The sequence below is a fragment of the Pinus tabuliformis genome, chromosome J (assembly GCF_031772625.1).
Source record: "Pinus tabuliformis cultivar Carrire ecotype Pingquan chromosome J, CPIR1, whole genome shotgun sequence".
Classification (NCBI taxonomy): domain Eukaryota; kingdom Viridiplantae; phylum Streptophyta; class Pinopsida; order Pinales; family Pinaceae; genus Pinus; species Pinus tabuliformis.
This window is the reverse complement of record NC_142295.1, coordinates 490028421-490100509: the sequence shown is the minus strand read 5'-3', so window position 1 is coordinate 490100509 and position 72089 is coordinate 490028421. Positions and strand designations below refer to the sequence as shown.

Genomic DNA, 72089 nt, shown 5'->3' with positions numbered 1-72089 from the left:
GTCATTGGAGAAGATTCTGGAAGCTTCCATTGTCTGTCCACCTCGTGGAATGACTCTGCCACTTGTCATTTCCCGCTCAATGCACCCTGGTAGTGCATTTAGGTGCGTTGCAACGCACCTAGCCAGTGTATTTGGGTGCTTTGCAACGCAGCTAGCTAGTGGAGCAGCTGAAATGATCCTGATTTGACTAGTTCTGAGTAGTTTCTGGTGGAGAACTTCTGGGAGAAGCTGTAATTTGTTGACGTTGTTCCTTTAGGAGTTATAACAACACTTTTAAGGACTTAGGAGCCCTTTGTTTATGGACATTTCATGCTCGGATCTGTAAGGCACAAAAATGTCTATAACAGTTGCCCCCTAAAGTATGAGGCCATTCATCGGGTGAAATACTTTATTAGGAGGATCCAAAGTTCTTTCAATGCTGGGAGGAGACCTATAATAAGATACAATACAATACATTATCTTCATATTGTTTTCATGATCTAGCTGAGGCGGGCATTCCCATGCTCAGCTTTATAAATTCATTTTCATGTACTTAGGACAGACAATCGTATGATGGTAGACTGATGATTCTGATAGAGTCATCATCCTTTTGGTAGGATGATTATCTGTGTTGTAATGCTGTACATTTCAATGTCTTTATTTTTCCTAAATATATATCACAGCCCGGATGGATGAAACTAGATCCGGGGTCTTCCATCTCATCCGATCTTTACTCGAAGTACAAGTCAATCCATGTGAGAAATGTTTTGAAGTCGAACATGGAAAGACATCGCTTGATTACTAGTCAATGATGTAAACTATTAACAAGCGCGAGAGGAATCACCGATAATGATAATGACCCTCAAGGTACTGCAGTACAATTCATGTGGTGTGAATAAAGGACTTGGCGTCGAACACCACGCAAAATCTTTCGGTCGAAGGTCATTGATGTATACCTGTCGCCGAAAGTGAGAAACTTGCCATTGAGGCATGCAAGCTTCAAATTACTGAATGGGGTGTTCCTAGATCAACTTCTTGGATAATGAGCTGATGTCGACAAGAAGCGATCCGTCAAAGGAGGGCCTTAATGAATCCCACATCAATGACACGAAACGAAGCAAATGATTTTGATGGAGGTGAAAACAATCTGATGATATATGGTTCAGGGCGGCGGTCATGAAGGAATGAAGTATAATGTATGGTAGTGGATGGGACAAAAGTGACTTCTCTGGATGACTTCTCTTGAACATGTCGGCGACACTTATGTGATGGATTGGTAGCATTTACCCCAAATGTGGATGGTATGGCGTGACCATGGTGATGTGACCGGTGAATGAAACAACCCAACCCGACTCAGGCATGGAGTGGAAGTGTCATGTTCAAGAGCGACTTACTACCAACAAAGTTTCTTTGAATTTTCTTCCCAATTTTTCCCCAGTCATTGCTAACCAGTACCTCTTTATTTTTTTCAAGCTTGAGGAGGATAACATATGCTTGTTCTATAATTTTCCCGTCGGGCAAACCTATCGCTATGTTTTAATGAGGCTAGCAATAGTGAAACTCGTTCTCGCCTAAAGACAAGATCGTCGCTATTAATCTTTTTAATGAGTCTAACGACAAAGATAACTCAGTCCTTTTCATTTTTAGAGAGTCTGAAAAGGTACGTAAAGGTAACTCCGAAATTCCTTTTTCGTCATCTAATCCGTTAAGTCCGAAAAAGTATAAAACAATACAGAAGGGATGAATTTTCGATAGTTTTAACGAGCCGAACAAAACAAGCGCTCAATCTTTTTGTGCAATAATCCCTCAGGTCCAAAAAAGATTAAAATCTAGAGGAGGGATAGCACTTCCGGTCGCTTTAACGAGCTGGAAGGCCAAAACTCGGCAATCTTTTCATATTTTACGAGTCAGATGAAAAGACCTTAAAGAAGACTCGTCTTTTGAGGAACGAGTGATAAAATGGGTAGCAGCTGATTCCAGGTAAGGTTTGGAATTTTCCAATCACGGCAGTGTCACAAGGATGGCTAGTGAAATCACTCTTTGCAGTTGTTCCTCAAAATGGGTAAACAATCAAATGGAGGTGAATGATCGATCAATGGAAAAGTGGAGGTGACGGTGCAAACACGACCAAGGCTTTAATGGATGAAAAATGCTTCATTCACGATGGTTATTTACCGGAGGATAGTTCATTTTTTAACGAGCTTAAACGTGAGTGGAAACATTTGCTCGATCTTATGTTTAGTTTTTAACGAGCTTGAACTATGCGCTAAAATTGCTCGATTAATCCATTCATATGATAAGAATGTCTCATATAAAAACGGCAACTTTTAGATTTTTTCCCCACATCCTTTTTTTATGCAAGTTTGGTGATGACTAATCCTACGAGTTTAAAGGGTTAGCCTACGGGTTTAAAGGGAGGACCTAAAAATTTAAAAAATAAATAGTCGCCCTTCGCTTGCACTCCAAAAGGTTTGCATGCCCCCAGGTATAAAATATGGTTTCAAGGTTACCCCTCAATTTGCAGACAAAACATTTGCTCTATCGGGAGAGGCCTACCTCTTACAGGTTACCCAAAGATTGCTCTATTCGCGGTGCAAACAAAACACTTCTTCGGTGATGTCTACCGAGATAAAAAAAGGCCAGTGACTCTGTCTGCCAACTCACATAACTTTGACAAGAGAATCTTATTCTAGACTAACCCCTCTTCCACCGACAGACGGGGTACAGACTAGTCATATTCTCCCGCGGAAACCTACCCTATACCCGAAGTTTTCCTACCGAAGCAGACTAGGACGCATGCCCCCTGGGTTTCAGTCATATCCCTCTGAATTACTCGCGCTCATCGGGAGGACGGACTGGGGATGGAGACATTTCTTACGTGAAGAGACCATTTAGGGATGGTATATGACTATTTGCTATGCGTGATCTGGGAAATGAAAGCTGGTCCACGAGCTTGACCACTCTTCCTTCGTGCGGAAAACACATTACTCTAAAGAGTGAGGAGAGGATGGCTCCCATGGAATAAATATAGTCTCGTCCAAGGAGTAGGTTATAATCCAAGGGTCCTTGAGCGACCATGACATTCATGCGAACTGTCTTCCCTCTCAATGTTATAGGCACATCGGGAAGGATCCCTAAAGGTCGACTGGTTCCTTTATCAAAGCCTCTCAGATTTCTCATCTCAGGCAACAGCGATGGCGAACCAAGTGCTTTCCAAGCAATAGAGGAAAGGATACTCACAGAAGCCCCCTCATCTATGATGGTACCAACCATGACCATTCTATATATTTGAACGATAATTCAGAATGGTATGCTTGCTGGCAAACAGGGTCTGCCTAGTTGATTCCAGTCGAAAGAGACAACTAGGTTGCTTGGAGGGGGACCGAGTAGACAGCCGGGTATGGCTCTAATGAACTTCCTTCCTGCGGTAAAGGAATTGGTGGATTGCCCCCATGTTCATCGGAGTCCGTGTTGATGAAGAGAATTTGGACGGTGTCATCCTTGTTCTCTTCAGTGACTGTATCATCCGAGGATAAAACCTCTGAAGGCAAGACCGGGTCAACTGCCGCCTCAACCTTTTGACTTTCGTTTGGTATGGATTCAGTTGGTTTATCTTCAATGATAGGCACTTCATCCGACCACTTGAGCGGGCCAGCTGGGTTCTCAACTAGTGACAGACTCGGCAAGATTTTTTTATATCCAGGAGGAAGTCGTAACGGTGAAACCAGATGATCATCCAAAACTATTTTAGCCTCGTATAAGAAGGGACAACAGTGGAGGGCATGGTCGCCTTCGTACAGTTTACAAGGAAATCTAGCTTTCCCTTTTTGTCCTGGGGCTTCACTTTCACTAGTTGATGGTGTGCTTTCAACATGATCTCCAGAGGTTGATGACACCGGATTGTGCAAACAAGGAGACCAATCCCTTAGTATCCGGGGGATGCAAGGACAATCTCTGTGAAAATGGTCTCCTTTGCAAATGACACATGGCGATTTAGGCCTGGTCGGTGCTGTGTGTGGATTTTCATTAGAGGACACTCATTTTCCCCCATTCGCCTTTGGCTACTTCTTCTTTTTCTCTTTCTTCTTCTTTTCCTTCTTCTCCTTATGAACTTGGCTTTTAGCTTTACCAGTCCCGTCAAGCGAAGAGGAAGGAGGAGAGGAAGAATTATAGGAAGTAGAAGGCTGGTGGGTAACTCTGGACTCGTCTAATTGTTGATTCGATTGTTCAGCAATAGTGGTGTTCTGAACGACATTGGTTGAGAAGAGCCATACTGGCAAGCCAATTGTCAGTCCTGGAAGCGACAATGTGGCCATATGGGGCGCACCAACATCTCCCCAAGAGGAGAAGGGACTAGGTTGGTAGGCTCCATTTTCTCAACCCAAAGATCAACGTAGGAAAAGGGTATGAATATTCCGTTTAAAATAAATTTTAACACGCTTTGACACAACTTGTTTTTTTAGTTTTAAAGAGTCGAGAAAAAAGAAAAGATGACTCTAGTCTCCTTCGATTTTTAATGAGCCTGAAGTGACAAGTGCTCAGATGGACCTTTTCCGTTAAGGAGTCTGAAAAGGAACGAAAGGGACTACTCTGGAGGTCTAGGTAGAGGGAGTACCAAACCAATCACAAAACTACAGAATACTTTTTACGGTACGACAGTCAATCTTCCCGAATGCTGTGTTCGGTGCATTGCGATCAGTAGGGTGGCTGACACGGCTTCCTATGGATAAAAGGTTTTAAGCCTATAGGGGTCTCCCAATATATACTCGACGGTACGTGGGAGCACAAGTCCGTATTGGCACTTATCGTCTCAAAGTGGAGGAATCACCCAACCATCAGTGAGGACAACAGTTACCAGGCTTTACAACGCCGGAATACGTCTCTAGCCTAGACCTCTAAATGTTGTGCATTAAGTTACAAAGCGTTGTTAAGTTCATTGAATTTATTTTAAGTTGATCTTTCTTATGAAGTTTGCCTTTTGGGATCGCCACGAGATGTATATGTAATTCCTAAAATGCAATCTAAAGATGATAAACAAGCTTTTATCTCTTTTCAGCAATGAAAATCCTAGCTACAAAGGAAAAGAAAGACACAATCTTTTCGCAAAGAGCAAAGAGCACACTGTAAATGCACTTTTCCTAAATCAAGCCAAACAGACGGTCAAATATGCAAATGCACATGCATGTGTTTTGTTTTTCACTTTCTTAATATTGATGCCTAAAAAGAAAGTTGTTGTACAAATCTGAATTCGCTTTCAAGTGAAAACACAAACAAGCTTCTTTTCGAAATCAAAAGGTAGAGACGATTACGACACTTTATGATTTTGAAATAAACACTTGTTTCGACACTAGAAAGTCACAAATTCAAACCAAAGGCAAAAGTAAAAGCATAATCGACTGTCAACAGCAAATAAACTTTCTCCTATGATCAAAATCGACACTTGCGGCAGATCTAAATCAAAGGACGACAATATGACTATTCTACTTTTGCAATGGAAAACTGTAAATGGCATAACAAACACACAAAAAACATCTACATTTTCTTTTATACAACTGAGGTGGAATATCAGCAAAGAAAAGGAGTTTTTAAACAAACACACACACTGATCACAGGCTGCAAAAATCAGAGACAAAACTGAAAAAATTGAGCAAAGAACCTCAGCTGCACAAGGCTAGGCTGATCAACGCACCTGCTACACAGAGAAACTGGATTGCAACGCAGGTTGCCCTCACTGGAACTGCACTGAAATGCAGGAACTTTTCACAGCACCTGCGCTAGGGCAGAAATGAGAATTCTATCCGGGTTCTGGGTCACGTTTTGCAGTTTAATCTATGGTTTTTGGCCGAGTAAAAGCAATCAGTAATGCACAATCAGAGGGTAGATTTAATGAAGGTTTAAGAGCTATCACAGAGGGCAATCAGATCATTTCTGAATCATCTGTTAAAATCATAAACAGATCCAATGAATGGATTGAAGCAGCAGATGTCTACTTTGCATTTGTTAATGGCAAATGCAGTTCGATTCGCTACTTCTAAGTTTATGAAACAAACAACAAGAGAAACACAAACAAACCAACTAGACGATCTTCCCCAGTGGAGTCACCATTTTGTTAACGGGAAAAGTTTCTATTCAGAACGACCCTAACCCACTAAGGTGTGACAGTGACCTTAGAAACAAACAGAGAAAACTACTTTTGTATTCTCCTTTATGAACTATAAACAAAGAGAAATAGGATGAACCAACCTGTGTCTTGCGCTAGTCCTTTGATCCAATCTCTCTCCTCTTTGACAGCTTCCAGCTACCTGCTCCTTTACTTGCCTAGCTTCACCAAGTACCTGCAAGATCACAGAAGATGGAAACTATACAAAGACATGGGTTCATACTCATAAAAAGCTTAGGATCAGATTTAAGCTAAACATACAAATGTAACAAACATCAGTGATACACAAGCATGTAGGAGAAACTCAAATAGTTTTATTGATATAACAAGAAGGTCCAGGAGGAGTTACAACAGATGATTCCTGATCCAGCATCAACCTCCCAGCAGAGAAGCCCCTCTTCACCTCCAACAAAGCATAAATCACCCAATACTTTGATATCTATCTCAAAACCAACAGCAATTCTCTGCAATGTACAGTATTCCAGCCTCTGGATCTCTTGGTGAGGGATCCATATATAGATGTATGCAAAGAGGATGATTCAGCTCATGAATTGATTAGTGGCTTCTCTCTATCAGTTCTTTCTTCCACTTGGAGACTGAGAGCCTCTTACTCATCACTGGTCGAATTCAGTGAGGCAAGTGTCATTGGAGAAGATTCTGGAAGCTTCCATTGTCTCTCCACCTCGTGGAATAACTCTGCCACTTGTCATTTCCTGCTCAACGCACCCTGGTAGTGCATTTAGGTGCTTTGCAACGTAGCTAGCTAGTTGAGCAGCTGAAACGATCCTGATTTGACTAGTTCTGAGCAGTTTCTGGTGGAGAACTTCTGGGAGAAGCTGTAATTTGTTGACCTTGTTCCTTTAGGAGTTATAACAACACTTTTAAGGACTTAGGAGCCCTTGGTTTATGGACATTTCATGCTCGGAGATGTAAGGCACAAAAATGTCTATAACACCCCAACTTATGGATTTCCATTCTTTCCTCTAGGTTCTAGAAGAGTAGCTTGTACAAATACCTCATCTATACTAGTGGGATTAAACATGAGGATGGTATGCCTCATGTAGCTGTGTAGACGACCAATGTACTTCAAAAGAGTCTCTGGTGAGTCTAATGAGATCCCTAGAATCAATGCTCTCTTTCTAAATTCTTGAGTGTACCCTTGCACACTTTTCCCTTTCAACTGTCGAAGAGTTTGCTAATTCATCATGTCTTGTTGCATGTAGGCCAATGGATAGAACTGCTTTTTAATTTCAGAAACAAACTCACTCCAGACAGAGATGGTCTTACCATGTCTTTTCATGTTATCGTCGGTTTTGCCTTCCCACCAAACCAAGGTCGTGCCTCCTAGGCATAGGCTTTCCAGCTGATTCTTGCTCTTGTCTGAGTTGATGTTCTGTACTCTGCAATACACATCAATTTTTCTAATCCAATTGTTCAACTTTTCAGCATTTAGCTCTCCATCATATATAGCCAAGTAAAATTTAACATCTAGCTTGATCAAAGATGTTTCCTATTATGCACAGGGCTATTAGGAGGTGTGAGAAAACTTTCCTCTTTCCCTTTTCCTTTGGAGTGGTCTTGGAAGTGAGACTCATCTTCTTCTTTGTCTTGTTTAGAACCTGATGAATATCCAGCCTTATGTTTTCTAAAGTCCCTATACATTTCTTCTACCATGGACTTTATAGCTAGGAAGCTTTCTATGAATTGAGGGTCTGGCCCCACAGAACATTCCTCTGACATTATCTTCTGAGGATAGACTCTCACAATTTTAGGATTAGTTTCCACCAACTATCCTTCTCCTAATTTAAGCTTTGATCTAGTGAGCATTCAACAGCTAACCAACACAAGCTTGTCTAACCTTACAGCCTAAAGCTCTGATATCACTTGATATGATAATCACCCTATGAGTGACCTCGGTTAAAGATTTATTGAATAAAGGTATTACAGACTTGGGTGCTAGTGTGTGTCTATGTTATTTAGGCAATGGATCGATCAGACTGCAAATACACAGACACATGAAATGGAAAGACAATAGAGAAATACAGTAAGCAAATACAAGAACGCAAGAAATTAATAAGGAGTTCACCCTATCCTCTAGGGCTACATCTCCAGTCCAGCTCTCAGCGGTGGCCTTATTTTACTATGCCTTAAGCAGAGAATTACAATGCAGGAGCTCAATGTGAGTTTCCTCAAACAAATTTGCTTGGCAAGGTGGTTCTTGGATTCCCCAAGCCACTAGAGTGCATAGTCTCTTTTACCTACCAGCTCTTTGACCTCTCTGGTCTAACAGATCCTCCCGGAAATGGCTTGAATCTCTCAAGCTCTATAGTGTTCGACACTACCTTTTGTCAGCTCGGCCCTCTATCTTCTTTGCTTCTCTGTCTTCTGTCTTCCTCTCTATTGTGTCTTCTATTCTCGTTTCATGGCTTTAAATCCATTCAAGCTCATGGCTATTTAATTCCTCTTCCACCTCCGTCAGATCACCTGCTGTAGCTGCACTTGGAGTTCCCTATTCGGTGTCATCATTAGGCTCACAGGGAGTGGCCACATGTCCTCCTATAAACTGTGCCAGGCTGCTTCGTCGGTTCAATTCTTCGGTTACGTCGTGGAATGAGTCTTCTTCCACTGTGGCGGTTAAAACAAACCTCAAATTCTTCTAAATCGCGGCTTATTCACTCGTTAAATCTGGTCTTGCCATCGGGTGCAATGTCAACCATCAGATCTGGGCCCCCCAGATCCAACGCCATCCGCTCATTTTTCACGGTTGACTTGCTCGATCATTAGCACGCGATCAGTGCAGGTTTTCTCTCTCCTCCACTTGCCACATGTCATCCGCTGAGTGGGATCACTTCGTTTTTTCCAATTCCGCTTATCGCTTGAGGGTGCCCACGATCAATACAGTCGGTTTTTCAGAGTGTGGGTCCCGCCTTGTCCTTTAGACTTTTCTCCTTTGTCCCACGGTTTTCCCAGTTCTCCATGCGACGAAGCGCTTGGAGCTTCTCCATTTTGAGGGTTTTTTCCCAGCGATGCACAATTAGCGCTAATCGCGCATCAAAAACTCCCTCTGTTTCCTAATCTGGGCCTCCTAGGGGCTAATTTTTCCTCCCGCGCAGTCTTCATGGGCCTCAGTCAACGGGCTTTGACCAAGGTCCTCGTCGTTCCATGCTGGCTGCCAACTGCCACTTGTTCAGAGGTGTTTTTTGATCACTGTTCTGAATTCTTTGATGTTTGTCCCGACTTGGTACAGCCATGGTTCTTTTGATTATTCTTCATGGATCCAATTCGAATCAGTTATTAACTAGGACCAATCTTCTTTTTTGTAGTATTTTTGTTTCAGTTGGAAACCCAAATATTTTATACTTACATCCATTTCAATAAAGGGAAACAGAAACATATTCCTGAGATTCCTCACTTCAAGATCTACAAAATCTTGAGCTCAAATATAATATTGTTTAGTCATTAGTTAGCATGTTAGTATCTATTCCAAACAGATTAGTGATATTTGATAACTTAGCTACATAACTACAGGTGCCATTACAAAAAATTAGTATAACATGAACAAAATGTAAATGTGTAATTTATAGATAATTTACAATAACAACACCATGAAATTTTCCTCTACACTTAGTTTTATCCACAAGACAAATGAGTACATCCACTACAAGTAGAAAATTTAAAGGTGACAAGGGGAATCATGGTCTCAACCCTTGGTATGCATGGAATAATGGAGAGGTTGACCCATTTATAAGAACAACAAAGGATATCTATTGAATTCACCCCATCACCAAATTCACAAAGCCAATCCCAAAGTCCAAATGACTAAATAGAAGTCTGATGTATATTCTTGTAACATGATCATAGGCCTTAGAGAAAAAAAATGATGAAAACTCAATTTAATATGAGGGGTTTTATACTATGAGGCCCCTCTTGAGCCACCCCTATAACCCCTATAGCCTCATAGATCTATCTGCCATTAAGTAACCCAAATTGTTAATTTGAAATAGAGTTTGACAAAATGTGATTTAGCCCTCTATCAGTGATTTGGGAAATAACCAAATGAGCTTCAGCTTCACTTCAAAGTCTTGGGAATTCAAAAATCCATTGTTTGGGTTATATGACGATGTAACATACCCCCTAAGCCTAATATGAGAATTACCTACTAGGTTCCCATTCCTTAAATTTTGCTTTGGTTAAAGTTATGATTCAATTAGTCATCACAAGTATTACATCCACAAATACTTATAATACCCAATACTCATATCCTTCAAATTATGACAACATCAAAGAAAGGAGCCATACCCCTTGAGTACCATACTACAACTCTTCTAAGGCTTTACTCGATTCATGATGTGGACTCTTAGGTTCAATAAATAGAACCTTAATAAAAGCTTCCAATTCAACCCTTATGCACGTATTATAACTCGAAGGAATGATCATCCAAGGTCAATATTATGCATAAACAAATACCTTCTTTGTTACCTCAATATGAGCATAAATTAAACTTCAACATAATTATTTTAAAGCTAGTATTTCCCATAACACAATTACAATCCTACTTCCACAGTCACATGTAATGTTTGCATGTGTATCTTAGGGATTATGAATAATTAGTTAAAAGAGCCGAATTGGATGCATAATTCATAGCATAAATAACCTGCACCATAGTTTATACAGTTGAGAATTAACCATAGCTACCCAATTTATATAGCTGACTCAAGCATGATTATTCACTATCTCAAACAAAAGACAAGATAACACCAATATTGCATAAGATCCACATATTATTTTTCTTTAATAACCTTAAGTGGGATTTAATTTGCATGAAATGGCTATCACATGTGCTCATATATAATCAACTCATGCCCATAGCTAACATAGGAAAATATACTCATTCATAGTAATCATATGTACATTATTCAATCAATTTATATGTAAAAACAACCTAAGAAATTTCTCTTATATACTTCAGAATTGACAATATAGAGAGTAAGAGTCAACATTTAAACATCTGATGCAACAATATTATCTAAAAGGATGTCACTTGTGAAAACTGAGCACCGCCACCCAATCTAGAACTGTCTTCCACAAGTTCACCTCGAGCCGAGAATTCTTTCCATCGATCAAATGCCTCCTGTTGTTCTCTCAAAAAAATTAATTCATGACCAATGTTTCTCTTTATTTGAAAATATTTTTTTCATTTTACTCATCTCTCCTTTGTTTAGGCATTCTCTCTTCTTTTCTACTTGCTTTGAACTACCTTTTGTTGTTTCTCTTGTTCTTTTCTTAAGGTTTAATTTGAGTATCTTCTTTCTTGTTGTGAAACTTTTCTAAGAAACCCCAAGTTTTTGGTATATTGAAGGATAATTTTTCATTTTATATATCCCACTCATGATAAGGTGGGAAACCCAAAATATTTTTGGTCTCCTAACATATTTGTTGTGCATGGAAAAAATCCCTAGTTTAAGCTTCGAGGTCTTCTAAAAAACTTTAAGTGGTGACCAATGATTCTCTTCACTTCATATTTTTGTTTTCTCACTGAGCTCACCCATGTGTGTGTTAGCTTGCAAAATCAATTATATAATTGTTTTTTTCTGATTAATAAAATTACGTGTCTGAGGACACTTCTACCATTAGTGTGGTCCTTTTATCTTCCTTTCTGCTCATTACAATGTTTCTCCTATCATTTTTGTTTCATTTTTCCCTAGCCTTTTTTTAAGGCATCTACCTTCTTTCCTCAACACATTTTTTTAAAAGAGTAATTTTTTAGCAAGTTGAAGGATGGAATTTTGCTTACTTCCTGATAATAATTCCTAGAAAGGTGGGAAAATAAAAATCTATTTTAGTCTCCTCACATGTTTTCTATGCATGGGTAGGCTTAATAGTTTTGGCTACAAAGTTGTCTCAAAAACTTTAACTAGTGATCAATGCTCCTCCTTATTGGAAATTAATATTTATTCTCGTGCATCCCTTCCCTATGTGGTTCTCCCAAATTTCATGATACTCACTTTGTTCTACCCATTTCAATTTCAATTGCTATTTTCTTTGCTTTTAACTTGTCCATATGCATTCTTATCTTTGAAATTTTCTAGAAAATATAGAGCTTTTGATGTGTTAATAGATGTAATTTTCTTTACTCCATACCAAGGAAAGTGGGAACTCAAAAATTTGTTTTATCTCTTCACTTTTTTTGTGTGTGGTAAATCTTGCTAATTTTGACTTGATAGTGGTCTCAAAAAAGTTAAATGGTTATGAGTGCTTCTTTCCCCTAGTATGTGTTCATTCTTTATTCCTTATTGCTCACTTTGATATTCTTGTGTTCATTCCTTATTCCTTATTCCTTATTTCTCAGTTTCATGTTCTTCTCACTCCTTCGCTTGTTCTTTTATTCATGTTTTCTTTGGGAATAAACCTTCATTTTTTTCTATTGGAAATCCCAATTTTTTAATATGATGTACGATAGAATTTCATTTACTCTAGGTCACTCCAACCAAGGAAGGGGAAAACCTAAACAAAAATCCATGTGGAAGTTGTGGAGAGATTTAATCCACCAAAATTTCATTGAACCTTTGTGTTTCACTTACTAAGAACATATCTAGCATATTTTTGTTTATTCAATTCAAGATGAATACCACATCACATTTTTTGGATAAGTATGATTTTCCAAATGGCCATATAAATGCTAATGCAGTTGTGATCACAACTTTGAAATAAAAACCCGTGAAAGTAAAGTTATTTTTTACATGTCTAAATTTGTTTTGTCAGATTTGAGATGAGATGGTAGGAAAAATTTGTGAGATGTACTATTAGAACATCAATGTATTAGGGGTCATTTTTAATGTATTACTAAAGAGGATTATCAATTGGATATTTGATAAAGATATAGTTCTTTAGAAATTTAAATGGATAAAAATAATTTGAAAATAATAATAATAATTGAATTTTTCATTGAAATCCACTTTAATGATACATTAGATAGAGTGCCCATGACTATTTTTTGAGGCACCCAAATTTGTAATACATACCTTACTATATACCTTTTTAAGTGCCTGATTTCACCAGTAAAAAGTTCTAACATGTGACGTATGGAGTTAAGCTCAATGTGTTAATCCTCTATCCAAGGTGACTGAAGTGGGAGTCAATGTCCTACCTACACTATTTATGGATTCCCCTAAGAGAGTTTGGGAATGGTTTTAAGGCATGCCTATGCGCCACCATAATAATAAACAAATTTTCTCACCAAATCGAGTATATAATATTTCAAAAGAGAAGTGGGCTTCAATTTATTCCTCTCTCCTATAGCTTATTTGAAGGCATAAAATTCCAATTAATTTTTCTCTTCTCTAAAAAAGTAATTGTTATAATTATCTAAAAATTGTAATAAGTTATTGAGTTCATGTATATTACTAATAAAAAATTAAACTATGAAAACTTATAGTTATCAATTATTTCTATACATAAGTAGCAAAAAAAACCAATGGAATAGTTAACAACAAATATTAAATCCATGATTGCTTTGAAGCCTACCATGGTCTAATTTTTCTTAGGTCCTTTTCATCTAAAGGTATTAATGATTCAAAAAATAATTATAAGCTAATTGCTTCCTTTCTAACAAAATACCTATAATTAATATTATGACCCCTCAAAGGGAATTTTATATCTTAATTTTGTATTTTCATATCATAATTTTGTATTTTTATATCTTATTTTTGTATTTTCATATATCATAATTTTGTATTTTGACACATGTTTTGGTAGGTGTCTCTCATTAAAAGGAAAGTTTCAATGAATCTAGTGAATTTTCTAAATCAGGACGTTGAAAGGATCTTTCTTTGTAACAATAAACCTCATTCAAATTTGTCTTGCCTTGTAGAGTTGTATTTGAATAAGGTAAGAGTTCAATTATTATTCAATGATTTATTCATTTGTTTCGTTAGATTGAACTTCCTCTATCAAATAATGATTATAGATAAATATTTTTTGGTTTGTCCATGTATGTGACAATACCATTCTTTGCCATGTAATTTAGGTTTTTAAAAATCCTTACTTGATTTTTGCAAAATATTGAATTCAGTTCGAAGTAATTAAGTTAATAATCCATCATTTCTTTTCTTTTCTTGTTTTATAATAATGAATAGGATAAATTTATTTGAACTTGATTTTTTTGCAATCAACCATGTACTTGATTACATCATTTAACTTAGTTTCATATATACAAATTATTAATTTTTAAATTTTCTAAAATGTAAAATTTGAATTTTGTGTAATATCTTACATATCAATTTTCATAAATTATTTAATTTTTTAATATATATATATGAATAAGAAATTTTGGTAAAGTAACTTGGTATCAAGTTTTATACTAAAGTTTTATTTTTTTATATAACTTAATTTATATTTATATAGATTTTGGTGAAATAGCATGGTATCAATTTTTTAAAATGTATTATTTTTTATATAATTTTTTAAAGTTTAATTATATAATATTTTATATACTATATTAATTTAATATGATAGGACTCATCATGGATGGTAGGTGATTTTAGTGTATCTTTTTCAAATTAGTAAATATATGAATGCTAATTATCCACTACATATTTTTAAAGGAAAATTTAGCATTTTATTCCATGTATGATTTACTATAATAATAAGGAATTTGATAAGTTTTTTCATTTGGGATTATTTTTGGCAAGTTTGTAAGAATGTTTGAAAGGTAGGTGATTTTAGTGTATCTTTTTCAAATTAGTAAATATATGAATGCTAATTATTCACTACATATTTTTTAAAGGAAAATTTATCATTTTATTCCATGTATGATTTACTATAATAATAAGGAATTTGATAAGTTTTTTTTTTATCTCAGATTAGTTTTGGCAAGTTTGTAAGAATGTTTGAAATTTTATAGGCTTAAAAAAACATTTATATCCATGATCATATTTTTTTAAAACCTAATTTAATATGGGGTCTTGGGGCAGGATAAAAAAACATTATAATGATGACAATTTAAAGTTGGTTGGAGTATTGGATCTATGATTTTGGTACACTAATGGTTGAAGCTATTGGGTCTATAGTTTTGGTACATTAATGTTTTAAGATTTGGTACCTTTATGGTTACTTTTTTAAAAAATATGGTTCTCCTAATGTAGACTTACTATATAAGTTGGGGAAATGTAAATAAGGGATGGATGAGGATGACAAAGTTATAGTGATGAGTACATGGGAAAATTTTACTCATGTAAGACAGAGTTAGGTCTTACATGTAGAGAATAAAAAGGTTCAAGCTTTTAAAATGATAACATTTTAGTTTGAATCACCATCAAATTTGAAAAGGAAAAAATTAGAAAATTTTGAATAATTAGCTTTTAAAAAGATTATTTTTTTGACTAGGAGATAGTGAGATGAGTGAAATATTTTAATTATAAAATTTGGGGTGCTAGTGAGATTGAGTATGAAGGTATCTCTTTGATTATTTTCTTTATATAATTGATGGATGAGAATACCATTAAATTAGTGACTAGAACATATTAAAAAAGAGATACTTTGAATTTGAATAATAAATTTCAAAATGGATAAAAATTTTACTTCCATAAAAATGGTTTGTAAATATTGATGGGAATCAAAATACTTATCTAATATTATCCACATTAACAAGATTTAAAAAAAATAATAAAATTAACTAAATTGTAACTTTATTTTAACTAGCCTAATCTTAACTCTGTATCTATAGTGCCAAAAGGGATGTTCAAATCTTTCTTCAAGTTTTGCATTCAAACAAGAGGTTTTAACCTTGAGATACCTTTGTACACAACACAAATACCCACATAATTTATCATTAAAAAATGCTTTTGTCAAGGGAATGCTCTTTCAATATGTACTTTTTCCCATTGCATGGTGTGAATATTGATATTATGAATGACGCCACCATGAGAAATTTTAATGGGAAACATTGAAGAAGAAAATTAGGGATGTTATGGATTTGAATTATTGTTAGAACCAACTTAAAAAAAAATACAAATACACTTGTTGATAATGAAAGGGTGTTGTGAGAATAAAAAAACCTATCCAAACAAGTGATAAATTATTGTACTTCACATTTTGGGCAGCCATGTCCATGACCTTGTTCATGATGTTGATGGTCTTATTCATGTAACATAAAATGTTGTAATTATTAAAGTCACACATAGGATATAAAAAATTCCATTCATACACAATGGACATTGTTTGAAGTGATTTATGAGATTTTCAATCATGAGAAGATTATTAAGCATGTTCCTCAGCTATGACTGATCCGAGTTGACTCAACTCCCGGATTTAACCAAGATCTTTTGCTTTCATGATATGATTATAATTGCATTTAAAAGAGAATAAATTAATACATATGCATTTTTTAAAGAAGAAGGAACATGACAGTCATCAGCAGCATAAAAAACAAAATGTTGATAATGAAGTTCTTCAAGGAGGCACTACGTCTTTGAGCCCCAGTGTCAAGATGGTGTAGGCTGCTGCATTATGTTTTGTCAATAGTGATGATGTACATACATGTGTTTTCTCTCTCATATAAGGAATATGCCCTCACGTAGGAGTGGCTCCAAGAGATGTTCTATTGCAGGAACTCGCATTCAAAAAGGACTCCCATCAGTATGACATAATTTCACATATGACAATAATGAGCATCCCGCCAACATGGCATCAAAGGGATCTCAATTTAGACATACATGGCGACAACATGAGTATCCCGTCAACATGACGACAAAGGAATCCCAACAACATCATGACAAGAAGTAAATCTCACAGATGATTTCGTATCACATGAAGCAGGAATCATGAAAACAAGTAAGAAAACAGGATCCCACATCAACAACAAAACAGGGATCTAGGTAGCACAATTCATCTCATAGCAAAAATAAGTACATGAACATACTGCATATACCTCACATCTTGGGGCCATATGAATAAAAGGATGTCAAACTATTGAAGCTGGTCGTACCATCAATCTTGTGGTGTCGAATCTCATGGAATGACAGCTCACACACTGAATGCTAACACCTGCTCTCCACTTTGAAAAGTGGCTGAAAAATGAAATGATCAAATGGAAAATCTAAATGCACCATCAGATTTGTGGCGTCGAATAGTGCAAAATTCACTGTCAAATTTCTCAATTCTGAGAAAGGGAAAATCTGGGACTTAAGGAATCTTTTAGATTCCCCCTAGATTCCTCAAATATTCCCTCCTTTGGTTCCTCTAAAGATCTGCTGCTCAGATCAAAATTCGGGCTGCGCCATTAGGTTTGTGTCAGTAAGAGTTGTAGGATTGACATTAAGTTTGTCCAACTTGGACACTGGAAAAATTTTGCCCTCTTGAAAATTTCGCCCAATCATGGTTCCACCTACAATAAATTATTAAAAAAATTACGTCTCGATTTCCGTGCGCACTCCAGGTTCCTCCATGTTGTCGAGCACACTGACAAAAATATAGGTTTATATAAATTCTGTGTGGAGTACCAACAAATATTTTGTGGCACATCGGTAAATTTGTTGTTTGGTTGTAGAGAGGTTGGGGGATCAAATCCCGACCTTCTCAAGTTAGGCGAGCATATAAATATATTTTGGCATATGATTTTTTTTAAATGACCACTTAAAATTGGCGTGCATTGGTATTAAATGGAATGCGACGGTTGCATTAAATTTGGAATCGGCGGAGGTTTTGTTTGGAGTGTGGGTTACACATTATATGAGGGGTGACATATGAGGCCACCGCGTGGGCGGGGCCGACCCTCCTGTCGGTCATGTGTTCAACTCCCATCGGTCCCTCCTTTTAATACGACATATAAATTTGAGAGTTGGGGTTTTGAGGGTGTGGGCAGGGTCCACTGGAGGTGGCCTGCCCACCCCATAATTAAATGTTTAATATGGTATGGTGGTTAAGGGAGGCCGGTGGGAGTTATGGCCCGTCGGCCTGTTTTTATTTTATTTTTTAATTGTTTTATGTTATGTAAATAGGTTTGGTGGGTGGTGGCTCTCCACCCACATTATATAGATATAGATATATATATATATATATATATATATATATATATATATATATATTTTATATTTTTTATATTTTTTATATTTATTCCACTGGAAAAATCAGTAACTTTCATTATAATTTGAAAATTACATAAGTAGATGCCAAGGCATTGCAGTTTGTTCATACAAAAATCCTTTTTCAAGGAGTAGTTCTGTAGATATAAACAGTATTCGATCTGAGTTCATTATACAGTCTGTACAAGACTATCAATTGTCCATTAGAGGACTCTGTTATATAACATTGGCTCCGGGTACTATATAGGTCTATAAACAAAAAACAAAAATTGTCATTGTTATTCATCTGTTGGGACTGTTGTCCCTTTGATGTCTCTGATCTATGAAAGGCCTGTGGTAAAATTGGAACTCTTCTGCTCCATTTTGTTCAACTGTTATCCCCTCGCCTCTGGGAAGTAACGTGGCCTCTTTGGATAATTTGTCAGCATCGCTGTTATGCTCTCTGTAGATATGAAAACATGTGCAATGGTTAAAAGCAGCTTTGAGAATGTGAGCATCATGTAATATATTGCTGAGAGTGTGTGAATGACGTGGTAATATTGTTAATCCAGTTAACCACCACCATTGAGTCTCCATATATATTGATGCTTGTAAGATGATGCATTAATGCAAATTGAAGGAGATTGTGAACAGCAGATAGCTGAGCAAAATTATTCGATCCAATGCCAAAGCCTATTTTGGCAAGGAATCGATGGTTCTCATTAATGTGCAGGATAAAACCCCCGCCACATCCCTCCTGGTTGGCAGCTCTGTCGAAAAAAGCCCACGGGACTGTTCTGTCTATAACAGGCATAGGCTGTATGTGACGCGTTCGCGGGGGAGGAGGATCGGGAAGTTCATGGTAAGCAGCCATGATGGATGCTTCAACCCGCGCCCATATAATCTCTCTGTCATCGAATATAGCTCGATTACGTGCAAGCCATATGTGCCATGATGCAACAGGGGGGAGATTTAGTAGTTTTGTTCCCGGGTGACGGAGAGACCAGCAGTCCCATGCGTTCCTAATGTCATGCCCCTTCCAATCAACAGTTATACCCAGATAATTGCATATATTGTTCCATAGGTTGACGATGACAGGACAGAGTAGGAATATATGATCCTGTGACTCTGTAGAATTTTTACAGAAAAAACACCAAGTGGGGCCAAAAATGGCGCTGCGGGTGAGATGTTCCCCTGTGGGCACAATGTTATTGAGAGCACACCAAAAAAAGAGTTTTGATCGGGGGGAAGCCTTTAATTTCCAAATGGTATGCCACCATGGTTGCAGCGGATCAGGCATTCTGTGAGAAATAAGAACAGAGTATCCAAGTTTAGGAGCATAAACCCCATGATCAGCAGCGCACCAAATGAGCTCATCCAGACCTTGCTTAATACGGATGTGAGATTCAGTCAATGCCTCCGTAAAACTATTCCACTCCTGATGCCATTGTAATGGGAGACCCAATTGTTGGGCGGATTTCCAAGCCTGTGAGAAGATATCAGAGCGTTGTTGGTCTGCAATGTGAGCAAAATGACATATATTCCGGGTCTGTAAGTGCAATATAAGATCAGGAGAAAGGATGTGTCTCCCCCCACTGTTGGACCAAGGGTCAAGGCCAATGCGACCTGTCATTCCATCATTAATGCGCCAAGCAAGGTTGCTGCGAATGAGGGGCAGTGAATGAATCAGAGCCTTCCAAACCGATGAGCATCCCATTGTTGACCAAGTAGGGAGACGGGCCCAATCCAAAATATTAAGAGGCCAAATGTATTTATGATATACTACCTGTGTCCAGAGATTTTGTCCGGTAAGCAAAGTCCACCCCATCTTGGCGGCAAGTGCTTTTGCAAATTCAGGTAGCTCCTTAAGACCCCAGCCACCCCATTTTTTAGGCACAGTGATTTTCTTCCAACCTATCCAAGCAAAAATTCTTTTATCCTGTCTCCCATTCCATAGGCATCTATTGCAGAGTTGTTGTATACGCCCCAGGATGTTCCTAGGAATCCAAGCTAACGCCATCCGGAAAACGGGGGTAGCCTCTAAAACAGATTTTATGAGTACAAGTCTACCAACCCTGGAGAGGTATCTGAAACTCCAGCTTGTAAGTCTTTTCTCCAATTTGGCTACCAGCCAAACCCAGTCCACAATCCTCTGGCAAGTCGGTTTAAGGTTGAAACCCAGATATTTGAGGCCTCTATCCAGGGGGTGGACCGAATAAGGGAAAGCTTGCATACCAACTTGGGTCTCCTGAACAGATGTGCGAGTACATGTAATGGTAGATTTCGACTGGTTAGGCAACATACCCGTAGCCGAGGAGAACAGTCGAAGGATCTTTAAGAAGGATCGAGAATCACGCACACTACCATTCAGAAGAATAAGGACATCGTCTACAAAAAGTAGATGTGAGAGAAAGCAGTGCTCCGAGATGCGAAGGCCCCTAATGTCACCAGATCGCCTAGCAGCTTCCATAAGTCGGCTGAGGCCTTCCATGACCAATAGGAATAGAAGAGGCGATAGAGGGCATCCCTGCCTCAGACCCCTTTCAGAGTGGAAAAAATCCGTGGCCGAACCATTTATAAGTATGCTGAAGGATGGAGATGTAATGCAGGCCATGATCCGGGAGATGTATGCATGAGGGAAACCCAGATGAATGAGAATCATTTTGAGATATAACCAGCTGACACGGTCAAATGCTTTGGATAGGTCGATTTTGAGCAGGATAGCCTTTAAGTTCTTGGCCCAGATGGAGTGAAGGGCTTCTTGTGCTAGACCAATGGCCTCATGGATCTGTCTAGATTCAAGGAAAGCAAATTGCTGAGGGCCAATGGATCGAGAGAGAATCGGTCTGAGACGATTTGCAATGGTCTTCGAGATGATTTTGTAGAGACAGTTACAAAGGGAGATGGGCCTATAATCATCAAAGGATGCAGGAGAGTCAGATTTGGGGATGAGAGCGATAAAAGTAGCGTTGATGGCATGATATATAGAACCAGAAGTCCTACTTTCTTCAACCACCTGAAGCAAGTCCTGTCCCAATATGTCATAAAAGGCTATGAAGAATTCAATAGTCCATCCATCCGGCCCTGGACTCTTGTCTTTCTTGAACCATTTCAGTACTCCTTCCAGCTCCCCAGCAGTGACCGGATCAGTGAGAGTCTCCACTTCTTCCTCTTCCACAAATCTTGGGAAGTGATTTGCAACATTGATGATATCAAGTAAGCTTTCATCTCGCGGACTCCTGTAGAGGTTCCTGAAATGTGATATGCCCAGCTGAGCGAGTTTATTAAAGTTATCCGCAAAGTCTCCATCCGGGGTAGGGAGCTTCCAGATAGTATTAGATACCTTTCTACATTTGGCAAAGTTATGGAAAAATTTAGTGTTGTCGTCCCCCGCTTGAATCCATAAGGCTCTGCTCCTTAATCTAATGGATTCCTCTCACTCTTTTAGGATCTTGGCCTTTTGATTCTCAAGTTCCATCAGCCTACATTTGTCCGCAGCAGTTAAGAAACCCTGTCCTCTGTCATCCGTGAGTGAACTTAGATCTGCTTCAATCTGGGATAGCAGTGTTGTTTTTCAAATTTGTCTAATATAAGGGATATTAGACAAATTATCAATTCAAAAAATTTGCCCACTTTCGGGAGCTAAGTTTCATGCTCCAGGGTGGGTCAAATTGTAGGACACGTAAACCTTGCCCACAGTCTAACTTTGACAAAAGCTTTGGCTCGTTCGTTCTCCCTCATACGAGCTCTGATTCATGAACCGTTCACACTGCTGCAACTAGGACGACATGATCTATGCTTTAGTCCTAGTTCAAAATCATTATGATCACTTTGATTTTCAAGCTTCCATAAGCCCTCTTTGTCATGTGTGTGTCTCTGGAACTACTTGGATCAATCCTCCCCACTGAGGAGCTTTTGGTCGTCCAAAACCATGAAAAATAATCTGCAACTTCTCTGTACCTTATCTGCGTCACAAGTGTCCTAGAAAGGTATTGCTTCCATCTCCTTCACCTTTGTCCTTTGGAGCCTTAAGCGATGAGCCGACGCCTGCAACCTATGCATCATGTAGTGCATTGTTTTTCCAAATTACATGCTTGAATTTCATGACAAATTAATGACCTAAGCATCCCACACTTTCCATGAGTTTATACCACATGCTCAGTCGCCAAGTTTACATCAAGATGGACACAATACTCCAGCTATAAAAACAAGGCCAACATATCTTTGTTGCTTCAACAAGTGATGGAAAACACATCATCACTGCAACACATGATTTACAAAGATAAGGCCAAACACTATTTTTGCTTTGACAAGTGATGGAAACACAACATCATTTTCAGAGTGTAAAATGCAACACAAAATAAGACTAGACATCATTGTTGCCTAACAAGCAATGGAAAACACATCATCACTTTTACATTTTGAAATGCAACAAATGATTTACAAAAGCACAACCATGACAAGCTAACATATCCAGAAACCATTTTTCGCTTATCAAGGTGAATGGGTTGCCTCCTTGTGGTGGTTTTGCTTGTTGAACAATCGTTTCATCTAGCTCATGCACCGACACTTTGTCTTTAAGGCGCTGCTCTGGATGGAGCCTCCAACAAGTGGCTCTTTGATGGACACCTCTATTGCAATGACTACAATACATCTTCTTCCTCCAGATCTGCTTAACATGTTTCTTTACTTGCTGTTGAGAGGGTCTTTCACGCATCATCCTTTTTTGTGCTGTCATTCTTTTCCAACACATAGAAAATGTACGGTTATGTAATCCACAAAAGGTAGATGTTTTTTTTATTTCATTTTTTACGTTCATATTTAACAACATGATTATAGTCGAAATGAACATTCAAACATCGAGACTGGTTATACCTTTTCTTTTCATCTCTCGTGGCATTATGGCAATGAGAGCTTGCCTCAGCTCTCTCCCTGCAACGACCACTGTCATGGGATGATGGTGATGTGTTCCCATCATTCTCTTTCCTCGACGATTTCGATGATGCCTCAGAATAATTTGAATCCTTTGAGCATTCTCCTTTGGCGTATCCTAAACCTGCAGATCGAGGTCTTTGCACAACCTCCAACGGCTGAGTTATGCATTGGTTATTAACAGAAAGTTCTTCTCCTTCCCTATATCTCATCCTGGGAAGGATCCTCATGTTTGTCCCTGTAATTGGTATCTCCATATCTCTAATAGAAATCATACTATGTGAAGACGAAACTAAAAGGAAATCAACATCTTTTACCTCCTTTGTTGATTTGGAAAGATCTGATTGGGGCTTCTCATCATCTATTTTTGGTGGCATGCTAGCTGTCTCGGTGCATTCCCCCACATCCTTTCTGACATACCCAAGGCATACTTGACGAGGTAGTTATTATACTTTTATGGGGTTGACAATGCTTTGGTCATTAATGCCCAAGCCTTTTCCTTCATACCCCATTTTCTTCAACAGTTTGGAGCCAATTCCTATGGTATGATTTCCAAAAACAACGAAATCATCATCAATGCACATACATGAATTCAGAGAATTACTTTTTACCTCACATGGGTCACGCTGCAGATTTTCCAAGGCCTCATCCCTAGATTGCAGCTTTCGTAGCAAGTTATCTTTCTCCTCTTTCCCTTCTTGTAGATGCATCTTCAATTCAACGTTCTCTGTTTGAAGATTTTGTTTGTTGTGCTTCAGTTCTTCCAGGGCCTCTTCCATGGCTCGCAACTGAAGCAACAATCGCTCCTTTTCCTCTCTCTCCTTTTATAGAGCTCCATACATTATTTCCACCCTTTGGGAAATTTTTAGCATGCTCTCGCACATTGCTTTTTCATCCTCTATCGATGCATGTTCCATTGTTTATGCTTGCAATTCACATCCATGAAAAGAGTGCTCTAATACCAAACTTGATCTAAGTTGACTCAACTCCCGAATTTAACCAAGATCTTTTTATTTCGTGACGTGATTATAATTGCATTTAAAAGAGAATAAATAAAAACATATGCATGTTGTAAAGAAGAAGGAACATGACAATCATTAGCAACATAAAACACAAAACGTTGATAACAGAGTTCATCTAGGAGGGACTATGTCTCGAGGCCCTGGTGTCAAGATGGTGTAGGCCACTGCATTAAGTGTTATCAATAGTGATGATGTACATGCATGTGTTTTCTCTATTATACAAGGAATATTCCCTCACACAGGAGTGGCTCCAAGAGATGTTCCACTGCAGGAACTCTCATTCAAAAAGGAATCCTATCAGTATGACATAATTTCACATATGAAAATAATGAGCATCCCACTAACATGGCATCAAAGGGATCTCAATTCAGACATACATGGCGACAACATGAGTATCCCATCAACATGACGAAAAAGGGATCTCAACAACAACATGACAAGAAGTACATCTCATAGATGATTCCACATCACATCAAGTGGGAATCATGAAAACAAGTAAGAAAACAAGATCCCACATCCACAACAAAATAGGGATGTATGCAGCACAATGCATCTCATAGCAAAAAGAAGTACATGAACATACTGCATATACCTCACATCCTGGGGCCATCTAAATAAAAAGATGTCAAACTGCTGAAGTTGGTCATACCATCAATCTCACGGTGTCGAATCTCATGGAATGATTTCTCGCACATTGAATGCTAACACGTGCACTCCACTTTGAAAAGTGGCCAAAAAATGAAATGATCAAATGGAAAATTTGAATGCACCATCATATTTATGGTGTCGAATAGTACAAAATCGACTGTCAAATTTCTGAATTCTAAGAAAGTAAAAATTTGGGGCTTAAGGAATCTTTTAGATTCCCCACACATTCCTTAAATATTTCCTCCTCTAAATCATCTGAAGATCTGATGTTTAGATCAAAATTCTGACTGTGCCATCAAGTTCGTGTCACTAAGAGGTGTAGGATCGACATAAAGTTTGTCCAATTTAGACACTAGCAAAATTTTTCCCTCCTGAAAATCTTGCCCAATCATGGTTCCACTTGCAATAAATTAATAAAAAAATTATGTCTCGATTTCTATGCACACTCCTGGTTCTTCCATTCTGCCAGGTGCACTAACAAAAAGACAGTTTTATATAATTGTGGCATTGGTTGGAGAGAGGTCGGGGAATCAAATCCCGACCCTCTCAAGTTAGGTGAGCATATAAATATATTTTGGCATATGATTTTTTTAATAACCGCTGTGTTGTTGCTATTAAATGGAATGGAATGCAGTGGTTGCATTAACTTTGGAACTGACTGAGGTTTTGTTTGGAGTGTGGGTTGCATGTTATATGAGGGGTGACATATGAGGCCACAATGTGGGCGAGGCCGGCCCTCCTGCTGTTTGTGGGTTCAACTCCCACCGGCCCCTCCTTTTAATATGGCATATGAAGTTGAGAGTTGAGGTTTTGGGGTGTGGGCCTGGTCCATCGGAGGTGGCCCGCCCACCCCATAATTAAATGTTCAATATGGTGCGGTGGTTGAGGGAGGCTAGCGGGGGTTAGCACCCCTTGGCCTATTTTGATTTTATTTAAAATTGTTTTATGTTAGGTAAATAGGTTTGGTGGGTGGCGGGGGTGGTGGCCCGCCACCAACATTAGATATATATATATATATATATATATATATATATATATATATATATATATATATATATATATATATATATATAGTTATATTTTTCAAATTTGTCTAATATAAGGGATATTAGACAAATTATCAATGTGACAAACTCACCCACTTTTGGGAGCTAGGTTTCATGCCTCGGGGTGGGTCAAATTGTAGGACACTTAAACCTAGCCCATAGTCCAACTTTGACAAAAACTTTGACTAGCTCGTTCTCCCTCATATGAGCTCGGATTGACGACAAGGTCTACACTCTCATCCTCGTTTGAAAGCATTCTGATTACTTTGATTTTCAAGCTTCGATAAGCCCTCTTTGTCATGTCTTGGATCAACCACACATGTCATCAATTTCTATATGTAAGCTTTAGAAATGCACCTCCTCTTTTAGAAAAGTTGTGGAAAATCTCTAAATTTCATAAACTTAATTCTAGTATAGTCATCAATGGCTTGCTTATTTAGCTAGGTTATAAGTAAAATTGGAAATGCATATCCTTCGTATGTATGTATGCATATTATAGCCTAGTCTTATGTCACTATAGAGCATTTCAAATATAAAAATGCAACAAGCTTGTTTTATGGACTTACAATATTGTTGATATTACATTTTGTATACATCCATACATGTTTAATAACCATAAACCTATGTATAAGTTACCCTTTACAAAATTTTGGGCATACTTACTCTACTATAGGAACAAATTTGTTTTATGAACTTACGAGATTGTTGGTATTGCAAATTGTATACCTCCATACATGTTTAATAACCATAAACCTATGTATAAGTTATCCCTTTATTAAATTTTGGGCATACTTACTCTACTATATAGATTGTATAGTATACAATATAACATAATCATGTAACTTGTACAATTTAATATAGTTATACAAATTGTAATATCCACAATCTTCTAATTCCATCAAACAACTTTGTTCCTACAACCTAACAATTTCTTTATAAATAATATGCATTCTTAACAAATACAAGATCCATATACATTATTGCAGAAGTAGTTTTATGCAAATAAAACTATTGTTAAATCAACATGTTAATTACAGAAAACTAATTTATATTTTTCTCAAATATTCCATAGCCAAAAAAACTGAGAAATGTTGTGTTATAAAACTAACAATCATTAAAACATGTTTTAAGCAACTATGAAATCAGGGAATTGCTAAATATCTTATCAAAGTGAAAAAAAAACAACTCTGAAAATGAAAAATAGGCACATGTTTTCAATATTCCTTCACAAACCCTATAAAAAAATTCATTTTTCACCCTTATTTAAATCATAAATTATTAATTTTCAATATTAATAAAATAAAATTTATGATAACTCAATTATAAATTTTGAATATTAGTAAAATATAAAAATAAACCATTTTAATTTTAATTTTAATTTTTAATTTTCCCAATATATATCTTAATAATCCTCCTCATCATCTTCTTCTTCCGTAACCAATACTACATGCTGTGGATTCAAATCCAGTAGCATATTCAAAAGATAATGATCTTTCCATGGAAGCCCACATTTATAACGAAATTCATAACCTCACCTGAAAATACCCTAGGTTTACTGTTACAACATAAAATCTGTATATATAATACACACAAACTATTTACAACAAAATTCATAACGACACCTGAAAACACCCAAAGTTTACTGTTACAATATAAAACCTATAAATACCATCTGTATAAAATAAATTTATGATATCCATATATATATATATATATAATTCATCACAAACAAACAAACTAATTAATAAATAAATATATATATATATATATATATATATATATATATATAAATATATATATATATATATATATATATATAAATATATAAATATAAATAATTCAAAATGTTTATGTAAATAAGATAATAGCATAGTGGAAATTAATTTACAGAAAATGGGTTCGTTTTTTTTCTCCTAAACAATGCCTCTGAAATAAAACAATAAAATACCATTCAAATTTTATTTAAATATATATATATATATATATGGACTTGAAAATCCTGTACCTGCAAATTATATGTACGCAACCTTCATTGAGTTTAATCATATGTTTGCAGTACTTGTTGTTTTCTGCAAGCAAATTCAACTCTGCATCTACACCGCTCAACTTAGAAGCAGTGTCTTGACAAGACATGTCTGTGTGCCAAGGAGCCCTAAACTCAATACAAAACGACCGCATTCCTGACATTTTGTTGCTGTTAGATATGTGACGAGGAGGAAGAAACTTGTGGGAAACTATCAGCCATGGGAAGCTGATAAAGCCATCAGAAACGAGCAGTTAGGATAGGGCAGTACGCTTTCTCTGAATCTGTAATTTTTCCCTTTTTGAACCTTGTTCTTATAAAGGAAACTACCATAGTGAACTTATTATTTATTGTGCATCTATCATTTTTATATTTATAATGATTTAATAAAATTTTGTATTTATAATGATTTAACTGAAAAATAAACACGTTGTACAAATTCTATAACTATAACTATTAAATAGGTGGAATTACTCTAGAAAAGAAACACCATAAAAATGATAATTATCCTAAGAAACCAATTATGTGAAAACTTTACAAGAATACGAAGGAGTATACATTTCTTCTTAAACAAATGAGAGTAGAAGGAAAATGTATAAGTCATTAAGTATTGTCGAGCTACCAAACAATATTCTCCTATAATCTTCCACAAAATGTTTTTCTTCGTTGCTTTACAATATTCTCCTATAATCTTCCACAAAATGTTTTTCTTCGTTGCTTTTTTGTCTCTCTATTCTTTTTAGTGATTGCTTTTCTATGAAATATTGAATTATTATAGTGCACAAAATGTTTTTCTTCGTTGCTTTTTTGTCTTTCTATTCTTTTTAGTGATTGCTTTTCTATGAAATATTGAATTGCTATAATATTGAATTGCTATAATGGTTGATTAACTATTGTTTTTTTTTTTTCAAAAGTATTAACATTTTTTCTTCATTATCAAGTTTATATATAGATATAATTCTTATATATATATAACATTATAGTGTTTTCATATACTACTAATTCCACACAAGATGATGATGGTGAGTTGATGTGGTTTATAGTTGAACATGCAAGATACAATTAATTGTTATCTTGTTGGGGCATAACCTTCCTATACTACAAACTCATTTTGAGGAAAACAACCCTTATTGGAAAGATATAGGAGGGTGAGATGAATAATTTCTTTCATACACAATCCTCATTACTTGATCATATTTTCAAACATTACAAGGTTATAGAGCAAGTTCCTTGACCAACACACATAATCAATTTTTCTGTGAAATACTTTAGAAATGTACCTCCTCTTTAAAAAAAATTGCAAATATATAAAGGTCAAAAACTTGATTCTAGTATGGTCTTCAATGTCTTGCTTATTTAGCTAGTTTATAAGTAAAATTGGAAATGTATATCTTTCATAACTATCTACCCATATAAATTATAACCTAGCCTTATCTCACTATAAAGCATATCAAACATATAAATATGTTAACATACCTTCGTACATGTTTAATAACCATAAACCAATATATATGGTATCCCTTTGCTAAATTTTCTGCATAGTTACTTTACCATATAGATTATAGGGTTTACAACATTACTTGATCATGGAACTTGTACAATTTCTTATAGATATACAAATTGTAGTATCAAACAACCTTGTACGTTCATAAAAACATGTTTGTTCCTACAACCAAACCTTCCCTTTGTAAGTAGTATGCATGGTGAACACATACAAGATTCATATGAATGATTACTTTTATGCAAATACCTAATATTGTTATTTAGATATTTGTTACATAAAAAGTTTAAATTACTTATGAGTTCAAACTACCTAACATAATATATCAACTTTACCTATTGTTATATCAACATGTCAAGTACAAGAAACTAATTATTTTTATTCAAAGGTTTAATAGCCAAAACAAACTCCGAAATGTTGTGCTCAAGGGACAAAACATCATTCTCTTATAATCCCTCGAAAATATTCATGAGTTATAAGGGTTGGACTTTTAAATTTGCATCTCTAAACCTTGTCTAACACTTTAACATAATTGTACATGTTTCATACCAAACTATAACATAGTTTTACTTTTCTTTTCTTGAATCTTGGTACCATAATTTTCTACCTAAGAACTTATCAATCATGCTTAAATAATTATATAACAATTTTTCTTCATATTATAGAAAACTAAAATATGATTCTCGCAATAAAAGTTTTGTAAATTGATATGCAGGACAATAGAGCACTGTCTTTATTTACAACTATGTAAAGTATTTCCATGCAAAAAATTATTTCCAACTAACTAAAATTATATACTAATGATAATATTTACAACTAAGTAAAATATATATATGAAAAAATATGAAAATATATATATATATATATATATATATATATATATATATATATATATAGATATATATATATATATATATATAGCATTAGTTATTAAGTTGACAAAAATAACACTCTCAGGATTTATTACATGTAAGAAATAGAAAGAGCACAAAAGTAGAAAATAAACTTACCTACATATATGTGTTGATATTAGTTGGAAAATCAACTCTACTAAATATCCTCATGTAACCTTAGTAGTTTGATAAATAGTTGCAATTTAAAATGCTTCAAATGTAGTAACATATTAGAAAACTTGTTGCTATGGACCAAAAGGAAATAAGTTGATAATTATTCTATTATTCACAATCAAAGATAAATAAAAAATAAAACATATTATGAATATGCATTAAGGGAAATTTTCATAACTAAACCATCAAGGGATTAGGCCTAAATCCCAATGGGTGGATGTATGGAACTCATTTACAATAGAATTAACTTTCATAAAAATTGGCGAGTATAGAATAATTGGTCAAAATTCCCATGGGGATGAAAAAGTGAAAAATGTAGCCAATGAACACTATTCATTTAGAGGGGTCACAAAGATAATATATGAGAGTGTCCCATACGTAATGTTAGAGTTTAAGAGCCAATATATAGTGGAAACTCACCTACTTCTTACATCATTACCATAGTCTATTAAATCCAAAGAAATAAAATAAAAATATTTTTATGAATGCAACTCAACTATTAAGGAATGTACAATAGCTATAGCACATATCGAAACAATTCAATTTCTACAATTAATATCAAATATTATTGCAAGTGATAGAGATCCAATTTTCACTAGTGATTTTAGTACTAGAACATTTTCTTGTTTAGTTACTCAATTAGCCCATAGCTCCTATTCCTCAATTCACTAGGAAAATTGATATTGTGAACAAATGTATAAAAGGACATATTTGTTTATTTTTATTTGTTAACTAGACTCAATTATCAAATGGTTTCCCTTCATAAAATGGTGATACACCACATCCTTCCATACTTCATAAAAAGTGTCCCCATTTATGGTACTTTATGGTTATCATCATCCATCCATCATACCAACCTTGAGAGGAAAAGTGAAGGTTCAAGTAATGGATGGCCACAGAGATCACTAAGAAGATATTCTTCAAATATTAAAGGATAATTTGGTTTTGGCACAAAATAGGATGAAATAACAAGCAAATCCACATTGTAGTGAATGGGAATTTGAAGTGGGAGACTTGACATTTTTAAGGCTACAACAATACAAATTGATGTCCATCAATAGAAATAAGGATCTAAATGATCACCCTTATAATATTATCAATAGGAGGTATTATACAGGCTTGTTAGTATGTCTTACAATATGGAGCATGGTAGAAACTATATGATTAGTAGTAAATCAAGTATTTCATTAACAAATGTGAGGAGGCCCACAAATAATGAAAATGGACCCCAAATCGACACCAAGGAACCTAAAAAAACCCACATAGCGGGAATAAATATGCTAACATTGAATAGTCATGGATTCATTTGATTAAGAGTCAATAAGGTAAACTCATTTTCGACTATGAGGAGGAAGATTGCCTCTAAGGTCTCTAAGCTCCAAGGTAATATTGGTCCCTAGATCAAACTTTTGGATAATGCGTTGAAGTCAATGGCAGAAGGCCCATAGAAGGAGGACCTTAACATATTTCCAATAAATTGACATGGAACGGAGAAAGAGATGATATGAATGGATGAAGTCATGAGGTATAACTAACACAAGGATGGTTGAGACAAAAGATCAATAAGGACTACAAATGGTCGGCTAAGGGTTAGATTTCCCTTGAACATAAAATGGCACGAGACAAATTTAACCTAGTAGAAGTGACTAATGAGAACTACATGATATCATACAATAGCACATGAGGAAATGAAGCAGACTCCATAGTGACTCGAAGAGTAAGAATCAAGAGGTGTAAAAGGACTCATATGTTTGGTATGTCTTCTAGGAAATATAAAACCAAATTGTAACATAATGATGTAAACAAGTTCCATGTTTAAGGGTGACCTGACTCATGCTATCATTTTGACTAATATAATGGGAAAAATGGTTTCCTCACCTTTTCTCTTTTTATTATTTGCTATCTCCTTCATAGTTTAGCGAGTATGAAAGAGAAGACAAGTAATCTCAATGGTATATTTTTTGTTTAGTTTTAACAATCATGAAAAAGATATAAAATGATACTCAATAAGGTGTGTTATTCATGGTTTAACTAGGTTGAGGAATAGATAGTGGTCTCCTAGATACAAGGTTTACTTTTCATGATGTTTTAATGAGCTCGAAAAAGAGATAAAAGGATGCTCAATACACTTCATTATTTAAAAACACTCATAAGGACACAAAGGAATCTCATCTTCGAGGAATGAGTTATATAAGGGGTACCAACTTATTTTGAGCTTAGAGAACCACCCTAATCAAAGTGAAGAAAAGAGGCTTGCATGTTAGACCACTAATTACAGTTGTCCCTCCAGGAAAGGAAAGAACACCTAGTGAAAGTAAATGAAATGGGAAATAGTAACATAATTGTGATGATGAAATGGGGCCAAGGCATATCAACATGCCTAAGTGAGTCTAAATGTTGTAGAAAGCACAAGGTAAAAGGAGTGTGGAATATTCCCGAGGTATGGTTGGAAGATGACAAAGAAGAGGATATGAGGCTCAAATTCAAAGTCAGAGTAGGTCAAAAGGAGGGATTTTGAAGTGATAAAAGGATGTAGCATGGACACAAAATGGGAAAGAGGGGCTAAACTAGGGAATCCATGTGACGAAGGTTCTACCACACAAACTATAGTGTGCAAATATTTAATGGTTAATGTCGTAACGTAAAAGGATTGGACCTAAGGCATAATGAAGATGGAAATGATGGCGAGACCTACCACTATATGCCATGTTCAAGAAAAATGCATCTAGGGCCATTTAAGTATCAGAAACTCGAAAAATCTCCAAGTATGATGCTCAAAATTCTCCATAATACTAAAAATACAAATTAGTTCGTGACAAAATGTGATAAAAACAAGATCATGATCATGGATAAATGGCTTTATAGGAGGTAAATAGCCAATGGATAAAGGGATTCTCCACATGTGTGAACTCATATTAGGTTAATATAGGGACAATACACCAATGTGGGGCTCATTTGCATAGATACAGTTGAAGAGTGAAAACTAGTGGAGGAAACTATCATTTTCCCTCAAACTTTCAATTGTAATTTCATCATCCATAGGAGATTATTTGGGATTCTGCTTCCATCAAGTAAGTGCTCAAACTCTCTCCTCCATTATAATTCCTCTTTTATGCAACTTCATGGACTTTACACTTCACGGAGACCCTTCTTCAGGGATTTGTGTGTTTTCATTCCCACATAGGATCCTAATAGATTATAATGTAACTAATGTGATAAGTAATCAATGATTCTTATCTATTATGAGATAAGTATGACACCCCTATGCTTAGATATGTTGTTATGACCTGTAGATTGCATATTTGTGACATGTTTGACAAAATTCCTATGATGGATAGTAGAGGTATAGTTAATTCCTTGTTCAATTATTTTAATTTATAGCAATATCTTGATGTTACTTTTCATTTCTCAAAGTTTCATGAAGTTATGTGTAGTGGCCTCACTCCTAGCCCTAAAAAAGTTGTACAAAATCTAAGGTCGTTGTATTTGAATTAGCTGGAAGAAAACCCAAACTCTTGCATGCCCTTTCAATGAGAGTGAATGGAGGGTCATAGTCACATGCATACCCATGTCATGGGAGAGGCTGAGGCACTAGGTCAGTAAAATACTAAGTTGTCTCAGCGGTTGACCATGTGGAAAGGTTGGTTGGCTCCTATAGGTCCTAGGACATGTGTAGAAGATCAAATTGCTTGTGTTTTGTCAGTTCCACTTCCATAACTATACATGGGGAGTTGAAACATATCACAGTGGCCTCTTGTCACATGTTTACCATGGTGGACCAGTTAGCTTGGGTAAATGTGGGAGGAGTGCATTACAGAGTGGTATTAGAGCATGGTTTAACCCTTGGATTGGATGGGTGGTGTGTTCGTCATGCATACATGTCAGTTGCATATGTGCTCTTTATGCTTGTGGTATATTTGTTTGTTACATATGCATGGTGGTGGTCATTGTTTTCGTTCCAATTCCATGTGGAATTTGATGATATTGTTGTTGGGATTTGTTTGTGATGAATGCATGTCAGTTGTATATGCATTTGTTATGCATGTCAATGTCTATATGTTGTTTTGTATGCATTGTCATTGTTATGGTTAAGCATGTACTGTAGGATAGACATATATCATGAGGTCATTGTATGGAATTAGTTCATCATGATGTTATTTGATGATCCTAAGTATTGCAACAAAAATGTTTCAACTCCCAAGGTTACCAACTTAAATTATCAACTCGAGGTTCGTACAAACTTAAGAGGTGTCAGCACTATATGTTTAGCATACAATGTGTCCTTCTTTCATGGATCTGATGTAATGAAGTGAATTTCATGAAATCAAAGCCTAAACTAATTGCAGAAATGGAAATATTACATTCAAAAGAAATTAATCCTAGGCAAGAACAATAATTTGTAATTGAAATCATAAGAGTATGAATTCAAATAAATAAGCCTAATCTAGTTTGTGAAAAAGACATGTCCTAATTGGTGTTTATTCTTCCTCAATCACGGATTTAGATCTTAGGGGTCATGATTCAAGCCTAAGAGACAAAATCCAAGCTTTTGGATAAAATCACGTCACTTTACATGTGTTGCACAAGGTTGCTACATGCTAAACAAAATTGCTATAGGCGAAACATAATTACTACAGGAAAAGTTAATTCACCGAATGACAAAGTAAATCAAATACAAATGGGATGAGACAATTTTAATTATTAATTAGGATGTATTACGACATCATTCTAGGTGGAATCATTCCAAAATACCTCTGTTAACACATAGTAAAAAATAGTAGAAAATTACTATAAGATCTAGAAATTCAAGAACTAGTGAGCAAGTTAACCTATCAAATGCCTAACGTAATCAAGTGAAATACATTGGGGTAAATGTGTTATTAAATTGAATTTTCTTAAGACCTAATCCAAGTGGAATATACTGAAATGAAACTCATTAGCATGTTCTAAAAAATAGCATAAAATTACTACTATTTGGCTACAAAGGACTTCTAGAAATTGTAGATTTGTGAACTAGTAAACCACTCCAAGTAGCTCAATGATGAAAATGACTTTTCAAAGTTGGTATGAGGATGAGTCATGGTTTTGACTCTATAAATAACCTGAAAAATAGCTTACTTCAATCATTTAACCCAATCCTACACCAAAATAAAAATCTTGATTTTTTTATTATTTCTTTGATTTACATTTTTTTAGCATTGAGTATTGTAAAATTTTTATTCTAGACCCTAAAATTTATTAGTCATCCATATTCATGACATTATTAATGTGTAATTTGAAATATGAGAGAATATTTTTATAAGTATAGCTTCCTAAAATTTGATTTAATATGAAATATCAAATTTAAATTAATTGAGTAATTATTGGTTGAATTACAAAGAGTAATCCTCTTTACCCAGTTGTATCTTCATTCTCAATATAATAAGATCATAATAAGGCAAGAGAAAATCCAAAAAATGGTTTTTAAAACACACAAAGGTCATTAAATTTTGGTGATATCATTTAGCTTTAGTAATTCACTTTAATATTTGTACCAAATTGCATCTCATGAAGGAATTGAAGTGAACCTAACAAAATTGACGTGATGATGTAATGAGAAATATCCAAAACCTTTAAGGATTTTTAGGCTTGATAGGATACTACCATGGTCAACAAGCTTCATAAATAATGTCCACAAAACACAATTATGGCTATCATCCTCCACGAATCCCACCATTTTTTAGAGGCAAAGTAAAGCTTCAAGGAATGGATGGCCATAAAGAGCACCAAAAGACACTTACAAGTATTAAAGAAAAACTTTATCATAATACAAAATAGTATGAAACAAGTAAATAAACATTACACTAAAAGGGAATTTGAAATAGGGATTGGACATTTTTGGCCTTACAATCATACAAATACATCGTCTTCCAATGTAACACCCCTGAGCTGTATGTAACACTATGTTAAGAAAATCTAGGTATGATCTGTAACAATGAAAGTAAATACTTTATTATTGAATAAATAAAGATAGATTAATAACTTGGAAAGAAATACACCAACAAATGAGATTCTTTCCAAATGAAATCCCATTGGTGAATGGGAATGGATAGTTCTTTCATGATAAGACTTCTAGAAAAAATTCTAGATAAGCTTAATGGATTGGGAGATAAATATCCATTAGGTTGCTTAGCAAGAAAAAGATGCTATGTTTAACATAAAAGCTTTGCAAGAGAGAAAGGAAAGATTTTATAGGAAAAGCCTAGCAGGAGAGAAAGGCGAGCTTTTCCATGAAAATCCCAAGCAAATGGATAAAAATATCCACCTAAAATCGGGACACCGCTAAAGGAAACCATATCATGAAAGAGGGTATTAAATACCCATTGAAGAGATCAATAGGAGGTAGTTGATCCATGGCAAGAAATCTCATCTCTAGGGTGAATTGGAGGTAGCCAGTTCTAAGTTGGGTGGTGGTGCTCGATTTTCCAAGTGACGGCTCTTTTAGCTAATCTAGTTTGCTTCAATTGCTTGTGATGTTTTGTATGTGGCTCCTTACTCTTATGTTGTCGCATCTTTAAATTTATGAGTATAATTTCATTGTGCTATCTTAAGTTTCATAAATTTTGTTGTTGTCAAATTTTTAAGTGTATGGGTGTACTTGAATGTATAATCGTTTTTGATGTCATAATGGAATAATTATGCATGTGATGACTATTGAATCTAAATTTAATCGAAGTTAAATTGGGGGATGAAAGCCTTATAGGTAATTGTTAATACTAGGTCACTGATGTATGTGAAAAATGGTATCGGAGCTCTAAGTTCAAATATTGTGGCCTAAGTGCCAACCCACCTCTATAAGATATGAATGAGTGTATGTCTTAAACTAAGTCCTACACAAATAAGAAGTTTCAATTACAGGTTTGGTTATAAATTTTTATAAGAAAAATATTCGAGAATCCATAAAGGTGAAATTAAGTCTTAAAATAATTTGGAGGACTTTGAAGCCATAGAATGTCAATATTATATTGATTACTTGAAATCAAAGGTAAGTTTGAACTAAGGTTGTTTTAAATTAAGGATTTTGAAAGAACTAAGGGTCGTTATTTTAAAGAGGAGTGAAATCTCCTATATTGTTTGTCAAGCATGTAACTAGTTGTATTTCCAATTGCATACAGGGATCAATTAAAAACAAAAGTAGTCCAACGGATCACTAGATAATTAATTTGAATGGATTTAGGAATTTGTTAAAATATTTGTACAAATAAAACCCCAATAACTATTACTATTGACTTGCAACGAACTTGGACATTTAAAATAAGAAAGCATGACTGGTTGAACTGCACATTGGGCGAATAAACAATTGTAATTTTGAATATTTATGTAGATACATAGCCCTTCCATAAGTATAAAATTGTAATTTATGATTTCAATCAAATTGAAATTTCATAGGAGAATTTAATAACATTAAGAAGGATTACGATAACTCGGTGTTACACGCTGTGAATTTTGTGTACCAATTATAAGTTCTACAGAGTTGGAGAAGTTGTTTACTACAAATAGCAATCGTTAGTTATTTTCGTCGAAGTTTCAACTACTATAAAACAATAAAATATTTCCTGATTTGAGAAACAATGTCCTTTAAAAATTTGTGTCAAAAAGGGATCCACGGAGATCAACACAAATATTACTGAGGCACATGATTTCACATGATCAGATGAGATGCGACTCCAATCCTGTTTGTGTTGATGCCCCCTCTGCAAGGAAATTTCCCTTTCAATTATCTGCTCTTTCATAGTCCACAAGATTGTCCATTAAATAGTGAGGCGATTTTTTTTGTTAGTTCATTTCCTTGTCGAGTGAGTTCCTAACTAGTCAATTGAACTCTCATCTCGTCGAATTCTTATTCATTGAAATTTATTCCTTCCTATAGGCCATGTGGGATCACAGGGGCTCGTACGTTGTAACTGTTCCTTTTCCTAGTCGAATTCCTCCATTTCATGGTTGATTTGAAGGGATGGTTTGGATTGAGTGAAGGAAAACCATCACTCAAGAAAAGACAGACTATATGCTCTCAAATACAGAGATTCAGCAGGTTGCAGAGCTCCATGCCGAGAGTGAATTAGAGGAATGAGTTACTTCCTTAGTGAAGTTGGAGGTAAATGACGAAGGTGGAGCTGATGTCTATCTCAAGGCCATGATACTCCATATTGTTAATTACATTAATAATATTATGAGTCCATATTTCTATTATTAAATTTTATTGATTATATTTAAATACCTTGAGTTTAAAAGTACAGATGGTTGTTAGAGTGTGTGGGTTATTGGTAGGTTTAAAGCACAAACCACACCTTGCCAATTTGAGTGGTGACTGAGGTTTTCCTTGCCAATCTATAATGTCTCCCTCTCCACTTGCCTTATCCACTGATCTGGAGGTGTTCACTTGCGGATTGAGTTGCCACAAAATAATTCAGTGCATAATGCTCTTTTAGGTCGACATGCCTTAAAATCATTTAATGGATAAGTATTATCCTTATTTTCATCCCACATACACATCCCATTTAGATAATTGTTATATGCTTCTGTTATTCACTAATCTAGAGATGTTTCAATAATAAGCATAATTATGGATAATGATTATCCTTAATTTCATGTGGACAAGTCATAAAATCTCTCTAACCTCATCTCCTCCATGCACGTAATGACAATGAACGCGGATGTTTAAAGAAAGACCAGGTGAAGACTAAAATTAATGCTACTACATTCACTATCATGACAATACTTTAATTTATACAAGAAACTTCTTTACATAATATTATATGTTTGTTCGTTATTCATCATTTGTGTAAGAATCTACTGGATCATGATGTGCTCAGTGGTAGTATTACATGTATTTTGTATTACAGCGCTTATAACATGTAAAAATTTTCAATTTTTTTTATCGTGTGAGATAACCTGATGCATAAAATTATTGATTAGTTGAGCAAACCAAGGACAGTTGTGGATGGATAGGCTCTATCTGATTAACGTTCAAACGACCCAAGATCTCATGGGAAGATGTGGGTGCCTTATCCATAAATAAATCAATCACTATCAAGATCATCCACCTCCCTCCGTTGACTATCACTACCCACACAAATTTGTTTGACATGCTCAAAGGAGGTGCATTGTAAGTAATGCATGGTTACAACATCCATCCATTATAGGTAGGTATGTTCTATAGCATTAAGTGAGTTTGATATCAAGGGTAGGGTTCAAAAACAATGGGATGTTTTCTCCTGTCCTTTTAGACCTTAGGAATATAGAATATGATACTGCTTTGGGGTTACCCATGACCAAGCATCAACATGACTATGTACTATTATTATTTCTCGTTTTTTGAAAATTAAGATCAACATGACCACGCTTGACACAACGTGACTGTACTTCTTTCATTGTTGGTCCCATTTTCATTTACCAGCATCCCAAAGATTAAAATACCTAGAGTTTCCCAATAAAGAGCTGCTCAAGAATGCCAAGACCTACAAAAATTGTTCTGAGCTGCAATGGTTGAATGTGTTCAAACGATTGAGAGAATGGGCAAGGCCATAGTTATAGACAACCCATTTTTTCAGAGGCATAATTTCTCCTCTTGGCAGGACACTAGACTTGTCACCAATTCTCGCGATATTTTTATTGAATGTTGTTACAAGTGATGCCTCTGTTCTTCCCACCGAGTTGCTCAAAGATGCAGAAAGAAAAGGTGGATCAAATTCAATGCCTAATAAATATTTAAATCTCTCTACACGACAAAAATTGTGGTTAAAAATGCAATCTAGTTCTTGTGATGTTCAAGTGAAAGTCGGTCACAGGTAAAAGGAGTTCTCTAGATTCCATGCACCTAGATTGAGTTCAATTCTCATGATGGGTTTTCAATTTTTGTTAGAAATTTGTTCTCTAGTAGTGTGAGGTTTGTTTGTGTTGAGCAATATTTCCAGTAAATACATTCATAACGAAGGAGCCTAAGAAGTTATGATTTGGAAATTTGTGACGAGCGAAACTAGTGGTCGATGCGAATCTCCAATTTCGATCGGTAAAGTTAAATTCTTTCCAAATTAGTATATGAATTAGAATATACATTTATACATGATGGGAAGACATTAGAAAGTTTTCTGGTGAAGGTTAGTTTTATTGTAGTGCAACTAAATAACTTATGTATGTGTGTCTGCATAATTATGTGAGCTATTTTTTATGCATAAAGCATCTCATAAGTATATGAATACTTTCCACTTGGAGTTAATAATTTAAATTATGCTTGAAAGATGTACATTATCCTTCATGTTGCATAAGATGAATGGATATTTTCCCAAACACATGATCTATTTACCTATAGGTGCTTACATATATGTATGGTTTGCATGTATGGCTCATGTGTGTAGTTACCATGAGTTGCATTGGTATGGTTACATGCATGGATGGCTCAAATTTTTCACAAATTTCCATGATTTAAAAATTGATTTAAGATAACTTACAATGGGTATAGTTGGGCTTGATGAATAAACCAAATTTGATTTAATCTTTGCACTTTAACTTGAATTTCTCAAAGTCTAAGTATGGTAGTTCATATACCATGGTGGATAGTTATAGTAGCATTGCGAGGAGAAAGGAACCATGAAAAGATATATTGAAACAAATAATTATGAAATACATTATATAACATACAACCTTGCAAGGTTGTAGTAGAATAAAGAGTAATGCAAAGAAATGACAACAAATAACATGATGATTATTCTAATAAGTAGGAATGGTCAACCATAAGTAGGTTTCCTTTTTAGTTATGCCTACTTATCGAATGTTAAGACTTATGTGAAGATTAAATTTGTAATTCATTATCTATGTTGTAGAAAGATCTCCAACACTTAACTTATTATAGAATGCACTTCTAAAGGAAAAAGGCCCCATACACATGATAGACCTAGTTTTAAAAGTTCATAGTAGAGTGGGAGGAATGAACAAATTTGTAGTAATTGTAAAGTATGATTATTGCAATGAAATTTTGAATGATGGGTTTTTGTAGCATGGTCATCATTTTTAATAAATATGAAAGCAAGTGTAGAGAATGTTGGATAAGGAAAGTGAATTATTCCATACTATCATCATACCACTTTAAATTATTGAGTTGTATGATTAATACTCAAGGGCATAAATTAATAAAATTCCAACCAATGTAGGTAAGGATAGGCTAGTCAAGGACATAACTTAATGGAATAAATTTTATGCTTATAGAGATTCTAAGAAAGGATGATTTATGAAAGAGGAAATGTTGAACTCATATAAGGTAAATCATAAATAAAAATAGATAAAATGTCATGTTTTTTTCTTTCCATAGATCATGGACAACATGAGGAAAAATAAAAAATAAAAGTATATAAATGAAAACTATATACATCATAAGGAAAGAAGTTCATGACATACAATGAACATTAACAACAGTTGATGGTTAATTAAGTGGGTTTCATCCTAGAACAAATTCTGAAGGTTTTATTTAATCTATTCATGAAGGTTCCCATGAAATATCACTTAACACATGAGACTATGTATTTTTAAAATTGTCTTTCAATTTAATATGGTTGTGTTGATTGGTGCATCTACATGTAATGATGCAATCCATTTTAAATGTGGTTTTTCCATTGGTTGATCCATTAATTCGCATTATTTGGAAAATGCTTCAAATATAAAATATTGAAGGGAACTAAACCTTACCATGTTATTATTCAATATGAATATGTAATTAGACATGCCTAGTTAGGAACCCACAAGTTTAGTTTGAGCAAATAAATCTCATAACAATCGTAACTAAAGCAAATAAGAGGCACAAATTATATTAAAATCTAGATGAAACTAAGGTCGAATTTGATAAGTAAATGCACAAATGTAATACAACTCATTGTATGCGTGTTGGAGAAGACATCATACAAATTATGACTCTAATAAGAAAGTCAATGGGACTCACACCAAAAGTACATCTAGTGTAAATACATAATAGGGGTGTAAAAGAAACTCCTGGTGTTTCTCGATTAATAGTAGTAAGAAAGTATTAAATACAAACTCAAATTCCAATGTGTAAATTATTTCAACTAAAAGTATGCAACCTCAACCTTCACAACATTGATGGGCATATCCATCCAGGTATACATGGGCTTCTACTAATATCTCACAAATATGAACGTGTCAAATATGTAGCAAGAAGAAGATGCCTTCAGTAGAAGAATGGTAGATCCTACAAATGTACTTCTTGTGGGAAGTGATAGGATAAAAATGGTCTATGTTCTTCTACTACATATACACAAAGGATACCTGCTTTATGAAATGAGAAGAAAATTAGATATGGTGGAGCTTGATGCATTTGAAAAAGAAAAACAAATAGAACAATCCAGAGCAGCGTGATTACACACTAGATTTGGAACATGATTGGTCCAAATTAATAAACAAATATTGGGTAAAACAAAAAGTTTCACATTAATGCAGCTCATGATGATCAAAGGATCTTAGGTTGGTAGTAAAATAATGCATGCATCGAGTGAAATGGAACATATAAAATGTTCTAGATGAGGAAGAAAGAGGATAACAAATCATGCAAAAACTTGTTACTAAATTAAGAAGATGATGGCTAAGTGACACTAGTAATGAGGATTGTGGTGCACAAAGATATTGGGTATCTTGCAATCTATTCAAATAAATGGACAACCATACAATGTGAAATGCATATTTTGTACCACTACTTCCTATCAAGCAATATGGGAGAATTCTACCTATCAAATTGCATTGATAGTGTTGTCAGGTTTTGAATATAACAACATAACAATTATTTCATAAACAATTTAAGAATTGTATTCTACCGGGTAATGATTTGTTGTTAAGTGGGGTATCAACATTCTAATGACTTAGGTTCACACCCTCAGTCACATAGTGACTAAAAACTTAATGGGTGTTGAATTTATAATATTGCAACCTCATTTATAACTCATGTATGGGAAATGTATGTATTTTCATACTCATTGTTCAATTGGTTTTGGACATATACTGAATTATTCATGGACAATGAGGTGTTGGAAGAAGTGTAAAAAGAGAAACAACAAATCATATGACATGATTAGTTTAATTATGGAGTACTTTTGGGTACCAAACGATTTTTTTCTTGGCTAAAGACAAAGTTAAGGTTGTTATTAGAATTCAAATATAACATTGAAGTCCATACTAGATTAATTATCATATTCAATAGTCTTCTATTATTAAGACCTTGTCTAGTGACTCATTAAATTTCAAAACTCAAAGTTATTGATCAAATTGTAGTAAGAACGATTACCTCTATGGTACTATTTTGCTGAAATTGTCCTGCAACGACAAGACACATGAAAAGGATTAGCTAAATAAAATCACTTGAATACTTTGACATAAAAATTATTTACTTATGCTCTAGTTGCATAAATTGAACAGGTCTGTGAAATTCTTTATTCTCCAATCGTCAAACTGAACACGGTTTGATTATACTTGATTAAAGGTAATTTGAATAATTGAAGCAATTTTTGGCATAATACTAACATGGTTATGAAGTATATGTCATGTAGGTGATGTTATGGACATTTGTTATTGTGTACACATTGTACAAGTGGTAATGTGTACAAACGGTACAAATGGTATTGGTATGGATGCATGTATTGTATGATGATATATGACATGTATAACTATATGTGTGTGATGCACACTATGTGTAGATACACATGTTTGGGAAGAAGGCACTCAATGATTTCCTGGTGTGGCAGCCGACCAAGGGTGTGTACCGAAAAAAAGACAAAGGTGGAAGCTAAGGAGTAATTAAAGGATAAGTATCAATGTTTTATTTCTATTTTATTTACATGTGATTTATGGTTCTTATCTATGGTTGATGGTTACATATGGTTTATGATTTTTATGGTCATGAGTTAACCTGATGTAATATTTTATACATGTTGATTGGTCAAAAGTGCTAGTTTGACTTGTGACTAATGCAAGGAGATTTTAGGAAGCAAGTGTTTGATAAGAACACAAATGCAATGGAAGAACATGCAATTTCTTCATATTATAATACAATGAAAATAAGGAATCATAGTTAAATGGCGAGCAACATTAACCCGTATTTACAGAAATAGTAGTATTGTTATATCAAGTTATGACATTAATTGTGGTAAAAAAAGTTGAGTTTTGCTTTTATGGCATCTAAAGTCCCTCACAGAATTGAATCAACAATGTTGCAAGTAGCAATTGAAGGAGAATTGTGGTACAAATACTTTGTAACCTATATATCGGAAGATTTTTTTTCAGGTGGCAAGGCCATGGGAACCTAGAAATTCAGAAACAACTACGTGTGAATGAGGAAATAAATTGTAAAATGGAGTAATACACCAACGACGGTGTAAATTTAAGGGGGGAGTATTTAACACCCCTCTATTGTATGTATGTTAAGAAAAGTTAGGTCTGATGTGTTACAAAGAAAGTAGATACTTTATTACTAAATAAATAAAGATAAATTGATCACTTGAAAATGAGACACCAAGAGACGATATTCTTTCCAAATGAAATCCCATTGGTGAATGGGAATGGATAATTCTTTCATGATAAGATTCCTAGAAAAAATTCTAGATAATATTAATGGATTCATATATAAATATCCATTAGGTTTCTTAGCTCGAAAAAGATGCTAAGTTTAACATAAAATACTTGTAGGAGAGAATGGCAAGCTTTTATGGGAAAAGCCTCACGGGAGAGAAAGGCAAAAATTTCCATGAAAAGCCTAGGAAAATGGATAAAAATATCCACCTAAAAGCAAAACCCCACTAAAGGAAACCATATCATGAAAGAGGGTATTAAATACCCATTGAGGAGATCAACAGGAGGTAGTTGATACATGGCAAGAACTCTTAGCTTGTGGTGAAGTGGAGGTAGTCATTTCTAGGTTCAGTGGTGGTGCTCTATTTTCCAAGTAACGGTTCTTTGAGCTAATATAGTTTTCTTCAATTGCTTGGGATTTCCTGTATGTGGCTCCTTACTCTTATGTTGTCGCATTTTTTGGTGGCCCAGCCCTCGTGCTAACTTGGACAAAAGGTTGTTTTGTTTTATTACAATAATTAAATGTATGATTTCTTATCCAACTTTAAAATACTAGAGGAGGAGGTTCTACATGTGACCGCGTATGATTACACTCTAGAGTAGAACACATGTCCCGTCCTTGTTTTGCATCCTCCCGCTCAATGTGTAACCCTAACCTTTATTCGACTTGGTCATTTTTTGTTTGGCAAGAGAAGAGTTCTGTGTCGCTACGCTCTGGTCTAGTTCTTCCTTAAGGGTTATGAACTCGTCGTTCTGGCATGTTTCTGTTCCTCTATATTGTTTGTTGGTCATTTGATGGCCCTGGTTTGTTACCCAACACTCTGCAACTATATTTTGTGGGTATGTGTAGCCTGGTGGTTTTGTACCCCTTTGATAGCTCTTAATGTCTAAACTTTTGTACCTATGGTTATCGTTTGTTGGCTCTACTATTCATCCAGTTGTTTGGTTGTTTGCATGCTCGGGTGGTGGCCACGAGGTGACCCCATTCTCAACCTCATATTGCCAATTTATAGGTAAGTTTTCTATCTAAACTTCAATGCTATTTCACTTTTCCTTCCGACGCTGACTGGTATGCTCCCTTGTGGTCAGGGTCCCTTGCAAATCCACTGCCTGTTGTTGTTGCTTCTCCGCGTACAGCAACCTCTCTCTCTCTGGTAAGCAAAATCCCTTTTATATTTTTTTCCTTTACTTCTTCTCCTCGGAGTTGGTTTCTGTTATCTAACTCTCTGTGGATGATGACTGTAGGTGGAGGGCGAGCGCTAGACACTGGTCTCGGCTCCTTCGGCACTCCACTAGACCGGGTAGGGTCTCTCCATGGTATTGTTGTTCATCGACTATTGTTATGTTTTGTAGCACGTTCTGGACTTATCTTTTAGTTGTTTAGGTTGCTTTACTGTAGATTCCAGTTACTGTGAATTTTTGCTAGGGTCCAGTTCTGTAAATGAATTCAAGGTTTTGTAGTTCGAGTATGTTTCCAGGGTTTGAAGCCGGATACTCAACCTTTGCTATGACGCTGTCTGGTGGATTTATATATGTATATATTTGGGGGTTTTGAACCCACTTCTCTGTTCTCCTTGAATATGAATCGTAACTTACCTTAATTTATTTCTTGAATTTCTTACTATGTAGTCTATAAATTAATAGCGAATTTTGCACTTGTTAAAAGAAAAGTAGTTTTGTATTTGACTAGTTTACTTGTTACCTGGCAAGTGCACGGTCTTTGTGTTCTAGTCTCTATAATTAGTGGTTATGAAACCCTCTGGTTTGCTGCTTGTGCGCTCGTTCTGTTTGGGTTGTTGCCAACAATGCTCTTGGGTCCTCGTCTCTCGGTCCTTGTTATCTTTGCTTGTCCTTACAGTCTGTCACAGTATATTCTAGCATACGAATGTTTTCTTCTGTCTTGGAGATGTAATCAATATTTTGTTTGGAAATGCACTCAATGAATTTGTTTAGAAACAGGAAAAGAACTAATTGCACATGGAAATCAGATCGCTGTAAAATAACACTTCTACGTTCTTTATTGCTCTTCTACTATGGTGGGAATCAACCCTAATAGAATGTTTTCATTCCTATTTTGTACTATTGTATGAAATAGTTTGTGAAACTACCAACAATTAGTTTTAGTTACATTCTCAAATGTTCTTCTAACTTATCAAACTAATTCCTAAATATTAACTTGAAAGAAAAATGAAAATGAAATTACAAAATGTAAACAACTATTGGGCCCTAAATGATAAAAATTCTTAGAAAAAATAAAATGAACCCAGGCACTATGACCTGTCAACAAACCAACCTGTAACCTGTAAGACAAACACTTGTCTTCCTGTTTACCCTGAGCTAGATGCTCCTGCATCAGGCTCCTGGGGTAACAAAAATTCATGGCTCTGTTCCATGAGTTCCTCAACAGAATAGTCTACTCGCTATATTTGTGCCACATCAAGCCACGAAATATCCTCAATGGGACAGTTCTTCCACTTGACAAGGTACTGAAGGTACTCTTTCCTGCAAGTGTGTTTGGCCACCTGTGTGTTGAGAATTCTCTCAATCTCAAGGGGCTGAACTGTAGGCATTTGCCTCATCCAAGAACCATTCTCAATCTGGGTGTCTCGTTATGGCGATGCTACACTGTCATCTTCAGGACTAGTAGTAAATGGAAATAGATCTGCCACATTGAAGATGGGTGATATGCCTATCCCTGGTGGCAGCTGTAATTCATAGGCATTGGCAGAGAATTTGCGAAGAATTTTGCAGGGGCCAATCTTCTTGTATTTCAGCTTGTTATATTCGCCCTTAGGAAATCATTCTTTGCATAAATGCACAAGGACTTAGTCCCCTACATTAAACTGTACTTCTTGTCGCTTTAAATCTACATGCTATTTATATCTCTGATTGTTGTCCTACAATTTGAACTTTCCCTGCTCGTGTAAGTCATTCATTGCCTTAGTGAAATCTTCCCCGTCAGCACTGCTCCATTATAATTTTCCCAGATCTCGTAGCTCATGCACTTTGCGAGGATGCATTCCATACAAAATCTGAAAAGGACTGTAACCCGTGCTATGATTTGTTGAATTGTTATAAGTGAATTCCACCTGAGTAAGCACATGATCCCACATTCATGAGTTCTCTCCAATCAAACTTCGTAGCAGGTTTCCCAAGCTCCTATTCACCACCTCTGTTTGCCCATCAGTTTGTGGGTGATATGCGGAGCTGAAACTCAACTGAGTGTCCAACTTCTTCCACAGGGTGCACCAAAAGTGCCCTGTAAATTTCACATCCCTGTCCGAGATAATGGACCTTGGTAAGCCATGCAACCTGACGATTTCCATGAAAAACAAGTGTGCTACGTGAGTGGCATCACTGGTTTTTCAACAAGGAATGAAATGTGCCATTTTCGAAAACTGATCTACTACCACCATCACCGAGTCAAAACCTCGCTGCATCCTTGGTAGACCCAAGACAAAATCCAAGCTGATTGAGTCCCATGGTCTACTTGCAATAGGTAGTGGTGTGTAAAGTCCTACATTTTGGCTATGTCCTTTCACCAATTGGCACACTTTACACCTAGTCACATATCACTGCATGTCCCGTCGCATCTTTGGCCAGTAATAAAAGTGTCCTAATTGTTCTAATGTTTTGTCTATGCCAAAATGCCCGGCTAGACCTCCACTGTGCTTCTCTTGAATGATATTTTCTCTCATCGAACAATCGGGAATGCATAATTGTCCCCCTTTAAACAATAGCTTCTCCTGTAAATTATAGCCCAACCATGGACTATTTTTTCTCAGCAAAAGATTCTAACAGGCTTCATAAGCCTCTTTGAAATTCACATCAGTCCGATACAAGTCTTTCAAATGCTCAAAGCCCAACACTTGTATCGTACTCTCCTACAAGAGAAAATCTCTTCTCCTCAGCACATCTACCACCTTGTTGGCCTGCCCACTAATGTGTTTTAATACAAAAGTGAAACTCTGTAAATATTCGAACCACTTAGCATGCTTCTGATTCAACTTATGTTGTTGCATCACTCCCCAATAGATAGTGTCTTCAATGCTTTAGTGCTTGGAAGACAGCATAGAATTCTTTATCATAAGATGAGTACTTATGCCTGCTCTCATTCAACTTCTCAATGAAAAATGCAACAGGTTTGTCTTCCTAGCTAAGAACAGCTCCAATGGCCATACGGCTTGCATCACAATAGACTAGGAAGAGCTTATTAAATCAGGCAATCTTACGATTGGCCTCTCAGTGATTTTTTTCTTCAATAACTGGAAGCTCCTCTCTGTTGCTTCAGTCCAACGGAAAGGCTCACTCGATTTCTTAATAGTATCCAACATAGGCGCACAGATTCCACTAAAATCTTTGATAAATTTATGATAAAAACTTGCCAACCCATGAAAACTACAAACCTCAAATAGGCTCTTTGGGGATGGCCAGCTAATAATAGCTGCAACATTTTTTGGGTCCATCTTCAACTCGTTCTCTGCAATCACAAAAACTAGATAAACCAGTTCTCTTTGAAAAAAAGTACATTTTTTTAGATTTATCAACAGCTTATTCTGTTGCAATTTCTCCAACACACTTCGAACATGTCATAAGTGTTCCTCCTTAGTCTTGCTAAAAAATAATATATCATCAAGATACACTATCAAAAACTTTCTAATGAACTCTTTCAGAATTTCGTTCATCAGTCTCATAAAGGTATTAGGGGAATTACTTAATCCGAATGACATTACCAGCCACTCATACAACCCTTCGTTAGTCTTGAATGATGTTTTCAATTCATCCCCTTCTCTGATCCAGATCTGGTGATAACCGCTCTTTAGATTGATCTTCGAGAAGTATGCTCCACCACTCAGGCAGTCCATCATATCATCCATCCGTGGTAGTGGAAACCTGTACCTGATGGTAATCTTATTGATGGCCCTCGAATCCATGCACATTCGCCATTATCCTCCTTTCTTTGGATCGATAACTATCGGAATTGCGCAAGGGGCTCAAACTCTCCCTTATCAGCCCTTTATCTAGCAATTCCTGCACCTATTTTCTAATCTCCTCATTATCTTTGGGGCTCATCCAGTATGTTTCCTTGTTTGGTAGACTTGCTCCAGGTATAAATTCAATGTGATGATTGATACTCCTCTTAGGAGGCAGTTTATCTAGTAGATCATCCACTATGATATCACTAAACTCCTGCAACATCTCCTGAATTTCTTCTGGTAAATCTGAAATTTCAGTGTGTAGTAACACTGTCTTTGGCCTCCTTACTATAGCATAATTCACTTCATTGTCTTCGATCTGCTTTAAGAATTCCTTTCCTCCCACAAGTAACACTTTTACTCCACTTGTTTCTACTGTTTCTTCCTCCTTGATGGGTACAAGTGTGTGCTCAATCCCATCCTTGACAAACTTGTAACAGTTTGTATTTCCATCATGCACTACCTTCCTGTCATACTACCATGGCCTTCTTAGAAGTATATGACATATTTCCATTGGCATAATATCGCAAACAACCTTGTCCTTATACCTACCAATATGAAACTCAACTTCAGATTGTTCGTCAACCAACAGCTGATGGACTTTCTGCAACCACGATACCTTGTAGGGAGTGGGATGCTTCAGCTGCTTCAGACCCAACTTCTCTACCATCTATGTGGAAACCAGATTATCCGTGCTCCCACTATCAATAATCAACTTGCAGCATTTTCCGTGCGACTTAAAAACTATCCGAAATAATGCCTTCCTTTGAGTTGGGTCAGTTGTCTCCTTTGCTGGTTTCAAAAGTACTTTATTCAGAACTAAGGCTTCCCCTATTTCTGACATATTTTCGGCTTCCTGGGGTGGTGCCTCTTCTTCCCCCGACTCTACAAGATACGCTTCTCTTTGACCAGCTTGTTTCGCTCTAGGATACTCAAAAGACCTGTGCCCCCACTTTTGGCACCTGTAGCATTGATAGGTAGCTCCCCCTGCCTCAGCCATGTCCCCTACCTCTCTAATATGCCCTTCCTCCTCTAGTGCTTTCTACTTTTTCCGCTGTCCCTGAAGTTTTACAACTGCTGCCCTCTTCACTATTGTTGGCAGTTCGTCCTCTCCCATAGGATTGTCCTCTTCCTCTACCAGTTCCTCGTCCTCTCCTAGCATTCTATTTTTTGGTGATCTTCTCCTCTACCTTCATGGCACTTTGGTAAGCTTCCTCTATATTTTTTGGGGAAAGAATGCTTATCTCATCCAATATTTCCAATCTTAGACCATTGACATACCTTGTTGTTTTTTCCGGGGTATCCTCCGTGTAACCAGCTCTTAAATTTACCTAGTAGAATTCTTCAGTATATTCTCTCGCTGTCATTCCTTTTTGCTTCAAATTCTGCACTTGCTGATGTAGAGAAATCTGGTAATCTTTGGGAAAAAATATACCTTTCATCTTGGCCACCAGTCTTGGCCATTTCTTTATTGGCAACTTATTCATCCTTCTCCTTTCAACATGGACACTGTCCACCACAAGGCTACGTGCCCCTTTAACTTGGTTGCAGTGAATTTAACTCTCTGACCTTTACTGACCTCTTCACATTCGAAATAATTGTCCAATTCGCTAATCCAGTCCAACAGAACTTCTGTGGACAAGCTACCATTGTAGTTTGGAATTTCTGGCTCAGGCTTGCTGCTAGCCAATAGGACCAACCTCAACAATCTAATTTCTGGTCCTTCCTTATCTGATCCATCTGTTGCAACTATAACTTCTTCTTCGCTGTCATCTCCTACCTCCGGATCCCTTCTCCTTCCTGCTTCAACTGCCTCCAAATGGGCAGTAAGGATCCTAATTTCCTCCCACAATCCTTCCTCTACTACTCTCTGAGCACCTCTTCCATGACCTCATCTTCTGACTTCCATTTCTCACGAAAACTAAAAATCCTGCTCTGATACCAAAATTTGGTGGCCCAGCCCTCGTGTTGACTTGGACAAAAGGTTGTTTTATTTTATTACAATAATTAAATGTATGATTTCTTATCCAACTTTAAAGTATTGGAGGAGGAGGTTCTGCATGTGACCACATATGATTACACTCTGGAGTAGAACACTTGTCCCGTCCTCGTTTTACATCCTCTCGCTCAATGTGTAACCCTAACCTCTATTCGACTTGGTCATTTTTCATTTGGCAAGGGAATAGTTCTGTGTGATTGTGCTCTGGTCTAGTTCTTCCTTAAGGGTTATGAACTCATCGTTCCAGCACACTGCTGGTCCTCTGGACTGTCCTTCAGCTGTTTGATGGCCCTGGTTTGTTTTCCAACACTCTACGACTGTATTTTGTGGGTATCTATAACTCACTGTTTTTGTACTCCTTTGATAGCTCTTAATGTCTAAACTTTTGTACCTGTGGTTATGGTTTGTTGGCTCTGCTATTCATCCGGTTGTTTGGTTGTTTGCACGCTCAGGTGGCGGCCACGAGGTGACCCCGTTCTCAGCCTCAGCTCGCCAATTTATAGGTAAGCTTTCTCTCTGAGCTTCAATGCTATTTCACTTTTCCTTCCGACGCTGACCGGTATGCTCCCTTGTGGTCAGGGTCCCTTGCAAATCTGCTGCCTGTTGTTGTTGCTTCTCCGCATACAGCAACCTCTCTCTCTGGTAAGAAAAATCCCTTTTATATGATTTTTCTTTACTTCTTCTCCTCGGAGTTGGTTTCTATTATCTAACTCTCTGTGGATGATGACTGTAGGTGGAGGGCGAGCGCTGGACACTGGTCTCGGCTCCTTCGGCACTCCACTAGACTGGGTAGGGTCTCTCCATGGTATTGTTGTTCATCGACTATTGTTCTGTTGTGTAGCATGTTTTGGACACAGCCTTTTAGTTGTTTAGGTTGCTTTACTGTAGATTCCGATTACTGTGAATTTTGGCTAGGGTCCAGTTCTGTAAATGAATTCAAGTTTTTGTAATTCGAGTATGTTTCCAAGGTTTGAACCCGGATACTCGACCTTTGTTGCGACGTTGTCTGCTGGATTTATATATGTATATATTTTGGGGTTTCAAACCCAACTCTCTATTCTCCTTGAATATGAATTGTAACTTATCTTAATTTATTTCTTGGATTTTCTTACTATGTAGCCTATAGCTTAATAGCGAATTTTGCACTTGTGAAAAGAAAAGTAGTTTTGTATTTGACTAGTTTACTTGTTACCTGGAAAGTGCGCGGTCTTCGTGTTTCTAGTCTTTGTAATTAGTAGTTATGAAACCCTTTGGATTGCTTATTGTGCACTCATTCTGTTTGGGTTGTTTCCAACAATGCTCTCGGGTCTTCGTCTCTCGGTCCTTATTATCTTTGCTTTTCCTTACAATCTGTCACAGTATATTCCAACATATGAATGTTTTCTTCTGTCCTGGAGATGTAATCAATATTTTGTTTGGAAATGCACTCAATGAATTTGTTTAGAAACAAGAAAAGGACTAATTTCACATGGAAATCAGATCGCTATAAAATAACACTTCTACGTTCTTTATTGCTCTTCTACTATGGTGGGAATCAACCCTTACAGAATGTTTTCTTTCCTATTTTGTCCTATTGTATGAAATAGTTTGTAAAACTGCCAACAGTTGGTTTTAGTTACATTATCAACTATTCTTCTAACTTATCAAACTAATTCCTAAATATTAACTTGAAATAAAAATGAAAATGGAATTACAAAATGTAAACGGCTATTGGGCCCTAAATGATAAAAATTCTTAGAAAAAATAAAATGATCTCAGGTGCTATGACCTGCCAACCAACCAACCTGTAACCTGTAAGACAAACAATTGTCTTCCTGTTTACACTGAGTTGGATGCTCCTGCATCAATCTCCCAGGGTAACAAAAAGTCATGGCTCCGTTCCATGAGTTCCTCAATAGAATAGCCTACTCGCTGTATTTGTGTCATGTCAAGCCACGAACTGTCCTCAATGGGACAGTTCTTCCACTTAACAAGGTACTAAAGGTACTCTTTCCTTCGAGTGCGTTTGGCCACCTGTGTGTCGAGAATTCTCTCGATCTCAAGGGGTTGAACCGTAGGCATTTGCCTCATCCAAGAACCATTCTCAATTTGGGTGTCCCGTTATGGCCATGTTGCATTGTCGTCTTCAGGACTGGTAGTAAATAGAAACATATTTGCCACATTGAAGATGGGAGATATGCCTATCTCTGGTGGCAGCTGTAATTCATGGGCATTGGCAGAGAATTTGCGAAGAATTTTGCAAGGGCCAATCTTCTTGTATTTCAGCTTGTTATATTCACCCTTAGGAAATCATTTTTTGCATAAATGCAAAAGGATTTCATCCCCTACATTAAATTGTACTTCTTGCCACTTTAAATCTACATGCTATTTATATCTCTCACTGTTGTACTACAATTTCGACTTTACCTGCTCGTGTAATTCATTCATTGCCTTGGTGAAATCTTCCCCATCAACACTCCTTCTTTCTAATTTTCCCAGATCTCGTAGCTCATGCACTCTGTGAGGATGCATGCCATACAAAATCTGAAAAGGACTGTAACCTGTGCTGCGATTTGGTGAATCGTTATAAGAGAATTCTGCCTAAGCAAGCACATGATCCCACATTTGTGAGTTCTCTCCAATCAAACTTCGTAGAAGGTTTCCCAAGCTCCTATTCACCACCTTTGTTTGCCCATCAGTTTGTGGGTGATAACTAGAGCTGAAACTCAATTGAGTGTCCAACTTCTTCCACAGGGTGCACCAAAAGTGCCCTGTAAATTTCACATCCCTGTCCGAGATAATGGACCGCGATAAGCCATGCAACTTGATGACTTTTGTGCAAAACAAGTGCGCTACATGAGTGGCATCACTGGTTTTTTGACAAGGAATGAAATGCGCCATTTTCGAAAACCAGTCTATTACCACCATCACTGAGTTTAAACCCGGCTGTGTCCTTGGTAGACCCAAGACAAAATCAAAGTTTTTTGAGTCCCATGGTCTACTTGGAATAGGCAGTGGCGTGCAGAGTCCTACATTTTGGCTATGTCCTTTCGCCAATTGGCACAATTTACACCTAGTCACATATTGCTGCATGTCCCATCGCATCTTTGGACAGTAATAAAAGTGTCCTAACTATTTTAATGGATTTTCTATGCCAAATGCCCGGCTATACCTCCACTATGCTTCTCCTAAATGATATTTTCTCTCATCGAACAATTAGGAATGCATAATTGTCCCCCTTTAAACAATAGCTTCTCCTGTAAATTATAGTCCAACCATGGACTATTGTTTCTCAGTAAAGGATTCTGACATGCATCATAGGCCTCTTTTAAATCCACATCGATCTAATACAAGTCTTTCAAATGCTCAAATCCAAACACTTGTATCGTACTCTCATGCAAGAGAAAAGCTCTTCTGCTCAAGGCATTTGCCACCTTGTTGGCCTACCCGCTAATGTGTTTTAACACAAAAGTGAAACTCTGTAAATATTCAACCCACTTAGCATGCTTGTGATTCAGCTTATGTTGTTGCGTCACATATTGCAGTGCAGAGTTATCAGAAAATAAAATAAACTCACTCCCCAACAAATAGTGTCTTCAATGCTTTAGTGCTTGGACGATAACATAGAATTCTTTGTCATAAGATGAGTACTTCTGCCTGCTCTCATTCAACTTCTCACTGAAAAATTCAATAGGTTTGTCTTCCTGTCTAAGTACAGCTCTAATGGTCGTACCACTTGCATCACAACGGACTTGGAAGAGCTTATTAAAATCAAGCAATCTTAGGATTGGCCTCTCAGTGATTTTTTTCTTCAATAACTCGAAGCTCCTCTCTATTTCTTTAGTCCAATGGAAAGGCTAACTCGCTTTCTTAATAGTGTCCAACATAGGTGCACAGATTCCACTAAAATTTGTGATAAATTTACGATAAAAACTTGCAAACCCATGAAAACTACGAACCTCAAATAGGCTCTTTGGGGATGGCCAGCTAATAATAGCTGCAACTTTTTGTGGGTCCATCTTCAACTCGTTCTCTACAATCACAAAACCCAAATAAACCAGTTATCTTTGAAAAAAGTACATTCTTTTAGATTTATCAGCAACACACTTTGAACATGTCGTAAGTGTTCCTCCTTAGTCTTCCTAAAAATTAGTATATCATCAAGATACACTATCACAAACTTTCCAATGAACTCTTTCAGCATTTCATTCATCAATCGCATAAAGGTACTAGGGGAATTACTTAATCCAAATGACATTACCAGCCACTCATACAACCCTTCATTAGTCTTGAATGATGTTTTCCATTCATCCCCTTCCCTGATTCGAATCTGGTGATAACTGCTCTTGTGATCGATCTTCGAGAAGTATGCTACTCCATTCAAGTAGTCTATCATATCATCCATCCGTGGCAGTGGAAACTTGTACCTGATGGTAATCTTGTTGATGACCCTCAAATCTGTGCACATTCGCCATTCTCCTCCTTTCTTGGGAGCGATAACTGTTGGAACTACATAGGGGCTCAAACTCTCCCTTATCATCCCTTTATCCAGCAATTCCTGCACCTGTTTTCTAATCTCCTCGTTATCTTTGGGGCTCATTCGGTATGCTGCCTTGTTTGGTAGACTTGCTCCAGGTATAAAGTCAATGTGATGACCGATACTCCTCTTAGGAGGCAATTTATCTAGTAGATCATCCACTACGATATCACTAAACCCCTGTAACATCTCCGGAATTTCTTCTAGTAAATTTGAAATTTTAGTGTGTAGTAACACTGTCTTTGGCCTCCTTACTATAGAAAAATTCACTTCATGGTCTTTGATCTGCTTTAAGAATTCATTTCATCCCACCAGTAATGCTTTTAATCCACTTGTTTCTATTGTTTCTTCCTCCTTGATGGGTACAAGTGTGTGCTTAATCCCATCCCTAAAAAACTTGTAATAGTTTATCTTTCCATCATGCACTACCTTCCTAACAGTATATGTCATACGTCCATTGGCATAATATCACAAACAACCTTGTCCTTATACTTGCCAATATGAAACTCAACTTCACATTGTTCATCAACCAACAACTGATGGCCTTTCTGCAACCGCGATACCTTGTAGGGAGTTGGATGCTTCAGCCGCTTCAAACCCAACTTCTCTACCATCTCTGTGGCAACCAAATTATCGATGCTCCCACTATCGATAATCAACTTGCGGCATTTTCCATGTGACTTACAAACTATCTGGAATAATGCCTTCCTTTGAGTTAAGTCAGTTGTCTCCTTTGATGGTTTCAAAGTACTTCATTCATAACTAAGGATTTCCCTATTTCTGGCATATTTTCAGCTTCCTGGGGTGGTGCCTCTACTTCCTCCGGCTATGCGAGATACGCTCCTCTTTTACCAGCTTGTTCCACTCCAGGACACTCAAAAGACCTATGCCCCCAATTGCGGCACCTGTAGCACTGATAGGAATCCCCCTTGCCTTGGCCATTTCCCCTGCCTCTCTGATATGGCCTTCCTCCTCTAGTTTTGTCTATTTTTTCCGTTGTCCCTGAAGTCTTAGAACTGTTGCCCTCTTCACTATTGTTGGTAGTTCATCCTCTACCATAGGATTGTCCTCTTCCTCTATCGGTTCCCCATCCTCTCCTATCATTATGTTTTCTGGTGATCTTCTCCTCTACCTTCATGACACTCTGGTAAGCTTCCTGTATATTTTTTGGGGAAAGAATGCTTATCTCATCCAATATTTCCAATCTTAGACCATTTACATACCTTTTTGTTTTTTCTGGGGTATCCTTCGTGTAACCAGCTCTTAAATTTATCCGGTAGAATTCTTTAGTATATTCTCTCACTGTCATTCCTTTTTTCTTCAAATTCTACACTTGCCGATGCAAAGCAATCTGGTAATATTTGGGCAAAAATCTGCCTCTCATCTTGGCCACCATTCTTGGCCATTTCTTTATTGGAAACTTATTCATCCTTCTCCTTTCCACATGGACATTTTCCCACCACAAGGCTGCATGCCCCTTTAACTTGGTTGCAGTGAATTTAACTCTCTGATCTTCGCTGACCTCTTCGCATTTGAAATACTTGTCAAATCCGCTAATCCATTCCAACAGAACTTCTGTGGACAAGCTGCCATTGTAGTTTGGAATTTCTGGCTTAGGCTTGTTGCTAGCCAATAGGACCGACCTCAACAATCTAATTTACGGTCCTTCCTCATATGATCCAGCTGTCGCAACTATAGCTTCTTCTTCACTGTCATCTCCTACCTTCGGATCCCTTCTCCTTCCTGCTTCAACTGCCTCTAAACAGGCAGTAAGGATTGTAATTTCCTCCCACAATCCTTCCTCTGCTACTCTCTGAGCACCTCTTCCATGACCTCATCTTCCAACTTCCATTTCTCAGGAAAACTAAAAATCCTTCTCTGATACCAAAATTTGGTGGCCCAGCCCTCATGGTGACTTGGACAAAAGGTTGTTTTGTTTTATTACAATAATTAAATGTATGATTTCTTATCCAACTTTAAAGTACTGGAGGAGGAGGTTCTGCATGTGACCGCATACGATTACACTCTGGAGCAGAACACCTATCCCATCCTCGTTTTGCGTCCTCCCGCTCAATGTGTAACCCTAACCTCTGTTCGACTTGGTCATTTTTTGTTTGGCAAGAGAAGAGTTCTGTGTGACTGTGCTCTGGTCTGGTTCTTCCTTAAGGGTTATGAACTCGTCGTTCTAGCACACCGCTAGTCCTTTGGATTATTTGTTTGCCATTTCATGGCCTTGGTTTTTTTTCCAACACTCTGTGACTGTATTTTGTGGGTATCTGTAACCCGGTGTTTTTGTACTCCTTTGATAGCTCTTAATGTCTAAACTTTTGTAACTATGGTTATGGTTTGTTGGCTCTAGTATTCATCTGATTGTTTGGTTGTTTGCACACTCAAGTGGCGGCCACGAGGTGACCCCATTCTCGGCCTCAGCTCGCCAATTTATAGGTAAGCTTTCTCTCTCAGCTTCCATGCTATTTCACTTTTCCTTCGGATGCTAACCAGTATGCTCCCTTGTGGTCAGGGTCCCTTGAAAATACGTTGCGTGTTGTTGTTGCTTCTCCACATACAGCAACCTCTCTCTCTGGTAAGCAAAATCCATTTTATATGTTTTTTCTTTACTTCTTCTCCTCGAAGTTGGTTTATGTTATCTAACTCTCTATGGATGATGACTTTAGGTGGAGGGCGAACGCTGGACACTAGTCTGGGCTCCTTCGGCCCTCTACTAGATCGGATAGGGTCTCTCCATGGTATTGTTGTTCTGTTGTGTAGCACGTTCTGGACTAAGTCTTTTAGTTGTTTAGATTGCTTTATTGTAGATTATGGTTATTGTGAATTTTGGCTAGGGTCCAGTTCTATAAATGAATTCAAGGTTTTGTATTTCGAGTATGTTTCCAGGGTTTGAACCCGAATACTTGACCTTTATTGTGAGGTTATCTGGTGGATTTATAAATGTATATATTTGGGGGTTTTGCACCCAACTCTCTGTCCTCCTTCAATATGATTTGTAACTTATCTTAATTTATTTCTTGGATTTTCCCACTATGTAGCCTGTAGCTTAATAGCAAATTTTGCACTTGTGAAATGAAAAGTAGTTTGTATTTGACTAGTTTACTTGTTACCTGGAAAGCGCGCGGTCTTCGTGTTTCTAGTCCCTATAATTAGCAGTGATGAAATCCTTTGGTTTGTTGCTTGTGTTGTCGTTATGTTTGGGTTGTTACCAACAATGCTCTCGGGTCCTCGTCTCTTGATCCTTGTTATCTTTGCTTATCCTTACACCTTGTCACAGTATATTCCAACATACGAATGTTTGCTTCTATCTTGGAGATGTAATCAATATTTTGTTTGGAAAAATGCACTCAATGAATTTGTTTAGAAATAGGAAAAGAATTAATTGCACATTGAAATCATATCCTTGTAAAATAACACTTCTATGTTCTTTATTTATCTTCTACTATCGTGGGAATCGACACTTATAGAATGTTTTCTTTCGTATTTTGTACTACTGTATGAAACAGTTTGTGGAACTGCCAATAGTGAGTTTTAGTTACATTCTTAACTATTCTTCTAACTTATCAAACTAATTCCTAAATATTAACTTGAAAGAAAAATGAAAATGAAATTACAAAATGTAAACAACTATTGGGCCCTAAATGATAAAAATTCTTAGAAAAAATAAAATGAACCCAGGTGCTATGACCTGTCAACCAACCAACCTGTAACCTGTAAGACAAAGACCAAACACCTGTCTTCCTATTTTCCCTGAGCTGGATGCTCCTCCATCATTTTTAACCTTATGAGTACAATTGCATTGTGCTATCTTATGGTTAATAACTCTTGTTGTCAAATTTTTGAGTGTATGAGTGTACTTGCATGTATAATCATGGTTCATGAGATAATGGAATAATTATTCATGTGACTACAATGAATCTAAATTTAATCTCAGTTAAATTGGGGGATGGGAGCCTAGTAGGTAATTGTAAATATTGGGGCACAAAGGTATGTGACATCCAAAAACAATACTACAACAACAAATGAGGTGCCAATTATTTATTTTAGTTTCTATTGCAACGCTACCTTTTTCTTTCAAGTTACATTATGTATATTCAACATTTATTATATGATTTCCTATTCAAGATATGAATAACCATTTCTAAAACATATATTTGTTTTAATAAAAACATATATTTGTTTTAATAAAAACATATATCTGTTTTAATAAAAACAACCAATAGTTTATAATTCGAATTATATATGATTTGAATAGTGAATACTCAATAGTATTAAAATATAAAAAATGTTCAACAATTAAATTATCATGGTAATCATCAATTTACATAATTTAAATGATAAACCAATTATAAGTTTGTAAAATAACCAAAATATAAAAATAAACTATTTTAAAATTTAAAATTATATGTTTTAATATATATATATATATATATATATATATATATATAACACATTATCTTGATCTTGATAATTATGTTCATCATCATTGCTACCCTGCTCATCGTCATTATCTTCTTCTTGATCACAATGACAATTATCATCCCATGGAATTCCACATTTATAGCAAAATTCATGACCATAACCGAAAATAAACAAATTTAATATTAGAACATAAAACACTATATAAAAAAATAAAAAACATAAACACTTTCTCATTAAGTTATGATTAAATTCTAATAAACAAAAACTCCATGACTCAGAAATCATGTACCTGCAAATTATGTGCATGCAACCTTCGATGCGTTCAATCATATGTTTGCAGTTCAGACACCGCTTCCACTTGTTGTTCTCTGCAAGAAAATTCAGCTCTACATTTACAACGCCCAACTAAGGAGCATATTCCTCACAAGACATTTCTGTGTGGTAAAGAACCCTACATTAAGGAACCCAACATTTCTGACATTTTGTTCCTCATGTTGTTGTTAAAGAAGAAAAGTGAGGAGGAACTTGTGGGCACTTATCTAATTTTGATGAAGTCATGAAAAATGAGAAATTAGGATATGGGAAATATACTTTCTCTGAATCTATAACTTTTTCCCGTTCAAACCTTTTTCCATTTAGATGACAAGAATTTCTCACAATCATATTTAATGAGTTTGGAATTACACCTGGAATGTGGGCATTTAGGCACACCACCATAATCATCCATCGTGGACTCGACGACGACAATATCCATCGCGAACTATTGTTCCCTCTTTTGGCTTAAGTATTAACACCCCTTCTTCATCATTAGGTTTATATGTTTATAATTCTCTAATGCTTATATAACACTAGTGTGTTCTCATATGTTACTAACTCCGCATAGGACAGTGATGGTGAGTGGATGGAATCGCCAGTTGAACATGCAAGATATAATTAATTGTTACTTTGGCATAACCATATGATACTACAACTCCTTTTGAGGAAAAGAAACCCTATATTAAATATATAGGAGGGTGGGATAAGTTATTTCTAATTTTTCTAGATAAATAGATGGATAGATAGAGATACAAAAGGGTTAGGTTAATAAGTTGCATAGTCTATTGAAAGCATTTTGTTGATGGAAAGGTTATGGATTCCAAATTAGTGGAGTCAAATGGGGCTACTGACCACTCATTTAACTAGTGGTTGTCACTAACCTCCTTTTAGATATTTTAGATAGAGGGGAGGGATCCCACAAGAGGATTTCAAGGAAACCTATACCCTAGTAATTAATTTCCTTATATCCATGCCAAATATCCTTATGAATGTCTCAAATATAGGGAAATAAAATATCATTTTATAAAGGATAGTGTAGTCTCATCATTTCCATTTCTATGTAAAGTGAATATTTTCTCAAGACCATAACTATATAGATTGGTTCCTAAACAATATTTCAATAAGTATACTAAATATTTCTCGAAATATCTTGTAAACATATTGCTAACCAAGCATGCCCTCAAAATAGAAAACAAGATTAACAATACTACCAACCATATTCATACAAGTGAATCCATGGACATTAGCCCTGTCTTTTTCGCAAAGGGTTATCTAAAAATAGTAAAAGTGTTACCATAATATGGGTAATTTTTAAGTTTATAATCGAGGTATACAAAATTGATAGCTAATCTAAAAAATCGCTCAATCAATGTTCTTCACACACTTTTAAGACCTTGATAAAGGTATTGGTTGAGTTAAACAAACCCTTAATCAAGATATAATCTTGATCAAGATTTCTATGCTTGATCAAGCTATTAACTCAATTGAAGGCACAAATTTTATTGAATAGATAGAGAGAGAAAGAAGGGGGTGGGAGGCTCACACATGGACCTTTTCCAACATTTCATCAATCACAAATAGTTTAAATAGATCAATCTAGCATTTAACCACCTACCTCCCTAACCAATAGAATGGAATTTGACATAAGAGTATGTAGTATTTTTAAAATATATATATATATATATATATATATATATGTATATATATATCATTATGGAAACATTAAATGTGTTGTTATGTGTTGTTACATTTTAATTTTTTATTTAAGTTTTGGTAGCTAACAATGTTTGAGTTATTAGTTTTATTTCCAATTATGTATTGGAAGGCATAAATATTGACATTTTTTTTAATGCTTAGGTGATGCACAAATTATTGAAAACAATCCATTGATACATGGTTGAAAATAAATCAATGGTGATACAAATTGGATCATTATATTAATTTTCATCTATATTGATGCTTTTAGAGTGGAAAATGTGTAGGGATTAGCTCATAAAACCAATTTTACTAAAGGGTACCAATTTGGTGAATTACTGTCTAAAACCTTGTAGAAATAGTTTGAGGGAAAAAATGTAGTTTTTTTGGGTATGAACACTTTGGTACTTTTCCAACTTCCTAAGAATCACCTCAATCACAGTTCATATGCCAAATGTTTGCCACATGTTCTTGTTTTGACCACCATGATTCAAGAAGATTCCATGTCAAGCCCCATTATGCATAGAATAGGGTCTATCGAAGTGACCAAGACAAAGGAAAGTATAGAAGATTCAATGTTTTAACTCTATTTAATAGTTAAAGGAGTCAAACTTAACCACTAGTAGGCTATTGAGTTTTTTATAATTGATTCACTAGGAGCAAAAGGGGTTTCCCTCTATTCAAGTGAATTTTGTTCCATAGATTAGTAGAGTAGTTAAGAGTGGATAAAGAGAGAGAAAAGAGAGAAATTTTGTGCACTATAGCATCCCAAGGGGCATAGGTTTCAATTTTTTTTTACTTGTAACCATTTCTCATCAAAGGGAGAGAGCCGTGTAGTCCTACCTTCTAGCTCGATTTTCTTCATAAGGGTTTCCTACTTTGTTATTGTGGTTTCTGAGTGATTATTGTATTCTTTATCTCTTTTTTACTTGGCTATGTCTTGCATGTATACACAATAAACAATAACTTAATAATTCCATAAATCTAAGGAAAAAATAACCCTCATAGTATTGATTTTTTATTTTAAGCATAATATTATTAGATCTATTATGAAGAATTATCTAGTTGAATATACAGGTCAGTTTAGATAATGTAAACATTTTCATTTTTTTCTTTAATTTGTTTAGTTTCAAGTAAATAACTAGAAAAAAAAATTAGAACCATGCGGTGGTAAGACGAAATGTTGTCAAACAAAATTTCAATCCATTGAAAACATTAGAGGATTGAAAATTGTTAACCCCTATAAATCATTGAAAACTGGCACTTGTGACACACTAAAATGGACATGTTATTGACAAAAGGAAAATTAAAAAGTTGAAAACAAATATCCCTACCAATGACCATAAATTTAATGTGAAGAAAACCAACAATGAACTTTTTTATCACCAATATTCACATAAAATGATACTTTCCTAAGAAAACAAATTATAATTGTAGTATATTGTAGTCATTGTAACTAGAAACATTAATACATTAACCAAGGCACACTAACCAAGACATTGAACAAGAGAATATTAGATGTGACCCTACTCCACCTTTTATCCAAGGAATTTTCCTTCTTGTGTTGCCACTGCTTTTGTAACCCTGACTTTTCCATATGTGGAAGGATGGTGTTTAATTTACTTGCAACTTGTGCCAAGTAAGATTGGAAACCTATATTTCATTTTGTATCGTCATATATTTCTTGTAAATAGGCGGGATTTTCAATTTTGTCTCCTTAATATCAAAAAATTTATGTCATGACCATTGCTTCTCTTTATTTGAAAATATTTTTTTCATTTTACTGATCTCTCCCTTCATTGGGCATTCCCTCTTCTTTTCCACTCACTTTTATCTTCCTTATGTTGTTTTTCTTGTTCTTTTCTTAAGGTTTAATTTGAGTATCCTTTTTCTTGTTGTGCAACTTTTCTAGGCAACCCCAAGTTTCTGATATGTTGAAGGATGGTTTTTCATTTAATATATCTCACTCATGCTGAGGAAGGTGGGAAACCCAAAATATGTTTGGTCTCCTAACATATTTGTTGTGCATGGGTAAACTTGTTAGTTTTAGCTTCCAAATCTTCTCAAAAAAGTTAAGTCGTGACTAATGATTCTCTTTGCCTGATAATTTTGTTTTCTTATTGAGATCACCCTTGTGTTGTCATTCTATCTTCCTTTCCGCTCACTAAAATGTTTCTCATATCATTTTTTTCCTTTTTCCCTAGCCTTTAGTTAAGGCCTCTACATTCTTAGAACATTTTTTTAAAAATCCTAAGTTTTTAGGAAGTTGAAGGATGGAATTTCTTTTACTTCATGAGAATAATTCCAAGAAAGGTCGGAAAATAAAAAATTCTTTATCTCCTCACATGTTTCCTATGCATGGTTAGGCTTTATAGTTTTGGCTACCAATTTGTCTCAAAAACTTTAAGTAGTGATAAATGCTTCTCCTTATTGGAAATTACTTTTTATTCTCATGGATCCCTTCCCTATGTGGCTATAACACCCTCCTCCCACATCTACCAAAGAAATTGGCCAGTCGGGTTAAACATGTGACAATATGCCACTATGATATGATTCTGGTGGCCTGGGTGCAGGCGATATAGACAACCTCTCAAATCTGGCTACAACTTCTTCAATATCTGGCCAAATTGCTCCTTCTCCACCTATTGGCATATCAGTCATTTACTGTTAAACTGGCAGCCTCATGGGTTTTCCTCTAGAACCCCAATCCTTGTTATCAACGCAACCTTATTACGCAGAGTCCCTTATCCTCTACCGAGACTATAATTACAAAGGAATTATAAAAATACACTATCGCAACTTTTTGAATGGGAATAACGCAAAGAGCATTAAATACACTATCAGCATTAAAACCTAAGGGGAGATGCGTTTAATGGAAATAACACAATCGGTGCTTTAATACACTATTAGCGCTTTAACATGGGTAATTCCTCGATGCAATATGCCACGTGGCTATCGGCAATCACTATCGGCGGTGCCGAAAGTCCACACAATCGGCTCCTTCTGCTCTGACTATGCGATGTCACAATCCTTACGGACAAGAAAACTTATCCAACCCGCTATATAATATTTCGGGTCTAAGCTTATCAGGGTTTCGGACTTCAGCGGTTCCACGGGTCTCTTCCGCTGCACTTATGGTTCTGCGATGCGATACAGGGTTCAGACCCCATGAGGATATAAACCAGACTTAATAATATTTCAGGTCCGGAAACTCATTCTGGCTAAGTATTTTCATGATTTCTCTATGTAAATAGAGTTTCTACTTGGAATCTCAACAATGTTTATAATGGAAGCCTTGCATGCCAATATAAAGGAAAAACACATTAACGAGATTTAAGCAATTATCAACAGATAAAACTGAGTTGAATCACCATTAAAAAGGGTTTAGAAGTAAATAAGCGCATACAAATTTCAACTAACGGAGAATCATAAATGCACAGAGAGAGTTTCAATATGAAAATGTCTCCGGGATCAACCCCCTTAGAGAGTCCCGTTATTTCCTATTTAAAAAAATATATAAGCCCTCTCGGTCCTTATCCATACAAACGCATGCTTTTACATAGAGTGATTTAAAGCAGTCATGCATAAAACTTATTATCGCTTATCCATGAGTGATTATACAGAATGATTTTATTCCTAATTCTAGCCCTATCTTAAACTAGAAAAGCATGGAAATTGCTAGCTAAAGGACCCCACTCCTTTGCTTGTAGGTTTTTTTGGATTTTTGGAATAAGTTTGAAGATTTTCCCTCCAAGTGTCATGCTCCTACTTCAGAATCTTGAGGACAAAATTCTTCATGGGCTCTGGTCCATGGGTTCATCTACAGAACTGCCTATTTTTTGTAGCATGTCTTCTGTAATCCAAGTAGCTTTAGTGGTTGGATGATCCTTCCATTTTACGAAATATTGGAAGTATTCTCATCCCCTTGTTTTCTTAAACACCTTCTTGTCCATAATTCTTTCTGGAATTCTTTGTTGTGGGTAACTGTTTTACCGAGTCAATCTCTTGGGTCTCTTGATCTTGTGTTCTATCATCTGCAGTTTCACCTTCATACTTATACAGGTTTGCAACATTAAAAATTGGTGATATTCGAACATAAGGGGGTAACTCAATCTCATAGGAATTTGCAGAAAATTTCCTCAACACTCTGCATGGTCCAATTTTTTTGAACTTCAATTTGTTATACTCCCTCTTTAAAAACCTCTCCTTTCTGAGGTGTACTAAAACCAAATCTCCAACTTCAATGTTCAACTCTCTTCTTCTCATGTCTGCTCTCATTTTGTACTTGATGTTGCTATCCTGTAGCTATTATTTCACTTGTTCATGTATTTCTTGCATTTCTGAAGAAAAATCTTCACCCTCTACACTTCTCATCTCTTCTTTTCCCAGGTTTCTTAACTCAGCTACTCCTCTTGGATGCATTCCATAAACAATATGGAATGGAATTTGTCATGTCCTCCTGTTAGGTGAGTCATTATATGCATATTTAGCTTGTGCCAATACTTGATCCCACTGCTTTGGATGTTCTGCAGTAAGGCTCCTTAAAAGATTGCCCAAACTCTGTTCACAACTTTAGTATGTTCATTAGTTTGTGGATGATAGGCAAAGCTGAAACTTAGTTTAGTTCCCAGATTCTTCCATAATGTCCTCCAGAAATGTCCAACAAATTTGGAATCCCTGTTTGAGACAATACTCTTAGGCAATCCATGCAATCTTACAACCTCCTTAAAAAAAAAATTAGCAATGTGAGAAGCATCACTAGTCTTATAACATGGGATAAAGTGTACCATTTTTTAAAAACTGCCCACTACAACAAAAATTGAATCATTACCTCTTCGAGTCTTTGGTAAGCCCAAAACAAAATCCATACTTACCAGATCCCAAGGCCTGTCTGGAATTGGTTATGAGATATACAAAGCTGTGTTTTAGCTCCTTCCCTTTGCATATTGATAGACTTTGCAAGTTTTCACATACTTCTCCACTTTAGATTTCATTTTGGGCCAAAAATAAAATCTGTTCAACTATTCAAAAGTCTTCTCTATGCCAAAATGTCCTGCAAGTCCTCCACTATCTTTTTCTTTGATTAAATTCTCCCTCATTGAACAGTTTCGTATGAAGAGATGATTTTTTTTAAGCAACAGTCCATCTTGTAAGAAGTAATCCAACCATTTACTCCTATCCATCAAAACAAGATTTTTACAAGCTTTAAATGCCTCTTTAAAATCTAGATCTCTTTCATATAATTATTTAAGAAAATCAAAACCCAACACTTGGATTTGACTCTCTTGAAATAATACATTCCTCCTACTTAAGGTATCTGCCACTTTGTTTGATTGGCCATTTACATGCTTCAAAACAAAATGGAAACCTTGAAGATATTTTACCCATTTAGCATGTTTTTGGCTGAGCTTTGGCTGTTGCATTATAAACTGTAGTGCATGGTTATCTGAATAAAGGATGAATTCCTTTGACATTAGATAATGCCTCCACTTCTCTAATGATTGCACAACTGCATAGAACTCCTTGTCATAAGAATAATACTTCCTTTTTGAATCATTCTGTTTTTCACTAAAATAGGCTATTGGTCTATCTTTGTTATAGACATATTTGGGCACTACAACCCCAATCACATATGTCCATAAAACAAGGGCTTCTAAACCCCTAAAAGTGTTGTTTCATACCCTAAAGGATCAAGGTCAGCTGATTACATCATTTCCCAGAAGTTCTCCCTAAAAAACTGCTCAAAACTGGTCAAAACTGGACCATACAGACTGCTCCATGCTAAGGGTGTGATGCATCTCACATGTTACACAAAGAGGGTGAAATGCATACTTAAAACCCCTTCTGTAGGGTATGATGAGTGAGAGCATACAAATGGCAGAGGCTGTTTGCTAGGTGGAAACCCAAAGAATCTTCTAGAAACTGCTCATATGACACTTGCCTCTCTGAATTCTCCCAGGGATGAGTAAGAGATCATGAAATCTCCAAGTGGAACCAAGAACTATCAGTGAAATGACACTAATCAAAATCCCAGAAGTTGACTCACCCACCTGCAAATATCTATATATGGATCCCTCATCCTAGAGATCCATAGGCTGGAACTTTGTATTTTGTAAGGAAGTGTTGTTGGTTTCTCTATGAAACATTGTATTGTTGGGTGATATAGCTTTTTCATGAGGTGAAGAGGGCTTTCATGCTGGGAGGATGGCACTGGATCATACTGCTGGGTTGTAATCCTCTCTTCTACTACTTCTATCAATAAAGCTATTTGAGTTTTCCTCCATATGCTTGTATGTCTCTGAATCTTGTATTTGTGTATGCATTTGTATGGTTAATATACATCTAATCCTATATTGTTTATGGTTATAGATCTCTATTATTTGATGGTATTTTTCTGCTTTGACTCTACAGTTATTCTTTGAAGTGGGACAAGTGAGGAAGGAGTGAAAAAGCTCTATCAAAGGAGGGAGGAAACAAGCAAGGAGCCAAGCGAAAGATTGAGGTTGGTACTCTCTGCTTCTCTCTCATCTATCTCTCATAAAGGAAAACACAAGTAACTTTGGTTTGTTTGTTTCTAAGATGGCTACCCATCTTAGTGGGACTAGCAGCTCTGAATGGACACTAGTTTTCCCGTAAAAAATCTTCTTGGCTTAAAACACCTCCAATTGCTTCTCTACTGGCATCACACTTCACTTGGAATGGCTTACTAAAATCAGGTAAAACCAAAATAGGCTTTTCAATGATTTTCTTCTTTAACAGCTGAAACCTTTTTTCTACTTCAGCAGTCCATTTAAATGGTTGTTTGTCCCTCTTTATGGTCTCAATAATAGTTGCATTGATCTTACTAAAATTCTTAATGAATTTTCTATAAAAGCTAGCAAGACCATGAGAACTTCTTACTTGAAAAACACTCTTGGGTGAAGGCCACTCCATGATTGCCTTGATCTTCTCTAGATCCATCTTCAGCCCTTCAGCAGAAATAACAAAACCCAAGTATACTAGCTCCTCTTTCATGAATGAACACTTCTTCAAATTTAGAAACAATTTCTCCTGCTACAGCCTTTGTAAGACATAATTCAAATGCCTCATATGCTCCTCCTTAGACCTGCTGTAAACTAATATATCGTTGAGATATACTATAACAAATTTACAAATAAAATCTTTAAAAACTTCATTCATGAGTCTCATAAACGTACTTGGTGCAGTTGACAACCCAAAAGGCACTACTCTCCATTCATACAATCCCCCATTTGTCTTAAAAGTGGTTTTCCACTCATCTCCTTCTCTTATCATTATTTAATGATACCCACTTTTAAGATCTAGTTTTGAAAAATACTTTACTCCACTCAAGCAATCCATTAAATCTTTAATTCTTGGCAAAGGAAATTTGTACTTAATTTTGATTTTATTGATGGATATTGAATTTGTACACATTCTCCAACCTCCATCCTTCTTTGGACTCAACACTATTGTCACTGCACAAGGACTCAAACCTTCTCTGATCAGCCCTTTGTCAAGCAATTCTTGTACCTGCTTCCTAACCTCTTCATTTTCTGTAGGAGTCATTCTATAAGCTGATTTGTTAGGTAGACTTGCTCTGGGAATCGAATCTATATGATGGCTAATTCTTCTAATGGGTGGCAAGTCATTTGGAAAATAATCAACAATAATATCACAATAGTTCTCCAACATTTCTTGAATTTCAATGGGTAAATCAGAAATTTTAGTAGAAGTAATTATTATCTTGGGCATGAAAATTACAACAAAATTTACCTCATTCTCTTCAATCAACTTCAAGTATTCTTTCCTCCTAGTAACAGGTTTTTTGGATCAATCTTCTTTCCTGGAACATCTTCTTGCAAAGTCAGCAACATATGATTGACACCATCCTTTCCAAACTTGTAGGTGTTTCTTTTTCCATCATGTATGGCTCCTCTGTCATATTGCAAAGGTCTTCCAAGCAATATGTGACACACATCCATTGGCATCACATCACATACAATTTTATCCTAATAATTGCCCACCTGAAATTCGACTTCACATTGTTCATTCACTAAAAGTTGATGTCCCTTTTGCAACCATGACACCTTGTAACGTGCTGGATGTTTCATTGTCTTCATCTTCAATTTCTCCACCACTTCTGTAGAGACCAAATTATCAGTGCTACTAATATCAATGATCATCTAACAACATTTCCTTGAACTTTACACATTGTCCTGAATAAAGTATTTCTTTGTGATGGTTCAATTATCTCCTTTGTTGGCTAGAAAAACTTTATTAATTACCAAAGATTCTCCTCTCTCTGGTATATTTTCTTCTTCTGCCACTGCTATTTTTGGTGCCTCTCCCTCAATTGGAGCAATAATTTCATTCCTCTAGCCTATCCCTGCATTTTTTGGGCACTCAAAAGCTTTGTGTCCCAGCTGGTTACATCTATAACACCTTACGTCTCTTCCTCTTCCTTTTCCTCCTCTTCCTCTAGAAAAACTCCCTCTACTTCTTGCATCACCTCTTGTGGGTGCATGCTGGGTTGAGCTACTACTAGCTCCATCTTTAGGTGTTGTAGATCTCCCTCTACCACCTTGAATTCCCCTTCCTCAGAAAGTACCTCTCCCTTTAGAAAATTGCTTCCTCATGAGTTTTTCTTTATCTTTCAGTGCTATCTAATAAGCTTCCTCTATTGCTTTAGGAGACAGTAGGCTTATCTCATCTTGAATGTCCATCCTAAGGCCATTAACATATCTAGCCACCTTCTCATCTGTATCCTGGGCTTCTCCAACTCTTATGCTTACCTTGTGGAATTCCTCTGTGTATTCTTTCACTGCAAAGATCTTTGTCTAAAATTTTGCATCTATCTAAACAAGGTTTGCTAATAATTACTTAGCAGAAACTTACCTCTTAGCTTTGCTACCATCTTGCTCCAATTCCTGATTGGTTTCTTGCTAAGTCTCTTCCTTTTTGCCTGCACACCATCCCACCAAAGCGTTGCATGGAATTTTAACTTGGTGACAACAAAATTGAATTTCTTCTCATCTTTTGTTTGTTCATAATCAAAGAATTTCTCCATACCCTTAATCCAGTCTATCAATTCTTCAGGATTCAATCCTCCTTCATATGTT

The 72089-nt window shown here is 36.1% G+C and overlaps 1 protein-coding gene across 1 annotated transcript; it reads right to left on the bottom strand.

Moving 5' to 3' along the window:
• Window positions 1-18501: 18501 nt before the first annotated feature.
• Window positions 18502-57471, bottom strand: LOC149227933 (uncharacterized). The gene is made up of 6 exons (XM_089380625.1): window positions 57382-57471; window positions 57093-57221; window positions 51594-51827; window positions 21639-21751; window positions 18750-21545; window positions 18502-18661 (listed from the first exon to the last, which is right to left on the bottom strand). Exons 1-6 carry the CDS (start codon window positions 57469-57471, stop codon window positions 18502-18504), a joined length of 3522 nt encoding a protein of 1173 aa, XP_089236751.1.
• Window positions 57472-72089: the final 14618 nt, after the last annotated feature.

What these genes read in the sequence shown, in the direction of transcription:
- LOC149227933 (XM_089380625.1), bottom strand. Translation starts at nt 57,471, where the DNA reads ATGGCCAAGGCAAGGGGGATTCCTATCAGTGCTACAGGTGCCGCAATT. An exon ending in TCCTGGAGTGGAACAAGCTG is followed by an intron (nt 57,222 to 57,381) that starts GTAAAAGAGGAG and finishes GCATTATTCCAG; the next exon opens with ATAGTTTGTAAGTCACATGG. An exon ending in ATTATTTCGAATGTGAAGAG is followed by an intron (nt 21,752 to 51,593) that starts GTCAGTAAAGGT and finishes CTGCTATCCCAG; the next exon opens with ATTGAAGCAGATCTAAGTTC.